The 72,089-nt window shown below is 34.5% G+C and overlaps 1 protein-coding gene across 1 annotated transcript; it reads left to right on the forward strand.

Moving 5' to 3' along the window:
- Positions 1–2,672: 2,672 nt before the first annotated feature.
- Positions 2,673–35,727, forward strand: LOC126968634 (uncharacterized). The gene is made up of 4 exons (XM_050813652.1): positions 2,673–2,677; positions 33,178–33,496; positions 33,845–34,189; positions 35,698–35,727. The coding sequence occupies exons 1-4, from the start codon at positions 2,673–2,675 to the stop codon at positions 35,725–35,727; spliced, it is 699 nt and encodes a 232-aa protein (XP_050669609.1).
- The last annotated feature ends 36,362 nt before the right edge of the window (positions 35,728–72,089 follow it).

A 72,089-nucleotide genomic window follows, 5' to 3' on the forward strand; every position in this document is an offset into this window, starting at 1 on the left:
TTATGGGTGAGTCTTTTCAATACTGAGTTCTTACATTTTAGGCTGACGACTCTAATAAAACCATCTGAACCAGGGTGCACCTACTACTCTACCTACTACTACTCTACCCATCAACCATTTAGTAGATCTCTCATCTACTTTAAGAGAGACTTGACTGCTCGTCCATTTTTGACGTTTTTGTAAATTTACTAAATACTCTTGACTCCACTGACTCCAAAATTACTGCAGCCTTTTTTGTCAGTATATCCATCGTTTATGATATGGTACATATGTTTCCTCAAGATTGTCATCAGGAACTGCAATAAGATTTTCGCCAATCAAGAAGTGACCTGGTGTTAGAGCTATTGTGGTACCTTCTTGATCATTAGCTAACGATGTTAATGGACGAGAATTCAAGCAACTTTCTATTTGATATAATAAAGTTGAATATTCTTCGTATGTTAATTTAGTGTCTCCTAGAACACGGTTTAAGTGCCTTTTCATTGACTTTATATTTGATTCCCAAAGACCGCCCATATGGGGCGCCCCAGCTGGGTTGAATTGCCATTCTGTTCCGTCTAAAGCTAAATTTGTCCCGCAATCATTTATCAATTTTTTACAATGACCTCTTCGTGCCGTAAAACGACGAAAAGCAGCCAAAAAACACTCTGTGCTCAAACTAGTGACTAGTTCAATGTGCACTGCCTTAGTAACAGTGCATGAATAAAGAAATATATGCCTTTTGAGTTTGATTAGATCTACGTCCACTAAATAACTTTAAGATTACTGGGCCTGCGAAATCTACACCACTAACAAGGAGTGGTCTTTGTGGCGTGACTCTTTCTTTAGGTAAATTACCCATTAACTGATTTAACAATTTATATGAGTTTCTATAACTGAACTCCTCCATGAAGAGTTTTAACATGTGCTTCCTTTACTATCAAGTGAGCTAATCTACTATTTTTTGCTAGTATTATTGGGTGTTTAGTTTCTCTACTGCAGCATGCATTTTGAATACGACCTCCAACTTTTAATATTTGATCATTGTCATTGAATGGATTCAGATTTTTAATATTTTTTACATCTACGCTTTCCGACAACTGAGACAACTTTATCAAACGGCCTAATGCATGATGCATCTCCATGGTATTCAGGTAAGGAGTATACACAGGTAAGTTTTCCTTTTTAGCTTTAGCTTAACATTTATAGTAGAATCTTATGCAATAGCTAACTACTCTTACTAATTTATTAAGATTTGAATATCTATTAATAATGTCTATGTCCATTTCAGGTCCCGGTACTACCACAACACTACACTGCACTTTCACATGACACTTTTTCTCATCCTCCGTAGGACTTACTATTTCACTTATGTCTGTTAGAGGTAAGTCGTGACGTTCTCGGAGCCATGGTGGACCACTCCACCACAACTTATGTGATTGTAGCTCCAATGGACAAATGCCACGAGAGGCCACATCTTCTGGGTTGTTCTGCGTAGCGACGTGATGCCATCTATTTGTGTCGACTCTATTGGTGATTTCTGTCACCCTATTAGCCACGAAGGTATTCCAGTAACATGAAGGTCGTTGCAACCAGGCTAAAACTATGGTTGCGTATGTCTTTGGTTGGAATGTTAAGTGTGTTAAGTTTTTACTCGGTCAATTAGTTTTGCAAGTAAAACTGCTCCACATAGTTCTAATCTCGGTGTTGTTTTTTTCTTAACTGGTGCTACTTTCGTTTTAGCTTCAATCATCGTTACTTTGACTGTTTCAGGCAAGATAGATCGGCAATAGACACCTGCGGCGTATGCAACATCTGATGCGTCAGTAAATCCATGAATCTCAACATTGACGACGTTGTCTGTAAAGCCTATCCATCTATCTAATTCTATAGTTGGCATGTTACTTACGTTATTGCGGAATGTCAACCATTCTGTCTTTAACGATTCAGGAATCTGATCGTCCCAATCAATACCGGCTGCCCACAATTATTGCAGAAAACCAACCAACTAACCTGATGGGTCATATAGCTTAGCGATATCTTGTAAAATAATTCGTATCGTTGGAGCTTCGTAGTTTCTATCTTTTAGATCAAAATTTAATTCAAATTTATCGGATTCATCATTCCAATCTATGCGCAAGATTTTTCCTTTATCTTGTGTTAAGTTTTCTATTTCTGGACAGTTCGATGCCCATTTGTGAAGTTCAAAACCTCCTTTGCTTAAGAGTTTTGTCAAACTATGTTTTAATGTGATAGCTTCATCAATTGTAGGAGTTCCTGTAAGCAAATCATCTACGTAGAAATCTGATGATGAAGCGCTGATAACTTCTTCTGAGAAATTTTCCTTTTCATCTTCGGCTAGTTGCTTCAATGTCTTGTTTGCCAAATATGGTGAACATGAAGTTCCATAAGTGACTGTGGTTAGTCTATAGTGTTGGATTGCATCATCTGAACTCCATCTCCATACAATCCGTTGATAGTTCCTTTCACTCTCTTCTATTTTAATTCTTCTATACATTTGGCGAATGTCTCCAACGAGAACTATAACATGTCGTCTCCATCTTAACGTTATGTCCCTTAGATCACTTTGAAGTGTTGGTCCAATTAACAAATTGTCATTTATTAGTCTTGGCAGAGGCATCGAATACGACACGAAGCTTGATGGTGAGAAGATGATCGTTAATTACTGCGTGATGAGGTAAGTAACAGACGCTATTTGTATTTTAAATTGAAACAGGCTCCATGTGGCCTTGGTCTAGATAATCTTGCATGAATGCTGTGTATCTATGTCGTAAGTCTGGAAGAGTTTTAAATTTACGCTCCAGTGATGCCAGTCGTTTTAAAGCATTGGTTTCAGATTCACCTAAGTCAGGGGATTGACAATAAATGGTAAGCGTACTACATATCTTCCTTCTTTTGTTCTACTATGTGTGTTTTTATAATATTGTTCACATTTCTTCTCATCGTTAGACATTACCTTTTGTCTAGATATAGGTTCTTCTAATTTACGAAGGGCTGTGTCTATTTCTATTTTAGCATGATGGCTAGATACTATTGTTTGTTGGTTATCAAGTTTATTGTTGCTTCCAGAGATCAACCAACCCAAAGAAGTTTCTTGTGCCACAAGTGATCTTTCTTCATCTCTCTTAACCAATACACCCTGTTGAAGTATATCTGCGAATACTTCCGCGCCTTGGAGAAGATCTATGCGACCAGGCTGTGTGAATGTATAGTCCGCTAATTGTAAGCTATTAAGTTGTGGCCAATCGATATTAATTACACGCTGAGGTATGTATGACGTCAAGTTTCTCAATACATAAGCGTCGACTTTATTTTTGTTTTCGGGTTGTGTGTTGACATTATTTCAAACTCTACAAGTGCTTTGGTGAATGTGTTCTTTGAGCTAACGCCTACTATTTTTCCTTGAATAGGAGCTTTCTTAAGACCCAATTCTTGGCACGCTCCTTCGGTAATCAATGATGCTTGTGATTCTTGATTGACAAGTGCGCGAAGGGTATGCATACTATGGTTTGATTTCTAACGAGTGCAGTTGCTTGTATTATCGGAGAAGTGTCTATGGAAGTTTTCATGGTGATCCTATCTATGTTTTTAACCGTAGAAAGATTTACTATCTGGTTAATCTGTGAGCTCTGCGAAGCCGAAGTCGTGCCAGCAGACACGCTGTAACCGGGTAGTAAGGTGTAATGTTTGCGCCCGCATTTTCTACATGTTGACTGAGAGCAATATTTCGCTGAATGGCCCTTTTTTAAGCAATTGAAGCAAAGATTTTGTTTCTGAATGTATTGGTGTCGGTCGTTTACCTCTAGCTGACTAAAGTTCTTGCATGCATAAAGTCTATGATCCGCATTACAGTACACACATTTGAGTGGTTCACTTAATTTCGCCGTAAAACTTTTTGCGGTTGTTACATTTCTGTGAGTAGGTGGATTATTGTCTTTGCCCTTAACTGCTTCTAATGTTCTAAAGCGTAATTCCAAAAACTCTGGTAAATCTTTCCATGTTGGTAGTCTATTCAATAATTCTACGCGTTGTTCAAATAAACGATGTGACTCCGTATCTAGTTTCTGTATAACTATGGAGACTATTATATCATCCCATTTATCAGTGGGAATATCTATAGATTTCAATGTCGTTAAGCATTCAGATGTAACATCTAATATTTCTCTAATGGCCATAGGTGTTTCATTATTGACCTTTCTTTGGTTCATCAATCTGCCAATATATGAATTAACTATATGTCTACGATTATTGTATCTTCGCGTGAGCGTTTCCCACATAATATCATAATTGTCTTCAGTGACGGGAATCTGTTTAACTAAATTTTCAGCTTCACCTTGTAAGCTAGATTTGTGGTAGTTAGACATTTGTTAACATTACTTAATGTATCGTTGTCATTGATGAGAGATTTGAACAAATCATGAAAAGAAATCTATTCTTTATAATCTCCTGAGAATTTTGGAATTTCGATTGGAGGTAATTTGTCATTACAAGTTGGACTTTGTGGAGGGTTGTCAGTTGGTACTGCTTTAAGAGCTGAATTCGCTGTATCTTCTAGAGCATTTAATTTTACTTTAATTCGAGTTTTTAAATCTAAATAGAAGTCAAGACAGTCATCACTAATATTTTGTTTAAAGTAGCTCAATTGTGCTCTTTTGTCTGCAGAAATTGATGCCAAAGCGTCATGTTTGGTTTGGAATTTTTGCGAATAAGATTCCAGTATTTCCAATCTTGTTTCTTAGTCTTGGTCTTTAGTCATACGTTCTTTTGGTCAGTGTTTGACGTTCTCCATCAATCTTTTAATAAGATTATAGGTTCCTAGCTGACTACTTTGAAGTTCCTCCATATTGAATTCAGCTTATTCTACGTAGTTTTAAATGCGAATTATTCTAAGTCCTTAAATTGTTTAAACTTTTCTAAGACTTTTTTTTTCTTTAAAATTTTCTAAGTTCTTAAGTTGTTGAAATTTTTCTAAGTCATTTATCCTTTAAAATTTTCTGTCGTTTTATAATGCAAATTATTTTGTTCTTAAATTGTTGAGATTTTAATAAGTCTTTTATTCTTCAAAATTTTCTAAGTCTTTTTATTACTTTAAATATACTAAGTATAGCTATGTATGTAAAGTCAATTTTACTATTCACTATTACTCACGATACCAGTCCAACATCTTAAAATCCGTAATCCAGGCACTTCACTAGTTTGACTCACTAAGTCACTAAAATTGAACGTTCTATTTGCCATCACTATATCCGGTTCGAGGAATATTTACTTACTACGTATTAATAACCACAAAGTATCCAGAAAACTCAATTTATTCAAAAGACAGATGCAGGTCCTATAAACTGTAGCAAATAGTATAATCGAGTGCTTATTCTATGCTAGCGCCACCTAGTTATAAATTGCGTAAACTCTCTCGAATCTTAACAATTATCAATAAACAAATTTAAATCTTTTATTAAACGCAGATTTATGCCGAAGGCTTATTACAGTATTGAAGATTACGTAAATGATATTAAAATGTGGAATTGAATAGTATTATAGTTGTTATTTATGTCTTTCTTGCAATCCTCGCAAGCTAAGAATAGGTTATTTTATTACAAAATATAATTTAATAAATAGAAAATTGAAAATAACAGACAGATCACGTGTCTTACCCGATATTCTAATCCTGATCGCTTTGCGCTCGACATCCTGGGACTTCATTGGAATATTTCCTGCACCACTTATCAGTCTGACACCAATGCATTAGAAATCTTGTCGGTCGATACGCTCTTGCCAGACCCGTCATAGTTGTCAAGAAATTTTAATAGGCGCAGAAGGATGCCCCTCACAATTTTTCGCCATCTCTCTCTGATGATCAGGGCATCAGGTCAGTAGATCGCATAGGTGACCTTCCGCTCGATCTTATATCTTTCACTTTAGGCGAGTAATGGACTGGGTTATTTTCCTCGATACGCGTCCAAAAAAGGCAAGTATGCGGAGCTGCTCATATACCAAATATATATGCAACATGTACCAGGGCTTCGCAGTTTAGAGGTTTATTATGCACAATGCAGGTTTTACTTTTGATATATGTGTTTGTATTCACGCATTTTTTTATAACCTTTCGCAATGTCCACGTTTCAGCAGCATACTAAAACACATTTGTATACGGCGCAATGAGGTTGATGAAAGTACTGTAGTGTAAAATGCTAACGCCCTTACTTAAGTTTAGGGGTTTACTTGAGGTATCTGAAGTTTATGAAATGATACTACAAAAGCGAACAATTGATTCATCGTTTTCACGTTCACGTTCGGTTGTAGAAAAATATTCAGTTTGCAAACAACTTGACATCTCCGAGCGCGCTCTCTGCGGGGAATTGGTCTCCGTTCCGACTTACAACCGGTTCAAGTTTTATTAGACGTTAACCTTTGCTTATCGACTGGCTTTGTGTTGGAGGAGGTTAATTTAAAAACGAGTATTAAAATCGAATATTCATCTAGGAATCTTTGATAAAGACGCTCAGTTACCTCGTGATTTAGCTCTTCGCAAACACTTTTGATAGGTAAGCTGTTTTAATAGCGTGACATTTCGCACTTCCCAAACTTCCTATATCAGATTTTACAGTGAATATTCAAAATAGTGCCGAGGAATTGAGAAATTCGCTTATCTAAACAATTTGTTATGTTTTTAAAGTGATTACCCTCACTTCTAGGATGAAAACACAAATAAAATTTGAAAACAAAGTTTTCCCGCATCGTTCATAAGAATTTGTTTTCAAATTTTATTTGTATAAATTCGCTTATTATATTAGAATTCACACAATTTCAATTTGCCACCTTTTTTATGTTATACCTGTGTATCTGAAATCTGCACCGGCTTTAGATGTTCTCAATTTTGTTTACGTAAACAATTCTACCAACTAAGTTGACAAAAACATTTTGTCAGTTAATATAGTTGCCCCTTTACTAGTAAACTATTAGATATGGTTAATACCACAGAACAGGTAAAAGACATACTCTCTTTATACTGTTCTGTGGTTATTACGAAAGTATCCAACCCTACTGTATAGTTATGGAATAATATTATACTGCCACAATTCTTGTTGAAGTATGAAAGCAGATCAAATAATAAAAATGGCAGGAAAAGAATGGAGAGGAAAAGCACAGAAGAGGGATACATGGAGTAAGCTGGAGGAGGCCTATACCCAGAGTGCGGTTCCAATAACCTTTTAAATTATACGCGTAGTCTTAAGATAATATTATGTATTTCAAGGTTGTTGGGATAAATTATAAGCTAGGCTTATTATTATTAATGGCCTTCAAGGACGGTGAGTGAGTAATGAGTGTGCATAAAGGAAAATACGACGAGTAGGTTACAGTAACAGTGGGGAGATGAAGTAGTAACATAAAGAAGCGGTGAAGAGTTGGAGTACTCACTGTTGCCCTCGTCCCTCTCCCCTCTCCCTTCGCCCCTCGCTACCGCTACAGTCACCGCGTCACTAATTACATGTTGTTCCCACTTCACCTAACCCAAGAACTCGCAACCACGCTGACCTTATTAATTTTATTTTTTGTTCCGCATCTCTGTTTTTAGCTCATGTTTTGAATGAAATACGTTTTTATGTTACTAAACAAAATGTTATTTTTGAATATATTATCTCAGAGGAAATTTAAAAATATAGAAAACGTAGTAAATATTTGTAATTATTGGGTTAAATCCAAAATATATTTTACAAATAATGAATATGTTCGTGTCAGGAAATATCTTTTTAATAAAAACATTTTTTTTTCAAAAACAATTGAACACTATTTTTTCGTTTCTGAGACTAATGTTATGCACGCTAGTCTCAATAACAAAAAAAAAACCTATTTCAACTTGGCTGATGAAGGAACAGATGAAGACCATGTAACCGTTTTGAAACAATTTAGTGTCCATTAGTCTCCTGTCAAGTTGGACCGCGTTTTAATTTTAGTGTTTTTATCGTTATTAATTAAATTTAATTTTTGTTAAACACAGAAAATCTTATTAAATATATAATGGTGTCGTTGTCTGTATAAGATTGTGTTAACATACATCAATAATCCAACTAAAGAAGAATTTCACAGTAACAGAAATAAGTACTAATCATTCAATGCTACTTTCGTGATGTTTATTTTCGTATAACATTTGCACTAAAATACTAAATATTATATACACAGTAAATACTCTATTTCTAAAGATTATAATAAATACAAAATAAAACACTGTATACGTGAATATGACGCCGTTTATCAATAATTGTCATAGGGATTGTCGAAAAAAAAAGTAGGTACTATACACTTCACTAACTCAGTAACACATCTCTAAAAGTAGCATACATGAACATTTTACAGCTTTTTATTAGCATCACCTGTATGTATGTTTGTTTGTAATCGACTCACTTGGCCACGATTTTGACCTACTTTAAACCGCCAGATTTCGTTCAAACAACGTTTACTTATCGAGGACCGATGACAATACAATAATTTGATAAAATTATTCCAATTTGCAATTTGCAAAATAGGGTTTTTGATAATTTATATAATTTTTTCATCTATCGTTGAAAAGGCAGGAATTGATGTTCATTTTAAATTTCAACCATTATATTTTCAACGAAAGCGTGTTTTTTAGTTTTTTAAAACTACTTTTACTATTAAATTTAGTCTCGCCGTATTGAGGAGATTATTTATCTATTACGCTAGTATACTAGGTTTACGTAATATACAACAATACTATGAGATATAGGTAGTCCTTGTGTTCAAACAGTTCACAAAAACAATTCATTCTTGTTTGTCACGAACAAAAGTTTTAACATGTTTCCCGATCGGCTTATCGATGTAGATGGGTGAACGTAGCGGGGTTGTGGTTTACAACCGCCCCTGACAGTTCAAATATATCACGGCTAGATTATCAATCACCTTTTTGAATTAGAAATAAATAAAATAAATAAGAAGTATTTAACGTAGTCTCTAACTATCATAATGATATAGGAAATAGGACTTATTAAATGAAAATTACTTAACTTCTAGCTGATGGCAGCGACTTCGTCCGCGTAGATAAAGGGTTTTTAAAAAATAGTTTGGAATTGAAGATTATATCGTGTTCTATTCCAGTTCCGGTTCCCGTTTTCGCTCCCGTTCCTAGCATATTATATGAATCTTATTTCGAGGAAGATTGCTCTGGCAAAATATTCCTACTATTGGTATAGTTATAGCTCATCGACGTGAATTTCAGCTTTTCACAAATCCCGCGATAAGCATGGATTTTTCCGGGATAAAATGCAGCCTATTTCCTTTCCCAAGCTAGACCTTGGTACAGCGATAGACTCTAGTCTATCGCTGTACCAAGCTTACCAAATTTTATCAAAGTCGGATCAGTAGTTCCGGCGTAAAAGCGTAACAAACAAACTAGTGTCAAATAAATTAATGCAAATGATAGATTGGCTAAGGTATATATATTGTATTGAAGTACAAGAAGTATAAGCCGGATAGAAGATACATTGTAAAATTTAAGATTTGTGCATGACATATTCCAAAGAAAAATGAATAATTTCATTTCAACACATTATCACCCAATTCCTAAATTCAAACTGGCAGTTGGACAAATTCGTAGATAGCAATTGAGTGCAATGATCGGGCAGCGAGTCAGTCATTACATTAACGGTCGAAACCGAGTCACCGCAACATTCGGTGATTTATCTCTCAGCTAGAGTGTCCTTCTTTGCGGGAACGTCCGCTTACCTTCCATTTACTCGATTACAGCGTATTTCTGAGGTTGACTTCGTTTATTAAATACTAGCTTTTACCCGCAACTTTTTCCGCGTGGAATAGATAGTTTGGGCAGCATATTTATATTATCAGCTTGAAGTGTTAACAAGCGCTACCAACGTCATGAACAACCATGACATATCCCAATAAATTATAAAATTTATGTAACTACTGTTACTCATTACTGTGTTAGTAATGTTATTTTATATAATTACCACTATAATTAGTAATAACTATAATAGCATATAATATTCAAATCTTTAGTTAACTTGATTCGTGTAAGTTAGTTGGCACTACAGCAGTGCCAACTAACAGTTGGTAGCATCATCACGGTAGACGGACGTGCCCTATATAAGCCAGAGCGCTAAGTTTGAGTAGGCATTACTTATTGTGAATTGTTAGACCCAACTATGCCCAAATTGCTAGTGATTTTTATAATTCTAAGTAGAAACCTTAAAATACAGATATAACAGTTTTATTAGGTGCGTTTAAATTACCAACCCCTTCTACATTTATATATTAGAATACTTTACAAATAAAACACATTCAGCCTGCTGCGGTTAGCTATAACTTGCTTTTATTAATACATTTTTATAAACTATTTTATTTTGTTTTTCCATCCATTGCTAAAACATAATGATTTTGCGGGTTTGATACTCATGAGCACGCCACTCAAAACAGACTTCGATACAAAGTTTCATGATGTCATCTTCGATAATGCAAATCTTCTGTCCTGAATTTCATCGTATTCGGTTCAGAGGCTTAGGCGTGAAAGGGTAACAAACAAACTTAAATTCACATTTATAATAATATTATTAGGGATAATGTATTATAACTTATTATTGGGTTTGTTATTTTTAAGTTATATCCCTCAGTTCTGGGATTAAATATACAAATTAAATTTGTATATTTGTATATTTGGATGTAGGACTAGAACTCGCGCCTCTTGTGTTCCGTCCAAGTGACACATCGATCGTAAATATATGTATGTCTTGTTCAGAGAGTTGTGGCTCCATCTACAGGATCTACTTTACAGTTGATGACCTGCCCAACCCTTATTAAGGTACCTATTTTAAGTAAAGTACTTTCATACAAAACATGAATACCTAGATTCTATTCTATACTGAACCTATTTCTGAAACAATAAAGTTATATGTCACTGTTCGTGCCGACTAAGTAATATTCCTATCCATTTATATTCCATTCAGTCTTAGCAAGCACGCTATTACTTACCAGTTACTTTCCTGCCGTTGCGACAAACGCAAGCCATCAGTGAACCGCTAACCGCTCGATCATCGATCGCGAGGATCTCCGACCCCGTGGTTAACTCGCCACATCCCGCATGTACTAGTGATCGTAAGAGATAATAATAGTAGAGATTAGACTAATATATAGGTACCAATTCCAAGAAGGAACAGTTGCCGGACAAGAGACGATTGAGACTTCATCTGCGCACGAGCATGCCATCTGCAACACCTGTGGTATTCGAGGTTAGTGCACTTGTTCTTATAATTCAACCTTTTGTTCACGCCTTAACTTAATGCCGCAACTTACAGTCCGTTCTAAATTCCTCAAATTATTGAACCAGGTTAACTACCAGTCACTTTTAATTTTATTATGGTTTTTATTGGTTATAACTTGGAACTTCTTTTCGTATTATATATTATAATTATTTTGTTCACACGTTACTGCCACGATAGCTAGCACGGAAAAAAATTTAGGAAGTTCATAATATCAGTGTTAGGAATTTACGTCCTAACGTTTGCTGAGAATTTTCCTTTTTGCGAATCGCGCTGCTGCCTCGTTTGTTATCATTCTAAGTAATTCAAATAAGGCTTCCAAGTTTTTATAGAATTATTTTTTTTTAATTGTTTTTTAACATTTGTATTGTTATTTATTCTTTTATTCATAACATAATGTTAATTGTTCATTTCTATTGTATTTGTAAAAATAATTGGTGGAAGTCTCCGCAAATAAAGATTATTATTATTATACAAAATTAAACAAGTTTTTTAGCAGCAGAATCGAAACTATATTTAATTGGCGTACGGTTTCCACAACCCAGTTGTTTGTGTTACTATTTGCGAGCCCTAACAATATTTACAAATGAACTGTTGATAGTTTGTACTCACTGTTATGTTACTCTCGTCAAAACAATGGCAGCCCACAATTTGGGCCTACTAATTGAAACATAGAAGATCGGGATCCAAATTTGTACAAATTATTTCAATGGTTGAAACTTTTTTAAAATTAACTATATTTTTAAACATATTAACCACCAGATCGAAGTGTTTGAAAACTTTTTTTTTGGTATTGAATATTAAGATTAATAGCAAATGAAGTAATTTTGTTGTCTGAATACAAAACAGATGATTATACTAGTAAAATTTTAATGTTTTAACATGGTTTGTATTAAACAAAACTTTAGTGCAGGGGCGTAGCTGCCGCCGCATCTGCCATATCTATACTATATATAATATTATAAAGCTGCAGTGTTTGTTTATTTGTTTGTTTGTTTGACCGCGCTAATCTCTGCTACTACTGGTCCGATTTGAATGATTCTTTCAGTGTTGGGTAGTCCATTTAATGACATCTATTTAAATAGATATTATAATTATGTATTAAAAAAAAATGGTAATAAAACACACACTTCAGTAACTTCAAGGAAAACAGTCGCAGAGTCGCAGACTGATAAGAATGAATATATTAAAATGAACTTAACGGCGGGTTACAGGTACCCCCTATCCCACCTCAATAAATTGTTGATTGGTTTTGAAATTATTTGAATTAAGAATTTAAATCGAATTTTATGACAAATTACCTTTCTCTTAATAGACTTATTTCTTTTCAGTTTTAACTTTTTTCCCTTTTTTTTATCTAAATAAGTATCAGATAGTTTGTTTTGAACCACACACATTGCATATTTTCATTTGTTACATATAATTTTTATAACTAAAACATAAAAAATCTTATTGATGAAATATCACACTTTACCGTAGCATCGTAGCGAGTCATGAAATTAATCTATACTAATATTATAAAGCTGCAGTGTTTGTTTGTTTGTTTGAACGCGCTAATCTCTGGTACTACTGGTCCGAATTGAATGATTCTTTCAGTGTTGGGTAGTCCATTTATCGAGGAAGGCTATGTTTTTTTTTTTTTCAAAATTAGGGATCCGTAATAAAATTGCTATTTTGTAACACAAGGTGTAAAATCGAAAACCTATTTTTGAGTGCGCTGCAAAAACTATTGACAATAGATCAAAATGATGTACAGGCTATAATATAGGCAATATTTTATTACTTATAAAACTATCGCGTGAATTATACTTTATATGGCAAAACAACGTTTGCCGGGTCAGCTAGTCAATTATAACGGGGCGCCCGGATCATGGTGATCAAATTAATAAAAACTTCGCATTTTTTTTTTCAGAAATAATAAAAGTTAAAAAAAAAAACAATTTCTTCTTTTTCCGCGTAAAGTGGGCATTCAAAAGATGGCAACACCCTACATTGGTCAGAAGTCACTATTGTCAATAGAAGGAGCCCATATTGTACATAACATTTTAAGAATCTAATCACGACAGCTTTCTTAATATAAAATCTTTTTCAATTCGATAAGTGATAAGTGATGCGAAAGTCGATATGAAGATATTTAAAAAGGTGTCAAACTTATCCAAGTTTTAATGATAACTTTCGTAAGCATTATGTTATTAAGATATGTAAATGCGATCGCATCGAAGCCGACGGTGTAATGAATCAATAATATTAATGATGCAGCGAGATGTTTAACAAGTTGGAGTGAGATAAATTGTCGCGGAAGCGATGGTATCTCATTAAATTATGGAGGGAGAAGTAGTTTTACAATTAAGTTTATCAGATGAAGGGCTAAGTGGGAGGCTTCTTTGCACAGGATGCTGGCTAGATTATGGGTACCACAACGGCGCCTATTTCAGCCGTGAAGCAGAAATGTGTAAGCATTACTGTGTTTCGGTCTGAAAGGCGCCGTAGCTAGTGTAGTAGAAATTACTGGGCAAATGACACTTAACATCTTACGTCTCAAGGTGACGACCGCAATTGTAGTGCCTAAGTGGCACTGTATTGTAATGGGAAGGGCGTACCAATTACCATCAGCTGAACGTCCTACTCGTCTTGTCTCTTATTTTCATAAAATAAAAATTCCCTTTATCTAAAGTTTGATGTATTCAACTAATATACTTGCGACTTGGTACGCCATTTGAAAGAAATCCAAATCGGATTCAAAGTCTGTGAAACGGAAATGGAAACGAACTGATTGTTGGAATTTGATAAAATCAATAAAATACATTAAGAGTATACTATCGGGATAGACTCAAAACACCTTACATAACATGGTTTTGAAATAGAAAAAAAAATTGGTTTCTGGGTTACTGAAAAACATCGAATACTATTATTTTTATTTTCTAATAGAATATAAGCGAAGATATCACAGGCGACGTCGCAAAGTGCGGCAACTAATACTACGCCCAAGTGGGCGTACTTGTGCCAACCTCAAAAAATGTTTAACGTTGACGTGCCACATGTTCTGTTAAACTTTGCTAGTAAAAAGTTAGTAGTAAGACTTTGTAAAAATCATAATAAAAAAGAAAAAAGAAAGACACTGGGATCACCTAACATCAGTAAGTATTTTATTAATTTCAATGTGAAATAACGAGAAGTGTATGTTACAAAATTTTAAAGATGGCATTGAGTGTCAAGATGCGACGCGCACAAGTATCTAATAGTTGCCGTAATAATAAAGTGGATACTGGGTCTCGAAATCTCGAGCGATAGCCAATTCAGTGGCCATCTGGAGGGCAAAGCCAAATTGGCTTCGAAGAAGCTGGGCGTCATCAATAGAGCACGGCAATACTTCAAGCCGGCCCACATTCTAGCGCTCTACAAAGCGCAGGTCCGGCCACAGATGGAGTATTGATGTCATCTCTGGTCTGGCGCACCCCAGTATCTGCTCGATCCATTTGACGGCGTGCTTTGTGAACGGCTGGATCACAAGGCGTTACGTAGTAACGCATTTATCCCGGGGAATGTTCCGAAGAGCTGTTTAACCTGATTCCTGCCGCCGAATTCCACCTTCGCACGACACGCTACAAGTTAGGACATCATCCCCACCATCTGGGTGTGTGGCGGTCCTCCATAGTGCGGTTTTCAATGAACTTTCTTCCTCGTACTACTAAGCTGCGGAATGAGCTTCCTTGTGCGGTGTTTCCGAGACAATACGACATGGGTACCTTCAAAAAAAGCGCGTACACCTTCCTTAAAGGCCGGCAACGCTCTTGTGATTCCTATGGTGTTGCAAGAGAAGGTGGGCGGCGGTGATCACTTAACACCAGGTGACCTGTACGCTCGTTTGTCCTCCTATTCCATAAAATAAAAGCCATTAATCTAAGGTAGTGCGGTATCTAGATGGAGCGTAGCGGAGACCAATCCTTAATCTAAGGGAGTGGCCTAAGCTCACAACACTTGGTAAAACGTCATGAAGATTTAACAGTTCGTCAATAAAATACCAGACAGTATACTAGGACTTCTGAGCACAAATTAAAAAAAAAATATTATAAATTCTTAGACACAGAAGGCTTACCATAGTTGATTGCGAATTTTTATGTTTATGTGAATTCCAAGATCTATGAAGAAGCCCTTATCTCTAGCTAACCTATTACAGGGCTCGTACAGTTATTGAAACTGAAATTCTTAAATAAGCTATACAGTTATAGCTACCAGAATTGATTTTAGTCAAATTTAAATTTAATTTATTGTATTTTAAAGTATTTTTGGACGTTGAATTAATTTTATGTAAAAGTATACAACTTCTGTGTATACATGTTTGATTCCGAGTCATGGATGTTTATATGTATTTATCTATGTTTAAGTAAGTATATTGTATTAAATATATCGTTGTCTGGCAAACCATGACACAGGCTATATATACCTAATTTGTGGCAAGATAATTTGTGTAAAAAGTGTGTCAATATTATTATTATTATTACCTTAAATAAATTAAAGTTTAGCATTCATGCAAAAATCATTTGTAAAGTAGATTTAAAAAAATAACCGACCAGTCAAAATATAACTGTGAGACTGGAGATAAATAAACACAGCTTATAAATGGAACATTTTCGTGAATTCTCTATTCATTCTCGGAGAGTATTTTCCAGTTTATTCCAACTAGTTTCAGCTACGCCGTCAAAAGTAAACGCTGCATTTACGCTTTGAGAAAATAAGAATTGAAAGCATTTGGAGCTTGTTGCGTGGTTCTGAAACAATGCACAATTGCAAAAAATAATATTTTTTAAGTAAGAGAGCCCTCTCTTGTCATAAACTCATCCTGAAGTTATCGTCATTCAAATAGGCCTAAACACTGTGGAATATGTCATATTAAATTGCCATGTTTATAATGCGGAAAAATGTAATATTGACACACTCTTACACAAATATCTTGCCCAGAACTATGCATAGCCTGTGCTATGGGTACAAGCAACGATATATTTAATACAATATACTTACTTCATACATAAATAGACATAAACATTCAATATCATCACATAAATGATTGCACCTACCGGGATTCGAATCTGGGATCTCTAGCGCCAATAACCACTGATTTATAGGGGTCGTCAAAATGTAGAGACATTGGAAAAACATACAAGATACAAATTGACCACTTAACAAAACTAAAAATGGCTTGTAACGTCATCAAAGCCAGGTCAGATTATATCGATGTTTCAAATATAATTTTAATATTTAATATGACCGTTACCAAGAGTATTCATATTATTTTAAAAAAGGTAATACGTCTAGATGTATAGATAGAGTCTCTTGTTGTTAGAAAACAAATAAAAACAGGCCAGGAATATTAGCTTAGTGTGCGTTATAAACTTCTACTTACACTCGCGATTTGTATGACAATTAGTGTTATAAATTAAAATAAAATAAAAATAAAAAATAAAAAAGCCTTTTATACTAAATTACATAATTAAGTTAAACTAAATTTAAAAATTAAAACAAACTTATAATTATTGTTAGTAAACTTAAGTTAAGCCTAATATTATAAGAACTTAAAAATAGAAGAGTTTTATGTTTTATGTATTTCTTAATAATTAATGTTTAATTAGTAGTATGGGCCCCTCTTTGGGTGAAGTGAAATTTGGTTGGATTTAGGTAAGGATAATACCCTTATATCTGTTTATAAAGTTACCTCAGAAATACCTTCTGAACTTTTTCAAGGAGAACCACGTAGGTGTCCTCGTGCGGGTTCCAGATGCCAGCACTAGATTCTAATTTTGATTTAGCGCATTGATGATCAGCCGGATGACATTTACGTGGCGAAAATCCCTTGCATTCTCTTGCCAGTGCAATAACATGATCATGAAAGTTCAGCTTATGATCAAATATTACCCCCAAGTCTTTGATGTTTGCAGACCTAGTGACTATTTGGCCATCGATTTTATAGTCGAACTTGATGGGGTGCCACATTCGGCCATAAGTCATGACATAGCATTTCCTAAGATTGAAGTCCATTTTATTTTTGATACTCCAACCGAGAACAGCATCTATGTCGCCTTGCAACGCCACGCAATCAGCCTCTGACCTTATTTCTGCAAAAAGTCATGTCGGTCTTTTAGTTATGTATAGGTCACCAGTATTTTATTATTAAGTGACATTACGAATGTATGTTACGACATAGAATAAGTTAATATAATAGATAGAGCTACTTTTCTTAGATATAAGAAATACAGGTAGAAGGCGTTTCACTACGTGTCCCATATAGCCGAATGGTCAGTGACCCTTACTACCAAGCTAGAGGTCCCGGGTTCGAATCCCGGTAGGTGCAATCATTTATATGATGAATATGGATGTTTGTTTCCGAGTCATGGATGTTTATATGTATTTATGTATGTTTAGGTTATTATATCGTTTTAAATAATAAATCGTTGTATTGTACCCATAGTACAGGCTATGCCTAGTTTGGGGCAAGATTATTTGTGTAAAAGTATGTCAATATTAAAAAAAGAAGACGGAAGCTTATGTATGAAAAGTCACAGAAAACAATTTTGACATCAATTTACCAAACATTATATAATATATTCAGCTTAATATGCCATCGTTTTCTCTTTATAAACTTTGACATTAGAGGTTTACATTGTGAGACACTGAAATAACATTAAGGCTTATGTATGTTGAGTGTCTAAAATCCTGTCTTCATTTTAATTCTGGTTCTGAAGTTAAATTATTTATTTATTTTTTGTTTTTTATATTTGTTTATAAAAATGACCGTGACTGGTATTGATCCTACAAATTTTAGTATATTTTCCTACTCTTAGATACTACTATGACTAAAATACCTAATTTGAGGCTTTTGTTGTATGTGCATAATAATTATTATTATGTTATTTTCCTTACTATTAAAATATTGCTTAATTTTCCCTCTATAATTGATGCAAACATGGGATGTTTAGATTAAATACTTTTAATAAAGCGTATAATAAGTAATATTTAACATATTAAAGTATTTGTTTAATTAATATTATGTATATATCTCGACATATCGATGAATTTCCCAAATACAAAGCCATGTACGGCTGATCAAAAATTTCATGCTTTTATTAATAACAAAAATAAATGTATTAACATTAAAATAAACTCAGATTATTAAGAAGATATCATTTAATTTGTATTTGAAATAGATGTCGAAATCGAAAACAACAAAATTAAATAGTTATATTACGAGTGCACTGAGATTAGTTTTGATGGTAACATACTGAAGCAGGGTAACCGAGATTTAGGTATAGGAAGTAATTAGACATAAAACTTTCAGATTGTTATATCAGATATTATATTCCAATCGGAATCACCCTCTAAACGTAATATAAATGTACTCTGTGATTACTTCTGTAAAATAACCCTTTTTTTTAATTGCGTAGCGGCCATATTGGCTTGATTCAGCTTCCTTGGGCGGTGTTTCCGAGACGATACGACATGAGTACTTTCAAAACGCGTACACCTTCCTTAAGGGCCAGTAACGCTCCCGTGATTCCTCTGGTTTTGCAAGAGAATGTGGGCGGCGGCGATCACATAACACCAGGTGAGTTACTACTTGCCTTGTTTAATCGCGCAACCTAAAAAGAAAAAAAGAGCTAATCTGAACGTTGAAGTTTGATATATTTTAATGTAGTAATAATCACCCTTCAATATTGGAAAAATAATCAACCATCAGTCATCTACATTCAGTTTTATATAAAGCGATATATTTATGTCGTCTGTCTATTTTATTTCTTAATCTGTAGATAACATTTATCCTCTATCGTGGTGGTGTGAAAACCTGACAAGTATTTGCATACGGAAACTACGACGTGTCAATAGCAGACATTCATGAAATGGTGAAATTTGAGTTCGAAAATAGCACATTCAACACGTGAACGTTTCCTTGGAAGTTTTGTGTTTAAGTTCAAAACCTGATGATATGTTTATGTTATGAAACTTCTTATATTCATGTTCAAACAATTATGGGAAGTAATATCGTAGAGACGTTATTCAATAGGCACATAAGTGAACTTGCTAGAGGCTGTTATAACCATAATGTTAATACCAGGAACTGACATAAACTTATAATGCCTATTACTCGGATAAGTCAAGTTAGTAAGTCTTTTGTGGGGTGATGTATATAAGGTTACTATAACGTAAATTATTTTCCTTCTGATACCACAGATTGGGAATGGAGCGACCGCCCTCAGGCTATTAAATAATAATTTTAACTGTACAATATTACTTTGTTAACATATTGTTTGATGAAAAAAAGCCCGCTGAGTTTGTTGCCCCCATTCTTCTCAGGTCTGAGACATTCGTTTTGGAATGGGTGGTAGTTTTTGACTTTCAATAAGTGATGTCACACCCTATTTTGAATAAAAATAAATGAATTTGAATTTGAATTTGAATAATATATTTAAGTTTTATTTAATTTTAGATGTAAGTTTGTTAGTAATGAATTGGAAGTTTTTATTTGTTTATCCCAATATATTCGGGTAAGAAATATTCCGAAAATTTAAACTAGAAACTTATGTTGATATCAAGGTTTGTATAATGGCCATCATTTAAAAAAATAGAAGGGCAAACATAAATTTGGGTGCCTTTTATTTAAATGATCTGGTATTATGAGAACCACATCATTAAAAAGAAGAAAAAGCTGGGATGGGTACACCACAACGGCACCTATTTCTGCCGTGAAGCAGTAAAGTGTAAACATTATTGTGTTACGGTCTGAAGGGCGCCGTAACTAGTGAAATTACTGGGCAAATGAGACTTAACATCTTATGTCTCAAGGTGACGAGCGTAATTGTAGTGGCGCTCAATATTTTTGGGTTTTTCAAAAATCCTGAGTTGTGCTTTATTGTAATGGGCAAAGCGTATCAATTACCATCAGTTGAATGTCCTACTAGTCTCGTCCCTTATAGTAATTAAAAAAAAAGCTTTTGAGTTACTCAAACTTTGTAGACTATAGTAAATCAAGAATCAATTTAGGTAACAATTTGGTAGTAATTTTGTAACATGATTTGGTTTCACGATACAAAAGCTCATTTTCCAAGTACAAACACGAATTACGATCAATAAGCGAATTTCAACGGAACATCCGTTCATACTAAAACGTATAATTTGGTTATATGACAGATACGGTTTGGCGAAGTTTCGAGGAACGGTAATATCGTAAACTCGTGTTATTCACGATAATGATCGCCTACTCGCCTTCAAATCGAGACTGAAACGATTGTAGGCACTTCCATGAAATTTGTATTTATGTGGCAATACCGAAAGAGCGGATAATTTAGCTTTATTTTCATATTTGTTCGTTACTTTACAATATAATATAATAATACTGACACACTTTTGTACAAATGGCCTGTACTATGGGTAAAAGACAACGATATATTTAATGAAACACACAAAAATACATATAAACATCCATGACTCAGAAACAAACATCCATATTCATCATAATATAAATGATTGCACCTACCGCGATTTAAACCCTGGAAACCCCTGAAAAACCCTGCGTGGAGAGACAACTCGGACAGACACACATGGTTCTGGAATACTGGCCGAAACACCTGGGATCGCTGACGGCAATTCCACGCATGATATCAACAGTTTTGGAATTTAACTAAAATCAAGTTAAAAGTTGAATATGCTTGAACATGATTCATTTGATAAAATGCGTAAGAATGGAATACATAAAGCATGTCGTAATTGTAGTCTTAGCAATACAATTTCATTTAAAGCAATTCGCACGACATCAGAAAAATAAAATTAATAGAAGTTAAATCGCTGTAAGCTTCACTTTGAACCAAATAAATTATATTTGTGTGAGAAACATGTAACTGGATAGGGATTTAGGATTTCCTTTACGCATTTTATGTACTTTTCCGGTTTGACAGATTTCTGTGTACCATCGTCAGCTTTTGATAGATCACCTGAGACATTTGGGGACCGTGCAATATTTATCCAGAAATAAATACTTTTGGGGAAATCTTCAGCATGAATCTCTAAGATTTCTATTTATTTTCATTTATAGTACTGACAAGCCAAGCACAGTTACACATTAATTAAATAATGAGGATTTTTATTAAGTTTGACGGGTGAAGGAACATAATTTATATTATATTGTTTTGCGAATATAATAATATAACATAATATAATATCGACACTCTTTTTACACAAATTATCTTGCTCCAAGTTAAGCAAATATAGCCTGTGTTATGGGTTACAAGACAACGATATATTTAATACAATATACTTACTTAAACATACATAAATTCATATCAACATACAAAAATACATTTAAACATCCATGGCTCGGAAACAAACATCCATGGCTCGGAAACAAACATCCATATTCATCATATAAATGCTTGCACCTACCGGGATTCGAACCCGGGACCTCTAGCTGAGTAGGTAGGATCGCTAACCACTCGGCTATACAGGTCGTCGATATTGTGTTATAAAATATGTTCACGTTACAAATAGGTATTTGTAATTAAATCCAATATATTTCAGATATATATAACAATTATATTCATTTTAATGATAAACTAAAATATAAATATCAATAGTTGCCAACTATTGCCGGTAGGTGGCAATTTGCGCCCTTATATACTATACTTGTTAAGCCCGGACATGCTGAGAAGAAGCACTATTTTAAAGTGTTTAAATAATGAAATCAAAAAGTAAATCGAAATTGGTAATAAATTGCAAATATTTCAAGAAACATACTAAACAAAATAATACACATCAATTAAAAATACATGTATATATAATATTAGCTGAGCCGGCAAACGTTGTTTTGCCATATAAATTATTTTTAGAGTTAGACCTTTTAGACAGTTAGACTCTCGGACTTTGCAACATTACTTTATTTATCTTAAATAAAAGATTTTTTCTAAAAAAACCGCCTAGCCTAAGTTACTCCTTATTACATCAGCTACCTGCCAATAAAAGTCGGTCTAGCCATTTCAGAGATTAGCCCGAACAAACAGGTGACCCGTACGCTCGTTTGTCCTTAATAGGACAAACGAGCGTACGGGTATAATATGGAATAATTTCCATAACAAAAAAACAGATAGACAGACAGACAAAGATTGTAAAAAATGTTATTTTGGTGTTTGTGTCCAATTTTATTTATATGTATGTAAATGAAAGCAATGACTCACGAGCTTATAAAAGTCATAGAGACTTTACTTATTGTTTCAAATCGCCGTCTTTTAGTGGATTATGATTCAAGTGACAGGTGACTAATCAAGTTACGGGTAGACGTTAGTTAATGTTGTGATAAAAACGCATTTTTATTATTCAATTTTATCAGGTTAAGAGAAGAACTGAAAAATTTGACCCACAATAAACAAACTGGCCTTCACTATCGAATACCCAATAATGAAGAAATGTGGTTGCGGAATTAGTATTATTGCTGTGGGAATTTGGAAAAGGGTTGAACTTAATAAAAATTGATAGTCTTAAGACGCATATAATGAAACAATATAACGTCACTTATTCGTTCACCACATCTCATAAAAGCATGACATCTCTTTAAATAGACATTATAATTATGTATTAAAAAAAATTGGTAATAAAGCACACAGTAACTTCAGTAACTTCAAGGAAAACTGTTTCATTGGAAATCCACTATGTTCAACAAATAAACCAGTTGAACATAAAAGTTGAAATTTATTATTCAAACTTCGTTAATTATGTAGATTCCATCAGAAAAAATCTTCCTTGCAACGTAGCGTCCACTTCGTAGCGCTCGCAGCGATACATTGCTACGTTCCGTAGAGATTCTTTTTCTAACAGCTACGTCGTAGATAGGGATAACGTAACTGTCATAAGCGGGCGAGTAGAGAAAAGTTTGAGTAGTATTTTAGTTAAAACAAAATATATTAATTTCATTATTAAATTAAAATTACTTTCAGCTCTCATTTTTATCGAATGTAATGGATGATTATTGTTTATTTATTTTTAAGGAACAAGGGCTGCAAGAACCTTGAATCGGCTGTAAAGTCTTGACGAAAGTCCTCGTAGCACATCAAGCTTTACTCCAAGCAACGCAAGCAGCAGCGGAGTCGCAGACTGATAAGAATGAATATATTAAAATGAACTTAACGGCGGGTTACAGGTACCCCCTATCCCACGTCAATAAATTGTTGATTGGTTTTGGTATTATTTGAATTAAGAATTTAAATCGAATGTAATGACAATTTACCTTCCTCTTAATATACTTATTTCTTTTCAGTTTTAACTTTTTTCCCTTTTTTTTATCTAAATAAGTATCAGATAGTTTGTTTTGAACCACACACATTGCATATTTTAATTTGTTACATATAATTTTTATAACTAAAACATTATAAATCTTATTGACGAAATATCACACTTTAACGTAGCATCGTAGCGAGTTATGAAATTAATATGTTTATAATTGTTTAGGTTTATTTAAAATTTATTGAAGTAGGCGTTACTGTGAGGAAATCCATAATTATACAAATGTTTTAAATTGTCTTTAGTGTTAATTCCGCCAATATTTGTCTTTTAAACAATTCGACACTTGTTTCGCCTCTACACGAGGCATCCTCAGGGCATGCTGACTCACCGAAATCTGGCACGAGACTCGTGATAGGATAGATGAGTTTAATTTATTTATTTATATTTGGGAAACAAACAGAATTTGAAACATTTAAAAAAATACATAAAAGATATACACACACTAATAAAGTTTCTACTAATATACATCTCATGTGAGAAGTCAAACAGAGGATAAACAAAATAAATAAAACCTTACCAAGACTTTCGAAAAAAAAACAATATACAGATCATTGCTAGCTTAAAGGAAATTAAAAAAACAACAAACAAACAAACAACAACATAAAAATTAAATAAACTTCGCGTCTCTATCCTCACTTTTACATTGAACTAATACTGGTAACCGGATAAGTTCCCCGCGTCACCCGGACACCCAGCCATCCGACATCCGAGCTAGAACAAACACTTTATTAACCAGCTAATAATAAAGTGCCCGCATTATCCTTCTTACGTTGAATTATTACTGTGATTCTATCTTTGCGACATGCTTGGCTTCAGATTGAAGGCTATATTAACTCTTTTTTTTTTGAGTCTTGCAATTAGACTGAAACAGAACAAATTGTGATGATTTAAGTGAAAGAGCGTGCATAATAAGAACCTGTTTCTTTTATTTAATTTAATATAAAAAAATAAAAAATAAATTATTGATGTAGGCGTTACCTTGCGGAAATCCATAATTATACAAATGATTTGAGTTTTCCGCCAATATCATCATCTCAGTTCAGTCTCGTGCCAGATTTTGGCGAGACAACACGTCCTGAGGATGCCTCGTGTAGAGGCAAAACACGTGTCGAATTGTTTAATGACAAATATTGACGGAATAAACACTAAAGAAAACTCAAATCATTTGTTTAATTTAATATATTAAAGACAAATAAAAAATACATTACTACAACTTTAAGAGAATTTAATGCACTTGTAAAATAGGTATTTGATCTGTTTATTGCACCCTATGCCATTACTTTCAATTAGTATTTGTTAAGAAAATTGATATTTTGAGTTTTTTTTATTGATCACAGCGACCAACTACAATAATGTTTAATACCAGGCCTGTCTCACTCCCCGTGTAGTTATCGAAATCGTACGTACGCGTGGTGGCCTGTACACAGTAGGCCAGTAAAAGCTCAAGAGCGAGCAGTGACGCACGCGCGAGTTTTGTTCACCTACGTCATCAGTCCGACCGATGTTTTAAACATGAAGAAACATAAAAATGCAAAGCATGTTAAGGGTCATTGCGATCCATATTTAAATTTTTCAAGCTTCCTAAGTACCCTAAAACAATCTAATTTAAAATAATTATTATAATCATAAAATTACCATTCATAATAGCTAGGTAGCTATATATTTCCTACTACTAAGTAGGTATGACTATATCTTCCAACGCATACATTACTATCTGCAACTTATGTAGAATTGATAATGAAATATTATTGTTTTAAACTTACGATTACATACCTATTTTTATTATAGAAATTAACCAAGCAATTAAGGTAAAGAAGACCATATTGTCGTCAGAATAGGTAAGAGTCACGCGATAGAAGAAGAGGCAGTTTCTAGTTAAATCTTAAAATCACTGTAATGTGGTGGTTTCATATTAAGTGAAGAATAAAGAGGATATGACGGGCGAAGGGCGTTCATATGGTGAGGATATTCATAGTTGTCCATTGTTATGAGCATTTAACACGACAGCAAGTAAAACCCATATTATAATCAGCAACGAATGTTAAAATCGTAAAAGTAGGAGCGCCTCATAATTAACACAATTATTACGATTATGTAATAAATAAGGTGTGTTCCCGGAGTGCCCGTGCGACACAACCTCCTCGCTCGGTAGTTCTTCCTTGACTGAGCTCGACGCCCGCTCTGGTCCTCATTCGCTCCGCACGCCAACTACACCCGCTCTAAGACGAGAACTCAAACATCTTATATATATAACAAGAGCATTGTCAGCTTTGAGGTAGACTACATGAGCTGTTTCTAATGTCATAAGGTTTTTCATTCAGCTAAGTGATGTTTTTTTATGAAAATAAGGGACTAGACGAGCGGGATGTTCAGCTGATGGTAATTGATACGCCTTGCCCGATATTCAAAATCTTTGACATAAGATGTCAAGTCTCATTTGCCCAGTAATTTCACTAGCTACGGCGCACTGTTCGTAACGATTCGATCAGAGATAGTGTATCCTCTATGTAGAACAAAATAATAATTACTTTTATACCATTAGAAAACCTAATTTTACTTTTCAATGTGAACGTATTTTCCGCCCATTTTTTTCTGATAGTTACTTTGATCATGTCAAAATTCCAACATAATAATTATTCACTATAATTTTGTAAAGATTTTCAAACATTAATTGAAATTCCAAATGACGCATGTATATTAGGTTCCTGGATGTACGCATGAGAAAGAACCTTAACAAAGGATATTATTGTTAAAATTAGATAAGTATTGTGTAGTTGAAAAGTAATCGTTTCCAAAATATTTGCAAGGAAACTCCTATGGAAAAAAATGTGCCTATTGACTGAAATAATCAATGTTTTATAGATGTTACTTGATGTTCTCGTTGAAATAGTCATATTCTTAGATAATTTATATGTCTAGAAAGAGTCTCTCGCTGCTAGACAACCGATGAAAACAGTACAGGTATATAACTTTAGTGTGCGTGCCAAGCTACGTCTTACACTCGCGATTTTTATGTAACTTTATGATAGTGTGCGTGCGCTGCTCAAAATAGAGGCTAACTGTCAACCTCAATTTTTTTTGACGATTTCACAGTTTTATATGGACGTATAAATGATCTAAGGACGCACGTATAATAGGTACGGATGTACGAATGAGAAAGAACTTTAATCCAGGATATTTTTGTTAAAATAAGACAAGTAAATGTAAGAGTGTGAATTATAATGTGCATATTGATTGAAATCATCAATATTTCATAGAAAGAGTGGCAATAAGATTCTTCTCATTGGCTCCATCCTTTACGAAGTAGCAGTAGATTCAACAAGACATTTTTTTTTGACATTCATAAGTGACCTACACGAATAAAGTGATTTTGATTTGATTTGAATGACTTGGTTATCTCGCTAAATAATCATATTAAGTTGGAGACTTTGTTTTTTTCACACATCACATTTTCTAAGAAAATATGTAACAGTCACATTAAAACCATTCCATTTATATAGCTACATTTATCAGTCATATAGAGATTATATTTCATAAAGCTAATCTATATAACGTGAATGATTTGAGCATCGCTCGCTACCTGTACCGTGATGTGAGAGCTCTGCGATACATTACGTGATTGATGCTTCAAACATTTTTATAAATATTGGTTCAATGAAAACTCTTACATGAAAATATGAAAATATATTTTGGTTTGACGGAGCTCACTTAAATTATGTAATGTATGTATAAAACCAATATACCTTACTGTTATCTTGGAGTTAGTAACAATATCAAGTGTCAGTGCTTAACTAACTATATAGAATTATGTGTTATTATTGAAAAATTCTCTGTATTTAAAAATGCTGTAGTAACAATATTTTACTGACGTTTAAGCTTCGTGTCAAATTTCACCTAGTGATAATAATTAACAAAAAATAAAAGTTTATTTCCAGATAATCTTAGTAAACTTATAATCTAATTGTATTAGTAATTATAACTACGAAGGGACATGTTTATTTTTGTCATATGGCCCACATACGGACAGTCCCCGCTGTTGGCTATCGCCTTCAGATAACTGTTGTTGCTGCCTCGTATTCGGTGTAGTAGAGAAACCGCTTTTTTACGTAGAACAGCGCTAAAGCTGTCGACCTCTGCGTGTGCAAACACAGCTGACGCGCTACAAAAAGTTGGCAGCTCCAAAAATGCTGTGAAGGCGTCGTTATACTGGACTCGCATGGCGCTGTGCGATTTATTAGTGTACGATTTACTAGTAAAATATATTTTAAGCTTACCGGATACCTATATCAAATCGTCCAGAAAGTACCGTACAAGAAAGAGATTAAATGTATGTATTTTGTTCAGGTGATCCAGTAGTTACTTTACCCCTTTTCTGGGAATATTGTGAACCACATCGTCTACGTATCTCAACCACTATATATTGGTGATGGTGAAAGTGAAAAGAAAAGAAAAGAATACTTTTGACATTCATAAGTGTCACTTCCTTGACCTACATTAATAAAATGATTTTGATTTGATTTGATTTAATACGTGTGTTATTCTTAAAAATGTGAAATACGAGATTCTTATTTTATATATCCATTATTATTGATTTAGACTGAAAGAAGTTTCAAAGTGAAATATGTTTAAGTCGTAATAGTAAAACAGTTAACAGTATGTAATACGTTTGACTTTTCTATCAAACTCATCAATTATGTTATATTTTTTATGTTATTTATACAAATGGATGCCCATTTATATAAATAATGCCCAGAAAGAGTATGAAATCTGTGAAATCGTCGAAAAACATTGAGGTTTACAGTCACCCTCTATTTGATTATTGCACGCACACTAACACAATGTGACATACAAATCGAGTACGACAGAGCTTGTCACGCACACTAAAGTAATAAAACTGCCCGTAATCATCGGTTGTCTAGCAACAAGTAGCTCTATGTAGGCGTATAAATTATCACAGTATTTTTTTTTATCCGTATAATGTCAATGTACCATAAAAACAGTTACTTATAAAGTATATGATTCAATCAAAATTTTATAGCCCTTTAAACTTCGAACCGAGTTCATTTAACTAGTTAATTAAATAAGAGAATGAACCAGGTTCTTCTATTTAAATGAAAGCCAATTTAAAATTTTTACTTACCTTGTTAGTCGTGAGTTACTCGTTGTGTTCCAGTTGAAGGCAACTAAACTAAACTTAATTACAAATATAGCGAACTTTTCTCCGATGGATAAGGATCTAGCTCAAAATCATCCAACTAACTAACAAATCTAACGCAGCCAGTTTATTATTAAATATTGTTACCCCTACGCTGTAGTGGTCACCATCCTGCGTCACTAAGGCTCGGTATCCACCAAAGTAGAGAGGAAACGAGAGGAGATAAGCCGCGAAGCTGTTAGGCTATTTACACCAAAGCGGAGAGAGATGTGATCTGTGAGAGCTCGAAATCAGTGATGTCTACGATAGAAAAACGTCATGACGTTAGAAAAGTTATATTTACCTTGTTAAAGGAAGAGGAATTAAGGGTTGAAGAAATATAATTAATACTTCAATATATAAACGATCGAAGGAAACTTAGATTCTCGAATGAAATCATATAAAATACAAATTCACATATGAGCCTATGTACATAAATGGCATAAAAGGAATTTATTTTTACAATATTGATTCCCTTAGAATTCTTTTTGATGTCATTTCTAATATACTAGACACTACAACCGCTTCGGGAACAAATGGCGCTCTGAGAGAGAAGAAGCGTACTTAACATTATCCATTATATATTGATAGCTCAATGATTCTTTAGGAGATTGATTATTATTTCACCTTAAGTATATCAAAAGCATCGATTAGATCTTGTAAAACCTTTTAACATATCCAACAAGACTATACTTGGTCACAAGACACAAACTACCCTAGCTTGGCTGGAAGTCAATGTTCCAGACTTTGACTGGCCCTCGTGTAATCCAGGTCCAGCCTCTGGGATTAGAAGTTATGGTATACATAAGGTTATTGTTATATATATATCATTTCCAAATGATTTTATTGATAATTAAAAAACTCTGATTTTAGAGATTCGTAATAATTATATGATTCTCAAAATCACGCAACAAAATTATGACCTCTTAAAGAAAAACATTTCAGTATTATACTAACCATATAGAAAATAAAAATTTTGATTGTATTTTATACAAGTAAAGAGAAAAAAAAGTTAGTTCGTTTATTTAATTATACAAAACCCTTAATTAACATTGAGATTGAATACTACAAATATTAATTATTAATATACATCTACATTCATGTAAGCTATGCTGTGAAGTTAGTGTTTGAATTATTGCTACGTAAGCTAATTCATAGAAATAGATTCTGTGAAGCCATACGTTTAGAATCTCACTTCTCCAACATCAGGGATTTGTGGTAAGGAGCTTGAATGTGCAGCTTGCGTATAATGAAACAGACTCTGTTCTATGTTCGTGTGTGGGTGTTTATATTATATATTGCTTAAGTCTTGCTAAGTCTTAAGTTCTTTGAGTCTTATTTTCTGACTTTCAGCTTAAAACAATAAGCTTTATCTACATATAACATATCATAATAAAGATAAATAACATTTAAAAACTAGTCAAAATCAAAGTCAAAGTAAAAAAAAAAAACAATTATTAGGCTTAGCTTAAGCTTTTGAATCGTCACTATAAATATATCTTTTAAATTACTGAATCTTCCATAATATGTTCGGAAAAAGAGGAGATCGTGAGAAGAACATACAAGAAATACAACGGCCACTCTTTTCATTTAATAGAGTATTTTTGCAATAGCTATAATTTATAAAACAAATGAGTGTGTAAGGTGCTGCATACAATATATGATTTGTTAGTTAAAAGCGTTTCAAATCCCGAATATTTTATTAAATTAATACAGATTAAAGTGTTCTAATATAAAGTATCCTATATTGAATGAATCAACCTTTAGTGCTTGAATTCATTGTTTGTGTAAGGATGTATTGTTTGTGTATCATGGACATGATGAATATTCTGCTAAAACATAAAATAACAAGAAGATAACTTAATTCTAAGGATGTGATTTAAGATTCAAAGTGTTCCGGACTCATCTATAGGATCTACTTTACAGTTGACATCTTGCTCAACACCAATATTTGCATATTATGAAATTGACTTGAGATGTCTAAACAATTTGTAATTTTTTAAAGTGATAACCTCACACGTGCGAGCGCTCTTCAACAGAGCTAATCATTTGAGTGACGTAAAGTTCATAAATCTTGATAATAAATCTTGTTTTTGTGCAACTCTCAGGTTAATGAAGCCACAACTAGTGTGTTCATTAATCCCAGACGTGAGTGTTATCACTTTAAAAAAATTACAAATTGTATAAATCTAATCCAATAAAAATCATAAATTATATACAATTATAAAATCATTTTTCTAATATAAATTTTAATAGTTATTTCTATGATTTCTAATATAATGATATAAATCATATAAGATTAAGATCTTTAACTTTATAAGTAAAGTCCTATTTTTCAAGTTTTGTAAGTATGTAATTTATCATAAGATCTCTTTGAATTAAATTAAATAAACAGTACACAGTAATATAACTCAAGATTAAGGCACTTGTCACTTGTTATGAACTCCGTACGGAAAGTTTAATATAGATAGACTTAAAAATAAACATTAAAAAACATCTTAAGCTATAGCTATTGGTACTCAATCTGCAGTCTTATTGCTTGAAACAATCTATTCCAGATAACCAAAAAGGATTGATACAATAATAAAAACAGGTATTTTGAAAATTACGTCTTTCAGCACTAATATATTTTTTTTTAAATTAAAGTTGTATTGATATAATATAAAATGTTTATTTATTTAACTTCAACAATTCATTGTATAAGTTCATAATGTTACCTGTCCTCAACATATCAGCCCAAACAATATAATGAAAGGGAGTATCAACAGATAGAGACGTAAGGAGAGACTTGCACGATACATTCTGTCGATTATGTAATGCGTGCCTCTAGTCAGCTCAAGGAGTAGATAAAACACAGAGTAACTCTATGTTATTATATAATTTTCAAAAATTCATTTATGTTATCTACCAGAGATTTGTATTACTAAATTTTTTTAAGAAGGGGAAAATATGTTTCATGTTTATTCATATATGTCAGAATATACAATAAACTGCCCATTAATTTAAAATTATTAAATGAACGACGTTTTAAGAAAAAACTTAAACACTAGTTAAGTGAGCGATTATTTTATATGACTAATGAATTTGTGAATGCTAATAATTCATTGTAGTGATGATATGAAGTGTGAAAGTTCTGATTAACAATTAATTAAACAAAATTTTTAATTATTTTATTATTATGTTATTATTTTATGTTATTCTGTTATTATTTTATTATAATGTGAGTCTGTATTTTTTATTATTTTTTATTGTTTTCCAATTTGGGGAGTCCAAACTAAATTTATTAAAATCGAAAAGTCACAACGAGCTTTGATTAAAGTTATGTTATTTAGGCCGTATAGATTTTCTACAGAATAGCTATATGAAGAAAGTCAATTATTAGGGCATTTCTTTAAGAATGTGCATATTACGCGGCGGATGGTAAAGAATCTTCTACAGTGCAAACATTTGAATTTTGATAAAACTACAAATGAATATAAGTACTACAGATCTAAACTAGACTATTAGAAACCATATTTTGTTTATTAAATTTAGAGAAATTTGGCTCCAAGCATCCAGATTCTAATTACCATTCGTGTCCCATTTTACATTTTGATTAAGTTTTTGTTTAATATAGCTAAATCCCTTTTAAAGAATGTAATTATAAATCAATATTCTCAAATAGCAATAGTTTCCTTAGCCCTATACACAAGTTGTTTTACATAAATAACATAAATTAAGTAGAAAGAATGCTCTTAAAGTATGTCTTCGGGTAATTTTATAATTACCGTTTAAAAAATATTCGCCTTAATTTACTACCTAACAATTTGAGAACAAGATACCCTTAACTGCCTTAACAAGTTTGCTCCAGTTTGCGCTCGGCGCCCGACCAAACTACACGCATCAAAGACCGCATTTTTTGGCGCAATATTAAAATTTCTCGTCGTGGTTTGCTTTTGTCGAAATATAGTCTAATCGCCATTTTAAATTTTTTTGGTAAGAAGATGATTATTTTTTTAAACTGATACGTTTATTTAAGTTGTTATAAGATCCGTTTTTAGGTAAAGCAGGTAAAAATTTCATAATCCTTATAAAGAACTCTTTATTCAACAAAATGTTTGAAATCCTAATTACCATATTTTCCATTACTCTAAATTAAATGGTAATGAGTAAATTTTAGAAATGGTAATTATAGTAATTTTTAATTGTGATTCCTGTGTTGTGCACTATCGAATTCGTTTAATCTTTAAAACCGTATGATTTCTTATATTTCAATGTGTTTTAGCCGCGAAAATTTTAAACAAATTAGTTATTTTTTGACAGGAATTTCACAATGCCGCGCACTAAAGAAGAGATACTAGAGAAGGCTTAATTAGCTCGGAGAGAAAGATACGCTAAAATTAGGTCTGATCCAGAAAAATACACTCGAGAAAAAGAGAAGGAACGGCAGAGGTACTTAAAAAGAAAAGAAAGTAAGAAAATTTTAAGTATTAAAGATTTGACACCAAAAGCTAAAAAGTTACAAAGGAAAAAATGGAGAGAAAATTTCAATAAATTTTACCAAAGGAAACTATTACTGAAACAAGGACAAAAACTTATGGATGTTAATACTCCGAGTGATAGTGAAACCAACCCCTTAAGAAATGATAATGATGAGGAACATGAACAGCATGATATACGAGACCACGATACAAACCCAGAACGAGAACAAAGAAATGAAGAGGCCAATCCGATTTTTCAGAATTTAAATAAGAAGATAAGAAAACTAAAGTACATGATGCAGAAAAAAGAAAAGATGTATACATTACAAAAACAAGAATTACAGAAAAAACTAAATAACTACAAAAAACTTTGTCAGAGACTGAAAAAACGAGTAGAAAGTCCAAATTCTAGAGCTCTGAGACTAATAAATGACAAGTCAAAGATAAATGACGTCAAGAAAAAGGTTTTGTTTGGTGAAGCTATGAAAAAAACGTTGGAGACTAATTATCAGGCGCTGAAATCAAAAAAAGAAAAAAATATATTTAGTGACCATATACTTCAACAAAAATCAATACTAAAAGAGCATAAGGTCTTGTCTGAAACTAAACACTTTACTGTTAGAGAAAGAAATGAGGAAACAAAAAAAAACTATTATCAAAAGTTAAAACAGGATATTGCAACCTTTTTTGACAGAGACGACATTTCAAGAATGACTGCTGGAAAAAAAGAATGTATATCCCGGGACAAGATTAAAAAACAACGAAGATATTTATTAGATTCCATGAAAAATCTTCATAAATTTTTTGAAGCAGAAAATACCAAAGTTAGTTATTCATATTTTTGCCAGCAAAGGCCATTTTGGGTACTCATACCAGATGTCAGTGACAGAGAAACATGTTTGTGTAAAACTCATGCGAACATAGAACTATTGTTGGTAGTATTACATTCTCGTAAAATAATCAAAGAAAAGGACTCTGCAGAAGTTATCAATAGACTATGTTGTTCCAATACATCATGCTTGTTGAGTAGATGCGGTACCTATAAAGATAAAAAGCTTGAATACTTGTTAGATATAGATGAAGCAATAACATATAGTAAATGGGAACATAAGAAAGAAACGTACGTCACAAAGGGTGTGGAAAAGACAAAAAAGAGTTATCGCAAAGGTAAAAGTAACTGCCCCTCCAAAAGAAGCTGTTGCAATATTTGAAAGTCTGATTCCAGAATTTTTGAAGCATGAAGGTACAAGAAGATGGCCAATATACTGCTTTGAAAGATCTAAAATCTAACTTGAAGAAATGTGAAGCCATAGTTCACATTGACTTTAGTGAGAACTATGGCTATAAATATCACTCTGAAGTCCAGTCATTTCATTTTGGAGGTAGCAGGAAAGAATTGACACTACATACTGCAGTTATATATTTAACTAATGAAGATGACCAAATAACGGTTAAATCATTATGCACGGTCAGCGAAAATATGCGTCATGATGCTGCCGCCATATGGGCCCACATAGTACCGCTTCTGGAATACATTCAGACCACCAACAAAAACGTAAATCAGCTACATTTCCTATCCGATTCACCAAGCAGTGAGTATCGAAATAAAACTATGTTCTATATAATTTCCAAACTTTACTGGAACTTCCCCAATTTGAAGCTGGTAACCTGGAACCTTAGTGAAGCAGGACATGGAAAGGGAGCAGCTGATGGAGTAGGTCGTACCGTCAAGAGAATCGCAGACGCAGCGGTGGCTAAAGGTAAAGATATTGATAATATTGATGATTTTATGACAATTGTAGCACAATCTGCGGAGAATATCAAACTGGAAATTGTTAATGATTATCAAATTTTTGAAAAAGATTTACTGATTCTTTCAGACAAACTAAAGCCATTAAAGGGCACAAATAAGGTGCACCAGGTATTGTGGAAGAAAGACTACCCAAGTTTGATTTTTAGAGAGGTAAGCTGTTTTATTTGTTTGAGCGGTTATTGCAGTCATGTGAAACATGTCGGAGAGCTTAATCATGAAGAAACCTTAGAAGGGGTCCTGATAGATAAGGAGATTGGAATTAATCAAGGTAATGTTACAGGATTGCGCTCTGAATTTAAAATCAGTCATAGTGATTACGTAGATGATTTTTTTTATACACAGAGTGGAACCTAAGAAAATGTTGCTGAGTAAACCGTTGCGCACTGCTTCTCTTCAACGACGTAACAATGACCAAGAGAATATCAAAATAACATCAAATATAATACTCAAGCCTGTACAAGAAAATAATAATGTGACAAAGCTCTTTTTTTTTTTTAAAGTGTTTATTTTTGTTTTGGCTTGGATGCTTACTTCCATTTACTAACCAAGACGTTTTTGTTTTTTGTTTCTTTATATTGATTTTCGTTGATTTAATCGATAGATAATAGGTAAGATAAGATTTTTTTGCAGAATGGACCTTTGCTTAAAACAAAATCCTAAGATTAATATTAAGTATATTTTTTTTTAAAGTTAATTTTACCGCTTACTTCCAACGCCTTACCAAGAAGGTCATTGCGTTTCGTTTTTTTTAAGTTTATTACATTGTTAATACCTAATAAGTAAGAAATTATGTTCAAGAATGATTTAAATATAAAGAAAAACATGTGTTTATTTAAACTGTGTTTTTTATCTTGATTATTTTGTTATTTCAGCCAATTCTAAAAAAAAAAATTATAATTTGTTATGACTGATAAGTAGATATCTATATGTAGTTTGTTAAAAAAAAGGATTTACTATATTTTTAAATAAAAGTTTATACTTTTATCTTCTTGCTATTTGATTTATAATTACCATTTCTCATTACCTTCACCATTTTCTAATTAACATTTACTGTTAATATCATTACCGTTCACTGAAAATTTTAAACGCCTGTCAGTTAAACAGTAAAAGACTAAAATAGCTCCCTTGTACAGTTTCTTTAAGTGTATGTTTGCAGCAATGTAAAATTTACTCAAAGAATGCGTTTTGTCACAACTTTTATGCAATCTCCTAACATGAGGCAATATGCGCATTTTCAAAGAATTTCCCATTAACTGTAAGGAAATTATACATTGTACTCACTACTGTTAAGTCAAAAAGAAGAAGCGACAGGATATTTATAAGTTCATAAACTAAATCTGCTTTTGCGTAAAAACAATTCTTAAATAAATCTACACAACTATACAATATTGTTAATAAACACGTAAATATATATACGAAAAAATTATTATGACTGTAAAAAATTTGTAACAAGATGGATAATAACTAAAAACTATGAGGAGGCGGAGGCCCTATTATGTATTTTAAAGTAACAAAAATAATTGATTAAATCTGCCTACTCTATAGTATGTATTCATTTATCACTTCATTAACTCTTTTATTTCTAAAAAATAATAGACATAATAAATTCTTAAGATCTTAAACTGTAAAATCTTACCAATACACACAAAATTTAATTATTGTCTTCTTAAGGAACAATTTTTCAATCATGAAATTCAAAGTAAAATTTGCCAAAAAAAATAACCACTAGGAAAATCACAAATAATCACTTAAAAACATTAAAGTCCAAAAAAAGAACTGTATTATTTATTTGTTTATAAAACTTATTCCACAATATACTAGCGAACACAATACACATTCACATACACACTTTCTCACACAAACGCACACATACACACACACCTTATTAGTGTAATCACTAAGTAGGTACCTACTTAGTGATTATAGATATGGAAGAACGACATCTTTTGACACAGGTTTTGTCACCTAACCAACCAATTATATCATGTAACATAACTTTTGGTACCAATAAAGAAAGAAATAATTTTAATTTTAATTATGTTAATTAACATTTTATTGCTATTGGCATGCAGACATATTTCATCGTCTAATTTTGTCATATATTTAATTACTTATACTATTTACTGTATTAAATTAATTTGCAAAACCTGGCGAAACATCTGAAACTGTAAGATTGTACCATCGTAACATGTTTAGACGGAAATAAAGGATTTGATTGATTGATTGATTAGTCCGTGTTTATTGACAGGTCCCTTAGTTAAAAATCCACAATCAACAAAATTTTTCCCCTTTACCGGTAGTGCTTACAGCAACGGAGAATCACCTGACGCGGCTCAAATCACTAACTGATCAATTACAATGAACTATTTTTTGGTCCAATCGCAGGTCTATCACGAGGTTGTGTTTTATTAGATTGTAGTCACGCCCATTCTATCACTGCCACACTCGCTGCCTCACGGAAGTTTTAATATTTTAGTTTGTAGTAGTATATATTCTAGTGTTTTTTGTAATGGGAGGTCAGTTAAATAAATAAATAAATATATAGTTACAAAGTATCATATTATTGTTCTCGTCTATTTTATTATTTACATTAAGATGCTGCTGAATACTGCTTTGAAAATGAACTAAAACTTTGCTAGATTGTGTTAAAGTTAAGTGTTTATTCAGCTTAAAGATTTCATAAGTTTCTCTAACTACGAAGACCAACAACTTCAATATAGTAAGAATAAATAAGAATTAAGATTTCACACTTTTCTTCAGATAAAGTATAAATCTGATTCCTGTTTACGTTATTACGTTAATTTATAGTTAGTAAACTGATTTGTCTATTTTAATAATATTTTTTTTTGAAGAAAAATAAGGTATCAGACGAGTAGGACGTTCAGCTGATGGTAATTGATACGCCCTACCCATTACAATGCAGTGCCGCTCAGGATTCTTGAAAAACCCATAAATTCTGAGCGGCACTACAACTGCGCTCGTTACCTTGAGACATAAGATGTTAAGTCTCATTTGCCCAGTAATTTCACTAGCTACGGCGCCTTTCAGACCGAAACACAATAATGCTTACACAGCTTATGCTTCACGACAGAAATAGGCACCGTTGATTATCTAGCCCGAAAATATGGCTACGAGTATTTAATATTCTCAAAAATAAATTCAAATTAGGCTCTAATTATATGGTTAAAAGTAAAAATTACTTGAAATGAGAACGAATTATTCCGCGGGAATTACAATGTACAATATGATATTGTAATTATTATGACGGATACTCACGATATATATTTAATCATAATAATTACAATGTTAAAGTTCCGTGATGATAAAAAGTTTAAAAAATGTACAATATCATACATGTTTACTCTGTGCAAAGTAGGCACTCAGCACACGTACGTCGGAGATATTTCGTAAGTAAGGAGTTACAAGGACATGACGGGGGTCGGATCGTGATACTAATCTACTTATTAAGGGCACACCGCGCGCTTTGAATTTAATTCAAGTCTTAGGCATTAAGGGCAGATGGGTCCACGTGACCTTGCTCTTTTTAGGTTATCGCGATGAATTAAATGTCGGTCCAACCTTTGAAACCCTTGTTTATTTTTTAATACATAAATGTCATATCATAAAAGTGGTTTTATAATTCTTATGTCCTTTTCTTTTCTTGTAATATCTTAATTTTTTAAATTCGTTTATGAAGTTCGATAAGTACCTGAGATCTGCATTGTCTAAGGACTGATTTATGTTTTCATCTATGATAGTTATACGAGTATTGCATAAGATTAGTCTCATTACAAAAAAAGAACATACCCACGAATTGAGAACCTTCTTTTTTGAAGTCGGCTGAACATATGAATAATTGAGGACCTCCTTAAATATTGTAGGCTAATACGTAATAAAGTTCATAAACGTAAGATATAATGTTTTTTACTCAAAAAAGTCAAACAGAAAAACCACAAATGTCTATACTTTTAATAATATTATTGCTGAAATATAGACATCGGTACTCCATAATAATACCATCCGTGTTAGAAGTTATGCGAGTGGTTATTTTTTTAATAGGAGGCCAAATGGGCATACGGGTCATCTGATGTTAAGTGATCACCGCCACAGTGTTTCATATTCCCTTGCAACACCAGAAGATTCACAGGGGTGTTTTATGTCACTGGCGTAATAGGTTGAACCATTGGCTCTCACCGGGGAGTCTCCGGTTCAATCCTCGCCCGCCACCTACCAATGGGTTTTCGAATTTCAAATTCATACGTTTATTCGATGCTTTATAGGGTCGACAATGCTCTTGTGATTCCTCTGTTGTTACAAGAGAGAATGAACCGTGGTGATATACCATTAGATGGCCATATGGCTCATTTTTCCTTCTCTTCAATAAAAAAATGCGTTTTCTAAGTAGCCATATCGTGTCGTCCAGGAAAAGCTGCACAAGAAGATCATTCTATAGTTTGATTCACATAAGATGCACTAGCTGGATTTTGTAAAGTCTTTTTTTAATGAAAATAAGGGACGAGACAAGCAAGGCGTTCATTTGATGATAATTGATACGCCCTGCCTATTCCAATGCAGGGCCGCTCAGGATTCTTGAAAGAGCTAAAAATTCTGAACGGCACTACAACTGCGCTCGTCACCATGAGATATAAAATATTAAGTCCCATTTGCCCAGTACTTTAACTAGCTATGACGCCCTTCAGACTGAAACACAGTAATGCTTACACATTACTACTTCACGGCAGAAATAGCCATAATCTAGCCGCCATCCTGTATACTTCCGTACATAAAGTCGCACATATTATACTTTCACATCATTGTTCTTATGTGTAACGTCTTGAACGTCGTAACTTTTGTGATTAAATTAGCACACACTTCAAACTGTGAGTGGACACTGCGTCAACCAAATAAACCTTGGGTGGTAAAGAAATGTCTTAGAACACATGTTATTATTAAATTATTAAGACTTTCGAGAGACATGATTAACTTAGTTATTAATACGGCTTTACTCACGTTTTATTGGTGTGGGTACCGACTAATTTCAGACCATTCGGAGGTCCTTAATCAGGGTGTGTAGTGGGTTCGCGAAAACGCCCGTCTCTTACTGCGGACTTGTGCTCGTAGTGCGCGGCTGGACAGGGCGGGGGGCGCCGGTGGTGATGACGAACACGGTATCACTGACTCTGTGTCACTATTGGTGTGACGGTGCACAGAATGTGCTCACAATTTCCACTACGTGATGTGTCTTATTGCGATTAGTCGATACCCACACCGATAAATCGTGAGTAAAGCCGTGTTACTAAATAATTTAACATGTAATTGTTGGTTGAAGCGAAGCCGAGGACAATAAACATTGCCCGAGGTGCGTATAATAATACTAGTTTTCGAGTAACACGACGGAGGCGGAAAGCGGCAACATCGCTTAGAGCAGCGCGACGAAAGTTAACGCTTTCCGGCCAGAGGGTGGAAACCGTCAACTTTCCATTCATTATTTTGGTAATTAATGCACTCGTTCTAAGTATTCTAGTGAATTCAGTTTTTGAATGGAAAATAACGCTCTTTCAATTTTGGAGGAATCCACTGAAGAAATCATTTCCTGATTTTTATTTCACGTCAAATCGTTGCTAGATTGCTGCATTGTGTGAATAAAACAATTTTTTTTACGTATGGGTCAACAATTTCAGATGGTCGAAAAGTGCCCCTTTCCTCCTGGAAAACAGGGTGGAAAACCAAATTTATCGAGGAGGTGAGATAAAAAAGAAAAAATAATATTTTCGGTTAACCATTTCATGTTACAATATCAACCTTAAACCTGTAAAGCATGGGAATTTTTGCCGAATATAACTCTCGCCTATTTTAGGCAACTTTAATACATTGATACTTTTGAGGATTTTTCTTCAACGCAATTTTACCCTGATAAAGATCTACACGATGGTTATGATAACATATTTTGGATTTCCGAAATAAAAAAGTTTGTAAGTGACATGGTTGGCCCTAATGACACCACACCTAGTGGTTTCTACTGTGGTTTCTTACCACAGAAAGCGCGTAATAAAACAACCAACTTCAAGCGATACGCTGTTGATTACAAGACGTGACGTCATTCACTATGATTGGTGTTTTACTGAACATGGCCGACTGCCGCATTCTGTGCTTTTATTTATTGAATATCTTATATTTTATCTCACTCTTCATGTTGTGAAAAATAATAATAATTAGGGTAATATTGTGAAATCCTTTTTAAATATAAGCCGCTAATTCTAAAGTGATAACCTTCACTTCTGGGATTAATTACACAAATAAAATTTGCCACAACCTGAGAGATGAACAAGACATACAAGATTTATTACCGATACGTCACTCGAAGGGTTGGCTGAGTTGGAAGAGCGCTCGCACGGAACGCTAGAGGTCGCGGATTCGAGTCCCACATCGTTTTTTTTTAATTTTATTTGTGTAATAGTTATATTATTATTGTAATTAATATCGTTAGTACTCGTAACATTATGAATGAAATGTGATGCATGAAAATCACTAAAACACACCAGATATTTACAGAAAATTCGAAGAACTAAAAATCGCAGGCAGAATTCAACCAATGTAACCCTCAGAACGCATTAAGCTATCGACATTTAGGGGCTGTATCTAAGTAAGGGTGGTTCGTTAATCAAAGAGGGTGTACGATCGATTGTACAATTTGTCTACTTCGCTTAATGTTCAATTGCAAACATTTTGGGGTAATGTGACAAGTTCATTTCCATTATTGAAATTTTCACAAACGTCGCTTAATTAATGTTTAAGTTATTTCATCTTTTCTAATATTTTGTCTTAATATATAGATTGCTCATCTGTCAATGTTATAAATGTTGATGATAGAAGGTGCTTAATTGAGTGATCGTTTTTGAGAAGTAAAAAAAAATAGACAAAAGAAGAAAATTTAATTTTGGAACTGTATTTTTTTAATCGAACTGCAAACACTGTGAAGGTATTCTACCAGCCTAGCGAAACTCTCTAAGAAAAAAGCGATTCACTCGTTTGTATAAAACGTGCAGTCATTGATAGATTGACAAATGACGGATATAATCTTGTAAAAAAAGGAGATTTTACCACCACATTTTAAGCAACTGTTCGGTTTCAAACTTCTTCAGTTTATACTTCGTCGACAATCGCCATACTGTAATTACTACTATCTCAAACTTGTACTACTATGTCAAATCACTGCACGTTTTCTACTAAACAAAATTTCTGACTTTTATTACGTAGTATTCACATCCTCTTTGGATTCTACGGTTCACTTATACATGACTACTACTCGGTTAAGTCGAGTTACTGATTCCCTTGTAAGGTGATGTTTATGTTTTTACAACAGGATCCCAGAAACTGTGCATAAAATATGAACTTTTAAAAAGAAGTAGATGTCAAACTAGATATGGGCCAAGTGATTGAATGAAATTACAGGAACACTTTTGATAGAGAAATTTCTAGAAATCTTCACTGCATTCACTGCGGAGGATCGTCACAAATCTAGTCGCCCGGAATGATTACTATGTTTGTTGCGTATGGAGCGCAGGTGGAATTCGGAGGCAAGAAACCGGTTGAACAGCTCTACAGAACTCGTGAGATTTTTTTAAATAAAAAGCAATATTTTAAATAGCACAATGACCAAACTAATCTTCATAGCTCCATATAAGCTTCTTAATTATGATCAATACTCTGTGAGGAAGCTGTTAAAACATCGACACAGGTTTATAAATATACAATTGAATTGATTCTTGACGGCTTAATAGTTCTCTTAACAACAGTATTTGTCATATACGAGTACAAGATTGGTCCGGTCCATTCAGAAACAATCAGCGCACGGTCGTAAAACTCGATCCACGCAAGATTTGTTGAAAATGAATGCATCATCAGAGATGGACTAGGAATATAGTTTATTACTATGAATTGAAAATTTCTAACGATTTTAGATAGGATGGCACGCACTAAACTCCATGGTATTTTGTAATTATATAAATATTTTTAGAAATTTCTTTAAGATTTAGATGTTGATAAGGAAAGTGCAACGCCGTTAACTTATTTTTATTGACACATAAACATCGTACTCATGTGTTGATTAAAAATATTATATATATTTGAGGTTACATATATCTTATTATATAAAGATTATTTAGTGTGTTAGATAGTTTTCTATTGCGGCCGGTATTGCACACAGTACTATCTACACGTCTCAATAGAAGTACTGACAATCCAACCTATGACAGTTATTTCGGCGAACAAATTATCAGCGTCCAACGCGATAATGACGTAGTATTCTTGGGAAACCTCCACGAAGTCGTAGTTATTAGTGTAGGTATAAATATAAACATTGCTTTATTTTAAATATAGTCATCATAATTTCACTTGGAAGACGTCCACTGCCGTACAAACGCCTCCTCCAAAGATCGCCATGGTGATCGGTCCTGCACTGCTGACATCTAACTTATTCCGAGGATCTTTACCAGATCGTCGGTCCATCTTGTCCATTCAAGGACTTTACTGCCCGAACGGACATCGGTCTGTCAAGCTGTGTGCCCTGCCCGTCGCCACTTCAGTTTCGCAACCACCTGAGCTGTGTCGGTGACTTTGGTTCTCCTACGGATCTCCTCATTTCTGATTTGACTTTGCAGGAAAACTCCGAGCATAGCCCTCTCCATTGTCCTCTCAGCAATTGTAAATATATTATAACAAAAAAATATTTTTCATCTTTTTAGGATGAAAAACATATTTTTTCGTATTAGTCGCTTAGCAACGCCCTATCATACCGCACAATTGAAAAGCGATGTTTCTCTGTTTTTTGATGAATAAATTGTATTGTGTGTATCTTTAACTTGGGGCTAACATAAGTGAGCCACCCGACCTTACACGGGTGCAAGTATGAAGGCCAGTGTACCACAACGGCGCCTATTTCTGCCCTGAAACAGTAATGTGTAAGCATTGCTGTGTTTCGGTCTGAAGGGCGCCGTACCTAGTGGTAGGGGAGCCCACGATGCTAAATGGGGATTAACTCGAGCGTCGTAGAGACCTATTGGGTTGCAAAGCTTAGACGATAAGGAGAAAAAATTTTATATGATATATACCTTTTCATCGGTGGGGGAAGCGGCTATAGATTATTAAATATGTAAAAAAAACTGTTGCATGGACATCCTCGAGCGCGTCAGATATTGATAGCATCAATGCCCTACGTATTTTTAATAATGTACGTATGTTAATCTGATCGTTTGTATGATGCGGGTGGTTGTATGTAAGGGTTGAAAATGAAAAAAATATTAATCGTGCGCGTCAGATTTTCTAAGGGATTGTTAAGTGCACCAAAAAAAAGCTCACATTCACTAATCTGACGATTTCGATGGGACGCAAACTCGCGGCCATTTTCATAATGTGCAAAAAAAATCGCCATTTGAAATACTCAGGCGCGTCAGATTAATATAAATATGGTTCATCTTTATGTTCTAAACGTACTGTCTCATAATCTGGCGATTATCTAGAGGGATTCGCCTGATCTGACAAAACGGTTCACCCTAAAGTCCATTCCTGCAATTTCCCGCTAATTCCATTCCTGGGCGCTTAAAATTTTACTTATGACATTTTTTATGTGATATTTTGAGCTCGCTGAGTTAAACGAAATAATATTTCTATGCATTTGAGCTCTCCCAGCTCGAAAGACTGATAGAAGTTTCACAGAACACTATTTTTGGAATTTTAAAACCGCTATAACTTTTGAATGGATCAAGCAATTTCACGCGGTTGGCGGTATTCGACGCAGTTTTGTCATCCTCATAAGTAATTTTCTACTTTTAATTGATCGAAACAAAAATTTCGAAGTAATCCCGAAAAAACATGTTATTGGGTTTCTTTCGTTCACTATATCTCTCGAACGAATCAACCGATTTTGACCAGCTTGGTTGCGATCGACGTGGTTTGACTCATCTGTCGATGTACCAGCAACCTTAGTAGACAAAGAATCAACAGTACCATGTGCTTCAGAACACTCTCCAGAAACAGGAGCATTTGTTTTTCGGAGATATTTCCCGAAACTTCCGGTACATTGTCATGTTCCACTGCACTTTGATCTTGTAAATACTGAAAGTCTCGCGGTATTTTAATTGCAGTAAATAATTTATAGCACTGTGCGTGATATAAATCATTTAATGATGATTCCATCGACAATTCGAGGTTATCATATGTTCCTCGAGACTTTCGGATAACCGGCTTGCTCCGACGATATTCCAAAATATTTACACAATATTTTAATGTTTCTACTGTAAATTTAACTGTTTTTTGTAAGGTACTTTCACCACAAAATACACATTTTAAATTAATATCACTCATATTAAATATTTATAAACTTTAATTCACGTAAATAATATTAAAATAGCAAAAAAGCCAAAACGTTGGAAACACGTTGTAAACAGTATGCCACGAACGAGTCTTTATGATCAGCTGTGATGGCGTCATGGCAGCAGAAACCAGAGTGGGGACGGAGTGAGAGAGTAATAGATAGAGAAAGAGTGAGAGAGGAATAGGAACGCGGAGAAGGAAATGTAGGCATCACGTAGCTGCACGTTTCATCTTTATCGACGAATTTTTGTTATTTCGGCTTGCGGAAATTGTCAGATTATATATTTTTCATTATTCTTGAATTATTTCCTTCAAAATAAAAAAAAATTAGCTACGCTCGAGAATGTCGATAAGACGTTTTTTTTTACAACTTTTCTGCCCTCCCCTTTAAAATTAGTGGAATATACACTTTTAGGATGTAATTAACTCACCCTACCTTAATCTGACGCGCTCGAGAATTTCTGGTGGTCAATTTTTTTTTACTCATCTGATCCTGTATCCTTCACGGGCGGCCTTATATATGGGCCTCATGTTTGGTGGTACTTAACCGGGTACAAGGTATCCCCCTGTATATGCCGCGCTATAGTAAATCCCGAAATCCCCGCTTAGGCTCCCCTACTATAGTGAAATTACGGGCAAAATGAGACATGACAACTTATGTCTCAAGCGCAGTTGTAGTGTCGCTCAGAATTTTTGGGTTTTTCAAGAATCCAGAGCAGCATTGCATTATAATAGGCAGGGCCATAACCATCAGGTGAACATCCTGTTTGTCTCATCCCATATTTTCATAAAAAAAATATAAGAGTTTTTGGTAAAATGTTTAAAATTTACTTACACCTTAAAATAATACTTTTATTCGTAATATAATTTAAAATATGATAGATAGTTTGAGATATTTAGATTCATTCAAACTAGATATATTCACCGCTTTTGTTTCATTACAGTAGTAAATATAATTGCAAATCGATTCATGATTGTAAATTTCTAAATCTTAATGTCTAATAAAAGATTTTATTTGACTTTAGTACAAATATGAAAAAAATTGATTTTTTTTTGTAGATATATGATTTAATCTTTATATAATATATAATTCTTATGTACGTTTGTTAACAGTCCTCCTAAACAGCTGGACCGATTTGAATGAATTTTTAGATTCTCTATACAGTTCATATATAATTCTCCTACGTAAATTAGTGACCTCCTAACGGCTGGACCGATTTTTCAAATTTAATACGTGTGTACAGGACAACGTCTGTCGGGTCCGCTAGTTTATTATAAAAAGTTTCAATTTACATGTCACAATTAATAAAATGCTAGCAAATCAAAACATTAAGTAAATGCGAACAATACAATATATATTACATCACTACAATAAGAATGTCTGAGCGAAAACGTTAAAAATAAACAGCTATAGTGACAGGTTTGATTTGTGTATCCTAGCAACGCCCTTCTATGTATTTTATTAGTACCCCTCAAATGTATTATTCTGAAGTTAGCGCTTTTTACGGCGGGGCCGTATCTAGTTGTGTTCGTATTTCGTAGTGTTTCGTCTCGTAAATCCGATTTATTCGTCGAGTGGATTTGGCTGGCCTCACCCTGCTTGAATCTTCTTATATTTATGTTATTCGACCTGTGCGGATTACTACATGGTTTCTTTTATAGCTGCCAGAAATACTGGGTGGTTTTGCTTTAAACGGATACTATAGTTTCAACTAATATATCACAGCGTTTTTTATACTATTTGAAATATAACGAAATGATTTTAATTTAAATTTAAAAATAAGAATGACATATTTTTATGGAAGAGAAGAACAGAGGAACATTAATTACATATTTTTTAATGATAATAAGGAACGAGACGAACAGGACGGTCAGCTGATGGTAATTGATACGCCCTGCCTATTACAATGCAATGCCGCTCAGGATTCTTGAAAAATTCAAAAATTCTGAGCGACACTACAATTGCGCTCATCTCCTTGACACATAAGATATTAAAGCTTTTTTGCCCAGTAATTTTACTAGCGAAGGCGCCCTTCTAATCGCAATACATAATGCTTACACATTACTTCTTCACGGCTGAAATAGGCACCGTTATGGTACCCATAATCTAGCCGGCATCCTGTGCAAAGGAGCCTCCCACTGGTTTTCGTACTTGCTCCCGTGTAAAGTAGGATGGCTCACTTATGTTAGCCCCAAGTTAAAGATACACACAATACAATTTATTCATCAAATAACAGAGAAACATTGCTTTTCCAGCCACTGGCAAATATGGACGTGTCACCTGATGGTATATGACCACTGCAACCCATACTCCCATGTTACATCAGGGAATCGCAAGAGCGTTTCCCACTGCATGCAGCACAGACATAATATATACTAGCGGATAGACGATCTGACAGCCCGATAGTAGGCGACAAATTTTGATTTGTCAATATGTGCGTTAGGTAGTTGACATGAGGAGCTAATTACAATCGTAGTTGACTGACTGCTTACGACGACGAAAATCAGTGACAGTTTCATGGATTTTTTTTTAAATTATTATGAACTAGTCTAGTCTACTAGGGTGCCGTACGGAACATACGGTTTTGGTGTATCTGAAAAGTCTACCCCTGGGGCACTGCTGATTTGGGACATAGGTGGTAGATTTTAAGTCTTTGGTATGAAGCATCGAATAAACTATTATTTGAATTTGAAAACCGAAAACGTAATTGTATGTGTAAATAAAAAAATCAAAATAAAAAAGAAAGAAGAATAAAATCTTGACCTTGAACTGTTGGAGGTGAGAACCAGGTGTATTATCGTAAGAGTCAACTGTTCTACGCATTAAGCCTGCGAGGATTTTAAAACAAAACAATTGAGTGTCGTAATACAAGCGTAATAAAGCCTCTAATCTCACAGAATCAATGATACATTTTCCACCGATTTATTGTAATTTCGAGGAAAGGCGAGATTACCAAACTCAATCCGGGACTTGGATCTCTCTTTTCATGACTTTTCAAGTTTAGAAGGCTGCTGCCAACGTTGCCACTTTCATTTGAATAAAGTACATTTCAACAACTCGGATAATCTTATAATAAAATATCAAACTCAGGACATTGTATATATATATATAACAGGACAGGAATATTAGTTTAGTGTGCGTGACAAGCTACGTCTTACACTCGCGATTTGTATGACACTTTGTGTTAGTGTGCGTGAATTGCTCAACATAGAGTTTAGTTCTAAAGTACTATTTATTTTGACGTTTTCACCGCAGACGAAAAAAATTATCTAAGTAGCGGACAATATCCGCTTTACTTGACGATAAGAAATTAAAGTGCTTAGAGACTCGATTGCATTTTTCTAATTTGACTCTCTTGAATTTGGATTTTCAATATTTAGGGCCTCAAGGCAGGTTCCGTATACGTTCAGTTATACTCTTTAACATTTACAACCACTTCAAACTTTAATGAGAACAAGAATGGCAAGAAACTCATTGCCACTCTTTTAAATCAACATTTACAGCTTCCTCGTCTTACAAGTTATTCTCATTACGTTAAGTGACGCAACAAAAAGACTCAATGCCTTATACGAGTGAATAAAAAAATATCAGTTAATTAATAATGATATAAGATTTATCCTGACTTTTTAATATACAGTGTAAAGTTTAAAATTACTTCTGCCCGTCATGTCATTCTGTTGTGACAAAGGTAAGATACAGGCAAAAAGTTTTAGATTTGGAATAATTTTACTTCGCTTTTAATGATAACACAGAGTACAGTGGATGCATCAATTCACACACACTAAATAAATAAAGGTATTTTTCAAGCATTATTTTGATAAAAAAATATATACAACTATATAATTAATAAATTTTAAAACTTGATTTCCCTGATGATAGAATCATCCAGCCTTAACAATTAGCACCCTATCAAGAGCATAGTCGTAGCTAGTGAAATTATTGGACAATTGACACTTAACATCTTATGTCTCATGGTGACGAGCCCAACTGTAGTGCCGCTCAGAATTTTTGGGTTTTTCAAGAATCCTGAGCGGTACTGCATTGTAATGGGCAGGGCGTATCAATTACCATCAGCTCCAGTGGAAAGAGCGATCGCACGGAGCGCGAGAGGTCGCGGGTTCGAGTCCCGCATCGTTCATAAGTTTTGTTTTCAAATATAATTTGTGTATTCCTTATTCTACAGATCTAATTATAAAATACCATTTCAATTATATCTTTATAAATGAATAGTCTCATCAACATATAATATTCACTTATTTTTCACGCCGCCGTTCGCTTCAGTGGAATTTGAAAAACCTGCGTCTAGCTCGGTTGATAAACTCTGCCTGCTTTGTACTTGTGCGGTCGTTGACTTCTTGACGATATAAGGCTTAGCTACATAAGCAATTGTCGAAAACAATAAATTATATATGAAGGTTTAAATTATATTTGAAACTAGGTGACCCGGCAAACGTTGTTATGCCATATAATTTATTTTTAGTGTTCGACGGTTTTTCTCCGACGTTTTACAAATACAACTATATGAAAAATTATTTTCATTTTTTGGGTTAACATATAGTAGATATACAGGGTGTCCCAAAGTTATGGGACACGAAGGGAAAGTACCTTAAATATCGTAGATAGGGTATTTTACTGAAAGAAGACTTTATGTTATTTTTAATAGTTAGTAATTCTGCGTTCAAAGATTTTCTAAAAATTACTTGCCTCGTCTATGAATCGAACTTAAATTTAAAAAAAAAAACACCCCTAGTTTTTTGAAAATCTTTGAATGCAGAATTACTAACTTTTAAAAATAACATAAAGTCTTCTTTCAGTAAAAAACACTATCTACGATATTTAAGGTACATTCCCTTCATGTCCCATAACTTTGGGACAACCTGTATACTCGGTGGCCGAGAAGTTGACGTCCAAAGCTAAAATTTGAATTTGGCTCATTTTATTGGCCAATGTTCTGGAAAGTTTTGCGAAAAAGAAAAGCGGATAAAAGGGGACAAAAATTATTATCTGCTGAACTACGCAAAATCGTAGAACATACATAGGGGTGATTCGGATACTCACCATGAGGCTTTCAAATTTTAGCTTTGGACGTTAACTTCTCGGCCATCCTGTATATATGACACTCACAAAATTTTGGATTTCTATTGGTAATAAATTATATATGAAATTTGTTTAAATTATATTTGAAATTAGTAAAAACTGCAACCTTATTGATAGTTTAACATAATATAACATAATAGAAATTTTAATATTTTTGTTTGTCTATTATGAATGAGTTAAATATTAAACACATGTATTATTTTTAAATTAACATTAATTATTAAGCGTTTACCTTGACTAAAGGCCGGTAACGCTCCAATGAATCCTCTGGTGTTGTAAGAGAATGTGGGAGGCGGTGATCTCTTTACACCATGCTCGTTTGTCATTCTTTTCCATAAAAAAATATTATGTTATGTGAATTAGTAACATCAATTATATTGTATTTATTTATCCGCATGCAAATAAATTTTACATGTTTATAAGAAGCCTTTTATTTTTTTTTGCCACCAATAATACGTTTCAAAAGCCTACACACAGCCTTACGTGGAAAACTAGAACGACGAAAATGAGTACGATTTCCATACGTATCGCGTTGTGGTTTAAAATTGATTTTTTTTTTAAATTTGATAGCTGGTGTTTGAAAATTATTCTCACATAAATTCATTATCCAAAAGTAACATTTTGTGTACTATCCTTAATATATATTAAAATTCATTTTAGTTCCACCCACCGTCATTTTTATATTAAACTGACCTGGCAAACGTTGTTTTGCTATATAAATTATTTTTGGAGTAAGACCTTTTCTTCGACATTGCAACATTACTTTATTTTTCTAAAATAAAATATTTTTCTAAAATAAACGTAGCCTCAATTACTCGTTATTATATCACCTACCTGCCAATAAAAGTCCCGTTAAAATTGGTCCAGCCATTTCAAAGATTAGCCGGAACAAACAGACAGACAGACAGACAAAAATTGTAAAAAATGTTATTTGGTGTATGTACCGTATACATATAGGCTGCACTAAAAGTATCGAAAATGGAATATTTCCACTGTTCCTGTCATATTAAAATCTTTTTAATTGAAAACTCCTTAGTTTTAAAAATCGAATACCATTTATTTATTTAAAAAAAGATTCTCGGTCTTGTCACAAGGTCTTGTCAAACTTGTTTAGTCGTTGAGAAAATAGAATTGACTCGAGAAAATTCTAGAGCGATGATTTACTATGACTTTCGAAGTGGTTTAACGCAGAAACACTGCATTTGGTGATGAAGCCCCATCCAAAACCACAATTAGGTGTAAAAAAATTGTTTTCCCGATGGATACCGCATTTGCTCTGTGAAGAGCAAAAAGCGGCTCACGTTACTTGGTGCGTCAGAACTCTCGAAAGATTCCACGCAGGATCCTCAAATGCTGTATACAACATCGTATCAGGTGACGAATCCTGGATATACGTGTACGAACCTGAAACAAAAAACCAGTCACGAGTTTTGGTTTTCGAAAATGAGTTAAAGCCAACAAATATTGTTCGTTCACGGAGTGTTTCAAAAAAAAATGGTGGCCACGTTTGTCTCCAAAACCGGCCATGTTGCGACTATTCCTCTTGAGGGACAAAGAACGGTTAATGCAGAATGGTATGCTAGCATTTGTTTGCCACAGGTTGTTCCTGAACTCCGTAAAGAGTACTGCAACCGCCGCATCATCCTCCATCACGACAATGCGAGTTCTCACACCGCGCACAGAACAAAAGAGTTTTTAGAGCAAAAAACATAGAAATATTAGACCATCCGCCGTACAGCCCTCACCTAAGCCCTAATGATTTCTATACTTTCCCTTAATAAAGAATAAATTGCGTGGTCAGAGATTTTCATCACCTGAAGAAGCTGTGGACGCCTACAAAACGGCCATTTTGGAGACCCCAACTTCCGAATGGAATGGTTGCTTCAATAATTGGTTCCATCGTATGGAAAAATATGTCAAATTTCGCAGAAAATACTTCGAAAAGCAATAAATATATTTTTAAATAGTAATGTTGTGTCACTTCCTTGATTCCCGAAATTTTCAGTGCCGCCCTCGTATATTCATATACATGTAGTAAAAAACGGTTATTTCAATAGTACAAACAGACACTCCAATTTTATTTATATGTATAGATTTTTTTATTGTAAAGTTTTTTTATTAAATAATCTGTTCGGTCGTTATAACACCGCTATTTTCTGCCATCAAGCAGAAGTGTCCAAGCACTAATAATGTTGTTGTCTTAAAGGCGGTCAAATATTGCTGGGCTTATGAGATTCATTAGCCCAATTCATTTCGAGAGAGAGAGAGAGACATTCTTTGGATCAGTATTCAGTTACCGGATAGATTGGTTTATGGCCACTGTCCCAGAACAACAGTATACCTAAATAAAAATCTAGAAATATAAAACTTACTACAGAAACGATTTATTGGACTCCTGCTTAAATGGTTAATCGACAAAAATTTATGAAGTGTAAAGGATTTTTTTTAATTTTAAGTAAGTAAACTTTTTGCATGCCAAATTAAATTAGCCAAATATAAGACACTACAATTAATTTAGGATGTATAATGTATAGCATATTCGACGTCATAAATAAATTTCATTTCAGTGAGTAGTGCAAATGTAATGTCGTTCAATATTTTGGGTTTTCCGAGAATCCTGAGAGCTACTGCATAGTCTCATCATCTCTTTGTTTTTTTTTTCTCATCGATACGTGATCATCGTCAACGAATTTCATATTATTAGGAAGCATACGTACATCACGCCAAAGTTGCAAATATTGCAAACCAAACAATGTAATATAATACTACACATTACATTTATGATACTCTGATTAAGATGACTTCACGCTATGAATCACGCTGATTAGTTATTAATACAAAAAATACATGCCATTCCATGTTTGGAATAACATATTTTCAAAAAATGTTTTTATAACATGGGATTTATATTAAATAACATAATGAATGACTGTAATTTGTTATAACTGCAATCATACATTTTTTGTTTAAATAAATAAAGAAGTAAGTAAATTTCTTATACGTTCTTCTCATAGCTCCGAAACACAACGATATGGTTGATTTAGTGAGTTAGATGTAATTGTAATGACAACTTTAAAACGATTAATTTAAGTCTGTCTGTATAAGGAATACATTACTTTGAATAAGCTTTAGACTAGTTTAATACAGAAGTAAAGTGGCAAAAAAAATATGTGATACCTAATTATCACTATGTATTATGAAGACAAAACTGATATTAAAAAAAATTTTATAAGTCAAACGAAAAGTCAAACAAATTTTAAATACTTAAGAAAATTAATATCCTTCTTATTGTCCTCATAGTTAAGCCGGAAACGCTTTAAAATCTTGTTAATTTGAAAGTTTTCGCTAACCAAATTTCTCCATTTAACTTTGTTAGCCATTGAGTTTACTTGTGGGCTTATGAAAGGATTATTACGTACTTAATAGAAGAGTGACTTAATTATTGCCTAATTTACTTTCTTTCACAATAGATGCTTGAAATTAGTCATCTATCACCGACAATAGCATACAACGAAGAACGGGTCGAATCATCGACGATCAAGTCATCTTCGATCGGCTTGTTTCTTTAGCGTTGCCTAGAGAGTGGGTTTTCTCTGCATATTCTACTGCATATAGATGCGGTATGTAGTACTCAGAGGTTTAGGTTGACACAAGCACCCGAGTTCCGCCTCACATTACATCGAAATGCAAAACATCACCATTTTTGGCATTTTACAATTACGCGTTTTCCAAGAAATTTCTTGCCTCGCACAGCTACTTTGTCGAATCAACTACCGGATGCAGTTTTTATAAACCGATTCGAAGGGACCATCGAGCTTAGAGAACACTTACAATTTGTGATATGCCAACACGTCCCGCGTGCCCGCACAAGCCTCCTCCTATGCTGTTTTGGCGCCAAACCCGGCGCCGGCCCACTTGAGACGCTACATCCACTTGTGTTTACAATAGTCCAGATATCGTTATGCAGTTTATGTTAAAGGTTGCTAGATAAACAAGCTTGGTTATTGTAAACAAAAAACGTGATTTATGATAGATTCGTGCTGTGATATGGCCGTTTATTCAGAGTTGGACGAGAAATTGTGACTATTTTGCTAAACGCTTCGAAATAAAAATATTGCAATAGAATTATTTGTATTACTTTTACTATAGTGGACGCGTCATAAGATGATAATTAATAATTTCAAAAAAATATTTATTTTTCTAAGAAAAAAATTCACAAAATAATGTTCTCGTTATGTTCAAATATTTTGCCTTCAGAAGCGTCTCGCCGTGTCCACGGGGACACGGTAGCATCGGACCATATTATAGGACCTCTTCACCCCTGGTGTTGCGTATGTCAATGAGCGGTTGGCTCACCATTTCCCATCACGTGAGACCCTTGCCTATTTGCACCCCTGTTATATAAGAGGGGGCAGTTTTATATATATAAAAGAGAGCCGATTGTCTTAGGTAAATTAAATCAATACGTAGATAGGGTTGTAGAAATAAGTTTTCTGATACCTACATATATAAGGCTTATTTGTAAATTACTTTAATAAGTAGATTGAAGTAATTCTGTATATATATTTTAATACCAAATATAGAAATTTTGAATTTGAAATTTTTTTTTTGAAAAAGTTAAATAAAACTGTTAGAGCTGAAGATGTGCAGTTATATGTTGTAGAAGGAGAAGGCTTGTTAAGGTATCCAAAGATATGAATCCGTTTAATGTCAACTGAACTTTAATTTATCTTATTGATGGAGAGATGGAGAGAAATTTACTTTTGAAAAAATGTTCTTCAGTATATAATTGTACACATAGTTAAATAGTAAAATAATTGTGCACAGGATGCCGGCTAGATAATGGGTACCACAACGGCGCCTATTTCTGCCGTGAAGCAGTAATGTGTAAACATTATTGAGTTTCGGTCCGAAGGGCGCCGTAGCTAGTAAAACAACTGGGTAAATGAGACTTAACATCTTATGTCTCAAGGTGACGAGCGCAGTTGTATTGACGCTCAGAATTTTTGGGTTTTTCAAGAATCCTGAGCGGCACTGCATTGAAATGGGCAGGGCGTATATCATCAGTTGTAAGTCCTGCTCGCCTCATCCCTTATTGTCATAAAAAAATGAATGTATTTAAGTAAGACAGCTTCCTTGTGTGGTCTTTCCAGGACAATACGACATGAGTACCTTCAAAAAAGCTAGTACACCTTTTTAAAAGCTTCAGTGATTCCTCTGGTATAGCAAGAGAATGTGATCGGCGGTGATTACTGAACACGTTGTGACCCGTACGCTTGTTTTTCCTCCTCCTGCATAAAAAATAACATGATATTGAATGAATGAATAAGCCTTTATTGCACACAATTAAAAATTAGTACAATATGTATAACCTAAGTATTATTCTAATCTAATTAATATTCTAATCTATATCTTCATCATCGTATGCTTGTCTTCTGACATAGGCCTCCACCAGAATTTTCCATTGTGATCTGCCTAGAGCAGATCGTCTCCTTGTTAGTACAGTCACTTTTTTAAATTCATCTTCCGATTTAACGGGTTCCTTGATGCCTATCCCCTTGTCTTGGATACCAATTTACAATATATTTTTCTATATTGCTTCTCATGGTATATCTTGCCCATCGCCATTTTATTCCTTTAATAGTGTGGTCTATCCTTTCTAATTTCGTTTTCTTTTTGATTTGTGTTAGTCTTACCTTGTCTTCCCTTTGATCTTTAACATGCTTCTTTCAATGCTCTGTTGCCATACTTTCGATATTTTTATATTTTTCTTTGTAATCTCTCAAATAAAAAAAGCTGACGAAAACAGAACAATGAATTAAGCCACTTTTAGCTTTTGGAAAAATTGTTTACCCTATATCATCTTAAATATGATTATGTTAAAGAAAAGTAAAATTTTGTTGTATTGATAAATATATTTATTATTAAAATCAAGCGAGGTTTGAAATAAGTATTTCTTGAAATAATAGTCTATTTTACCAAAAACTACAGAGGTATCAATTAATAATTTCCAATAAAATTTAATTTAAACAAACAGAAATGAACTCAAACGAAATACAATATCTACAACTTAAGGCGTAGCATTCATAAAGTTTCTGCCATAATAGCTTTCTTGTAAATTACACCTCCCTATTACAATAAATTCAAATCGTGGTCGAAGTGCTTTTACTTGACTTCATTCTGTAGATACTCTACTTGGTTTCTATCTTTCGTATATGTTTTCATTAATTCGTTGTCTTATAAAGATTAAAAGACGGACTAATGCGGTGTCTTACGTAATAGAACTGAACAATTTAGCTTCGTCTGACTTTTGTCTTAAATTAAAGGTTACTGAACACAATCGTTATGACGAAACGATAAACACTTTACGACAGTTATCTTTATATTTTAGCTTTGAAACAATGGCGTGAATACAATAATAAACAAATAGAATTCAGCAAGGGTTTGTCATATAAGCTTTTTATAAAATGAGATTTTAAAATCACTTTTTGATCGTCAAAAACTACGACTCATTCAAAAACATGTGCCTTAGATGTGGAAAAAACGAGCGTCTCTGATGATATTTGGGAGTTAAAGGAGAGAACCTCATACCACGAGGAATACCGATGATCTTCAGTGAATTTGCCAGCACTGTGGTGGGGCTTTCCGACATTGTCAAGCTTGGGACTGGTGTTACTAACGTGAGTATTTCCACATGGACTATCTAGTACTGCATTCATCTCTGGCCAAAGTCAGACATATTACCACATTTATCACGGGTAGTGTTCAGAATAGCTGTTTCAATCCCTGCCGCTAAATTCCACCGTCGCATCATACGTGGAGGGATATGCAAAGTGCAGTGCTCAAAGATCTTTCTGCCACGCACAGCTCGTACTTGTTATTTCCAGGAGAACGCGATAAGGGTACCTGCAGTACGTGCCCTTTTTCCGTCGGTGTTGCAAAATAATGTGGATCAAGGGCGTTGCCGGCCTGTAAGGAGTGAGTATAGTATAGTTAAAAAAAAAAATTAAGTGTGAATACCAATTCATTGTTGAAGCTTTGGTACAGCGAATATAAAACAATTTTATGGTACAGTGAAATAAAACATCAAAATAATCAATAAGGAATCATGATCTCAATTATAATATAACCGATAGTGACCTCGCATTGCCACATTTGTAGCAAAAACTCTCTATTTATATCATTTCAATTCTCGTAATGCAAAGTTTAAAACTCACAAAATTTTAACAATAAAGTTGCTTCATACTGACTAGTTACGGATGTGAACTCTTTAAAGTTCTGTCAGTGCGCCAAAATACGAAAACACTAGTCATTTTCGGCTGAAAGTTTCCCCTTTCATGTTCGGTTTGGCTATTTGTGTTAGTAGTCTATTGCAATAAAACTACACTAAGGGATAGCTTTTTGTTTGTATACGCCTCGGAGGTAAGTGTACTTGTGTTTTTGATTTTCTTATTATACCTCTTTCACTTGGATTAATTAAAATTTTCAGGTTTTGTTTGTTTGGCTAGTTTTTATATTCGTGTGTTTATTTCATGATTTTCGAGAATCATTACGATCAATGAAGTTTTGGGTTATATTTTTGGGATGAAATTAGGTAAAGCTAAACATTTCATCACATCGATGAAATGTTTTTTGAAGGCTAAGGTTTTTAACCAGTGTGTGTTGCCAGTGATGATATACGGAACGCAGACGTGGTCGCGAACTATGGGCCATATGGGGAAGATCATGGTCGCTCGGAGGGCAATCGAGAGGGCTATGCTTTGAGTTTCACTGTGAGGTTGAATCATAAATGAGGAGATAGGAAGGAGAATCAAAGTCGCCGACATGGCCCCCCACAAGATGGACCGACGATCTGGTCAATATCGCCGGAACACGTTGGATAAGGGCAGTGCAGGACCGATCGTCCTGGAAATCTTTGGGGAAGGCCATTGTCCAGCAGTAGACGTTTTCCGGCTGATGATGAGACTGTATTTAGAAACTTAACTAAACTTAAAATTATCTTAATATTTTTTTCAAAATATAAGTGTGTTCTTTGTAAATTCCCCTTAAAACATTAAGCCTATCTCTAGGCTAGCCCTTGTGAAAATACAAAACTGACAAAACAATTCTTTACAACAATCTTTTAAAAATCAACTTCATAGAAAAGAAAAAGCATTGAAATGATTACAAAATCAGAAAACAGTTTGCATTGAACGCGTTGAAATACAAAATGTTAGGGTAAACTTAAAAAATAGTCTTAACGGAGATATAGGCCGACAAATCGTGAACCGTTCCCGATTGCTTTTTATATATGAGTTCGGTTTGCGAGCGTGTCAGTTTCCGAGTCCCGAAAGTTAAAATATACGGGCACGCAATGTGTCAATGTAGTGCAGTGAGAGGCTCCTTTGCACAGGATGCCGGCTACATCATAATGTACTAAAAAAAGTGCCGTTGTGGTACCCATAGGTACCACAACGGCGCTTTTTTCTGCCGTGAAGCAGTAATGTCTAAACATTACTGTGTAATTTCACACTTCAAACCGAAGGGTGAAATTACTGGGCAAATGAGACTTAACATCTTATGTCTCAAGGTGATGAGCGCTATTCTAGTGCCTCTCAGAATTTTTGGGTTTTTCATGAATCCTGAGCGGCATTTCATTGTAATGTGCAGGGCGTATCGATTAAATATATATATCATATATATAGGGCATATCAGCTAAACGTCCTGCTCATCTCGTCCCTTATTGTCATAAAAAAGCTAGCACGGCATACGGCTTAACTACCCGAGTACTTAAAATATTTGTCATCAGCACTATACATAATTGTTGACTCATTATGTCTTGCCATTAAAATTGGAATTGTTTTTAAAGATTTTTTTATAGAATATTCTTAAGTATCTTATATGAAAATATGTATATTATTATGTCCGCACATTGCGAGCGCAGTCGCACGGTGCTCGGTCACATCACAGTTTCTGCAGGGAAAGGTATTTTCTATATATAAAGTTAGAATTTTTATGGAAAAATTGGATCTGAGATTACAGTTATTATTACTGTTACGGGAATCGCCTCAACTTTTGTTACGTATGTTCTCATGATACATCGCAGTAAGTTACGAAAAATGGCTGTGATTTATACAGCATTTTGGCTATCTACCGATAAATTATAGAACGGGTCCGTCTGTGCATACACGAATAACTGAGAGCCGATCATTTCCACAAGCTTGCTTGCTAAAGGTACTTTTACACACGCTGTCTTTATTGACGGTTTGTGAGACGACGATCTATTTAATTTGAATTGCAGATGGCACTGGGAACCGAAGGTTGTTTTACTTTACAGAATGTTTGTTTTTCCATCACTAAAACATTAAGTTCCGTACTATCACTAATTGAAAGGAATATATCTAATTACAAGGCCATAGGTGAGCAAAGGTCTTAGACGAAGAAATATTTATTGAAGTGAAATATTCTTAAGTAATTATTTGATGCAATGCAATTTGAAATATATATAAACAATATTTTAATATCTAACTTTAGCTGCTTTGTTTTAGATTATTTAAATGTAAGTCTAAGCCTAAAATTTTATCCATTAAATATATGCATCCAGGGTAAATATATATATATAAATATATATTACAAGACATTATTATTCTTAGATTTAAGTGTAACTGTACATGATTTACTTAAATTTATTTTTCTTAATTATGACTTCAGCAGAACGGCATTCTGCTAGGTCTCTATCAAAATTTTATTTTTTACAATACAAAAAAATTGTATGAGATAGCTGTAATGGCCATACGAACTATAGTTCGTATTTAAAAATAATTATGAAACTTGTCTGAAATTTTAAAAATTATAAAACTTTTGTAAGGCCGGTGATAGTGCTATGCGTTTGACCGTAGCGGTTAGCCGATCCGGTTGGCTATATCTATGACAATGTACGAAGCCTTGCAGGTCTAAACGGCCAACAGCGTCAATAACCAATACGACGTCATAGATATAGCCAACCGGACCGGCTAACCGCAGCGTTCAACCGTACAACACTATCACCGGCTTAAGTAATGTATATTGGTTGAGAAGTTGGTTCGATAGTTATTTTGTAACTCACTCTTTTTCGACCAACACACTACTTTCGTGGAGTGGGATGTAAGTATAACTCTTTGTTTAAAACACGTCAACGAATCATAATAAGTTTATCTAGGAAGAAAGAACATATTCTAGTCAAACAAACATCTAGGCATAAGATATTATAAGTTATATATAACATACCTATATACCTTCATTTAGGGTTGTCAACGATCCTGTTAATCCTCTGGTGTTGCAAGACAATGTGGGCAGCGGGGATCACTTAACACCAGGTGACTAGTACGCTCGTTTGTCCTCCTTTTTCATAAAAAAATAAGGATACAAGACAAAAAAGACAAGATGCGCTTCAAAATTTAATTTTACAAGTTCGTTTAGACAAAAGTAATAATTGAAGAAAGAAGATAATGTATAACTATTAGATGAATCAACCAGGGACGGAAGTCTACCGGAGGCCAAGCTAAAATTACGAATATGAACGTGGTGGACAACAATTTTTAAACATCACATGAAATGGTGCCACCGATTATGAAATTAAAATTCCGTATTCGTCGACTAAATTTTCTTATGGCCGTTTTTAATAACCTATCTATCCTAAGTTTAACTAACTAGACATTGACAAATCTATCCTTTTACTCTTACTTACATTTCAATAACCTATCGACATAAAGCATTGGACTATAACTATGGATTATCTATCCATAGATCTTGTCACTAAACGGTGACTGAAAACGGCAGTATAACTATATTGGACATAAGTATGGATAGATAGGAATTGCCATTAAACGGTGATAGCAATGTATCCGTAACTAGAGATACGTAATTGAAAATGGCCGTAATCATTTCGGAAGATAGCCAGCAAGTCACTCCTCATATTATGTTATAACATTAATATATTCTACAATAAACAAGATTGGTTAGTAATAACGAATATTAATGTTATATTTATAAGATCAAGTTCTAAGTCACAGGTACATTTTATTAAATAATTTCCAGCCTATCTTACAATTCAACAATAGAAATCCGCTCCTAATATCAAAGTTGAAATACCAAGTTTAGTAAATTAAAAACTTTTCGTTAACCAAATTCTTCATTCAACTTTGTGAGTGACTGAGGTCACCGAAATAATTATTAAAGGATTATCATAGGACTCTTTGGGGGATGAAGAGCTATTGTTGTGATTATAACGACGTCTCACTGAGTGAAAATTGTCAAAAACTACATTAATACAAAAAACTTTAATACTAATTTGAGACATTACAGCCGGTTATTAAGACTTTAATGATATCATCGAGAGAGTTGCACAAAAAAAATCCATTACTTTAGTAATGCAGCCTTTGCCTGCTGAACTTTGAATGTTGAGGTGACTAGGAAACTTAAGCAATATCTTTTGTTACTTACTTACCAGGATGCTAACTGGGCACTGTCGCCTAAACAGTCACCTCAGTGTGGTCGGAATTAAAAACGAAAATACTTTCAGATTTTTCCTTGAGGCTGATGAAACGCCTCTTCGCCTCCTCTGCGATTGCGGCTCACTAATGCATAAGCGTAACACCATCCTTGGCGACTACACGCAAGGCGGCAGGGCTGGACGAGCTATAAGTATGAGTGGCAAACAATAGTTCAGTTCTGGACGCGGTGTTACTAGGACTTATCAGGACTAGAAATACCCACCCAAATAAATAATAAATATTTTTTGTTGCCCCGGAATAACTTTATTGTTTTTCATTGGAATACCATTTAAAAAGTGCTTTAAATACTCAGAACATAAGAAAAATTATTCTTAAAATTATTTTATTATGAATCGTTCTCGTACTAGTGGGCAGCTCCTTTGCACTGGATGTCGGCTAGATTATGTGTACCACAACGGCGCCTATTTCTGCCGTGAAGTAGAAATATGTAAGCATTATTATTTCAGTCTGAATGGCGCCGTAGCTAGTGAAATTACTGGGCAAATAAGATTAACATCTTATGTCATGTATCAATAACTATCAACTGAACTTCCTGCTCGTCTTGTCCGTTTTTGTCATAAAAAAAAGGTTGACTATATTGACCAAACTTACCATACTCCGAGATCATCCCTATATGAGCTCCAGAAGCTTCTTCGCGTTAACTTTTTAAGTAACACAGACAGTCAAAATATGTAATTTTGAAAATAAGAATCCTTCACCTTAAGTAGCCAACGGATCTCATATAGTGTTACAATACATAACCCACATTCTAAAAATACTCAAGAAACAGCTCGTGTTACAAGGATTTTTTTAAGCAAATACAATAGATCTAATTGTGAAATTGTTTATTTATCGGGAATTCCTTTAATGTTTAGGCATATACAGGTGCATTTGTTTTAAAAATGTGCATTTTCTTTATCGTTGTAGAAAAAAGTAATTTTAAAACATCCCATCTTGGTTATTGCTACAGGAGCGTACTAAACTAATAAGATTTATGACACAGCACACCTTGAGCAGGTGTCTTAAGTTTAAGCTTTTAACTTAACTAGTTTTAGCAGTCTGCAGATATTACATTACCAAGTTTATCTTTCGGCTTCGTCTGAAAATGGAGGATCCAATGAGTTTGATATAAACATCGTTTTCAATGTGTCGAATTGCATGATAATATTCCGCTATGGTTTTTCGTTTTTGATTATTTAGGTTTAGCAGCACGCTGTTTAAAGAGAAAAGGAATCTCTTCAATTAATCTGCAAAGAGATTTTGCTGAAAGTGATTCGAAAAAAATCATTTTTTCACAAATACAAGTGCCATGTATTTTAGTGTTAAAATTCCTTACGTAACGTACGTGAGTTTTGGAAATCATATATTGCGAAGCGGTTTTAAGCATACTTTTTCTACCATGATAATTTTTACTAGGATACCAGTACCGCGCATCGAGCTGCTAACTGAAAGTCTGGATCTAAGGCTGGTGGAGTCTTATAATTTAAAAATAGTGGTCTACACTTCAATTTCCAACTTAATCCACCAAATCAAATTGCCAAAATCATGATGCTGTTGTACTCTTCTTTAAAAAAGCAGTCTTGCATTAAATTTACTTTTGGAACTATTAGCGATCGAGCAAGCATGCGTGAATGAAGATCGTGCTTCTCACAAAAGGCCTTCGCCAAATTCTCAACAAGCTGCCTTCACGTCACTCTGTCCAATGCTTGTATAGTCTAGTCGGCGTATTGAGTCCTATTTGGTCAGACCAGCGGATTGGTGCTCGAGCCCGTGGTCTTTGTCCTTATTTTGTCAATTTTCTCTAGATTATCTGGTTGTCTCGTATCATAATATAATTTAAACACTAGAAATAACTACAAGCTTATAGTGACCCCTACTAGGCTCTGTAAAATAAACAATTCTTTTTCATGCAATGGTGATAAATTTTACACGCAGACTTATGTCAAAGGCTTATTAGTATTGAAGATTACGTTAACGATATTACAATATGGAATTGAATAGTATTATAGTTGTTTTTTTTTTCATGTATTTTATGGTTCAGCCTTGTATTGTTTTAATGCATTACATTATTTTAATAATATGTATATGTTTAAACTTTTGTGTCATCAATATGTATCTGAATTGTATTTTTAGTGATTGAAGTTGACGAGCAATCTTTTGATTTTATGTGAATTAAATATTTTTGACTTTGACATACTGAAACATTTGATGAATAGTCTTTGTCTTAACGTTATAGAAATGAATCATTTGATCATTATAATGTACGTATTCCGAATTTTTTACGTACGAACTACATTTGATCATAATTATAATATTTTATAAACAAACACAAACACTTGAAGAGCAATAAATTATCTTGTAACCCGAGCCCGTTGCGTGACCTTGGCGTCGCTTGTCCCTATAAGCGCAACTCGCAACGCGCGGCCCAGCCACTTGCGGCGTTTGCAAGTTGTTCAGAATAGATTCACGGCCTCCGGAGCGCCGTGGTTCGTTCGTAACGTAGATCTCCATCGCGATCTTGAGCTGCCGACCATCGCTCAACATTTCAAGGAGATATCGCGATGCTACTTTGATAAGGTGGCCGAGCACCCTAATATCTTGGTGAGAGAGGCATGTGCTTACACTCCTCTAGACCACAGTCTGAACAAACAGAGGCGACCTCGACACGTACTAGTCGACCCGGACGACTATATTACGATCGCGAACGCGACACCAACACCATCACCAACACCGACAGCAAACCAACCACACCGCCCTCGAAGACGTAGGCGCGGCCGTGTACATCAAACCGCTGCCAATCGTCACCTTGACGATTTGGAGCGGCCACAATCTAATATAATACGATTCACACACTTTGATAGAAGCCCGACGAGATAGTCCTCGTCCTGTAATCGTTTAACACCACTCACACTCACATCACAAATCACACACCTACAATAACACTACACACACTTATATACACTCACACATACTTACATACATATACCACCGCACTCGCCGACGAGTGCGAAGTCTCGTCAAACCTAGAGTCATTCCACTGGACTAACAGATATATTAGATCGTTAGTGATCTTCTCTCCATCCAGCCTAGTGAGCAGGCGGTCCGAGGTTCGAGTCTCCTTCCGAGACGCCCCGCGCCTGTCAGCTACATTTTCGGCCTCCAAGGCCCCCGCCCGGCTTCGCTGTAAAAGCCTTCAGCGCTATCAGCACAGAGGAGGTTTTTAGTCGGTAGGGGGTGTTTACACCCGAGCCCGACATATGGGCCCCGTTTCGGGGTCTTCAATACGTAAATGTATTTTACTCCTCTCGAAAAAAAAAAAAAAAATAGTAGAGGTTATTAAAGCAGTCATAATCTCTTATATCGTAACTTTAGCCTTTTATCTAAATTATAGTTACCATTAAAGACATGATAATAAAATACGAAACAAGCTCCTGCCAAAATTACTAACAGTAAATCACTGATTCAGATAACAATAAATTGACGTCATGGTTGAAGTGCTTTTACTTGAACTCGTACCCTGAATATTCGAATTGATTTTCATTGTTATCACAGACATGCTTAACATATTTTTTGTATAGATACTATATTATTAACATGTTCAAATCTTATAACTATAATTACGATGATTACATTATATTAGAACTATCGTTACGGGGAAGTTTACTAAGAATACTGGCAGCATTTACACGTTGGATATTTTTACACGTTGGTGATCTGTTGACCAAAATAGGTTTCCAGTGATTGAGGTGCGTAGATAGTACTTTGTACATTCTTAATATATTATTTTATTATATTTTATTAATTTTGACATTTCATTGTATTCAAAAATGCTAATTCATCAATAAATAATGTTTTTCACTGATAATAACAAAAGTATTTTTCCATATTTGACGGTAGATAGAGTTATAATAAAAATTGGATACCTAAGATATAACTGCTTTCAGCGAACGAAGGGAGCTACAATTATATTTATACAAAAAAAAAATATTGAAGTAGGCGTTACTAATTAATTCCGCCAATATTTGTATTTAAACAATTCATTGAATTGTTATATTTATACAAATTAAATTTTATGAATGTTGCGGAACTTGAACCCGCCACCTCTCTCGTTCCGTGCGATCGCTCTTTCCAACTGAGCCAACCGTTCGTGTGACGTATCGTTTATAAAATGTTGGTACACGAGAGGTCGGGGGTTCGAGTCCCACATCGTTCATAAAATTTTGTTTTCAGTTTTATCCCAGAAGTCAGGGTTACCACTTTAAAAACATAACAAATTGTACAATTATACATGATTACAACGCTTATTCTCTTGACTTATCATAGTACAGTTACCAAAAATGTCTGTGATTTATAAGGCGTTCTGCTTCTCTACACATAAATCATACGGGTCTATTTATGCATACCTGAATTACTAAGAACCTCTCAATTCAACTAATTTGTTTGCCTATGGAGCTTCCATATTTATCATTGAGGGTTCAATGCAATGTTCTTTATTGCGAATTTGGGTAATATACAGGTGTTGAGCATATACATAAATATGTGGGCAGCCAAACTTCGCTTCATTACAGCATGTAACTTAAACTTTCCGCTCCGGGAAAGCCTGATCCCGCGCGGTATGCCTAAGATTGTCGTGACATTGGCGCGGGCGCAGCGTTCTGTCAATGCGAATTATTTTAAGTGTTATACAATATTGCTTATAGTTAGGATGATTTGAGTGAATGTATCTGAAAGCTATTAAAACAAGTTATAAGACCATGTAAAATAACATATATTTTAAACAAAATAAGGGTCAGAAATTAGTGAGGGAGTAGTGTGTACGGCACCCCCCCAATTTTGGTGTATCTGAAAAATAGTTGCCGATTTCGGAACGATAAGCTATGTGTTAAATTTGATTTGCAATTCTGTTTACTTTGACGGATTTTTGGTATTCCAGTCAATGAAAGTATATTGCATCACCGATTGTTATTCTAGCACAGAAGGAAGAAAGAGTCTGCAGTGCGGCGAGAAGTATGAGATACGATAACACTTTGTAAGATACACGCAGTAAGCAAGCTGGTGATCCAGTTGTGAAAAATCTCGGGAAGCCTTTCAAAGAAACTTAGAGAAGATAGTCGATGGGTTTCAGACTTGCGTTCAAAAATGTGTGATATTTTTTTATGGAAAAAGAAGGTCAAACGAGCGTACGGGTCATTTGGTGTTAAGTGATCACCGCCGCCCACATTCTCTTAAAACACCAGAGGAATCACAGGAGCGTTCCTGGCCCTTAAGGAAGGTGTACGCGCTTTTTTTAAGGTACTTATGTCGTATCGTCCCGGAAACACCGCACAAGGAAGTTCATTCCACAGCATTGTAGTACGTGGAAGAAAGCTCCTTAAAAAACGCACTGTGGACTGCTATACATCCAGATGATGGGGATGATATCCTACCTGGAACGAAGGTGGAATTCGGCGGCAGGAATCAGGTGAAACAGCTCTTGCTCTTAACAAATCAGGTGAAGAAACACAGATGAAGCGACGACTCTACGCAACGCCAGGTGATCCAGCCGTTCTCAGAGCACTGGGTTCCCGACAATTCGAGCTGCTCTGCGTTGCACGCAGTCTAATGGATCAAACTGATACTGGGGTGCGCCAGACAAGAGATGACAGCAATACTCCATGTGTGGCCGGACCTGCGCTTTGTAGAGCGCTAGAATGTAGGCCGGCTTGAAGTATTTCCATGCTCTATTAAAGACGCCCAGCTTCTTCGAAGCCAATTCGGCTTTGCCCTCCAGATGGCCACGGAATTGGCAATCACTCGAGATTTCAAGACCCAGTATTCCGATATTAGGCGAGGCTGTAAGGCAAGTGTTGTCGAAGAGTGGTGATACTACAAATGTGTTTTTTGTGGTAAACACTATTCCTCTGGCGTTGCAAGAGTTTTTATCAAAATCAACAATAAAACAATAATTGAAATAATTTTAAGATCACATCAAAGTACCGAACGATTAATTTCACTAATTTGTATATAAAATGGATTGTAAATATAATCCCTCACTATATCTCATCCTATTTACATATAAAAAATTTTTGCTTTAACTTTAAATATTAATTTTCTCCTGATTCTGTTTTCATTCACAAGAAATTCAAAAACTGGTTCCATAATAGAGCAACATCATTTCAACGTTTTGATATTTTTATGAGCGGTTGTTGTTAGCTTCGTACAAATTTACACGCTACACGTTTCCCCAATGCCTTTATTGTATGCTCGAAAATAAAATTTTTCGTAAAATATTTCCCTTTATACTTCTATTTAAATCATATATCAACAAAAGCATGGATAGCGATGAAAGGAGCTCCTTAAAATCCTAAGTTATTGTGCTTCTTTGCAGGTGCCCGTAAATAATGACAATTAGGACTTTAATGAGACAGCTTCTTGTTTAAATATTACTAAATAGGGACTAAGTTGAGTACTTAGAGGACTGCTGAGATATTTTTTTTTCAAACATAGTTCACTTCAAACATAGAACTAGTTCGTTATTAATTTATTTTATTTGCTTATTGACTTCAAAAAAGCAAGTGGTTCTTAATTCTACTGTTCTTACCCTTCAAATACCCTCCGATTGAAATGGAATGTATATTCCCAGGTTGGTTTCCTATCAATGGTGCCATATTGTCTATGATGGGTTATAGTTGGTAATCTAACGTTGGATATACAGGGTCTGTCGTAAATAATGGATAATCCGATAAGTGGAGGTTACCCCGATGTCAGGCTACAATAAAATCTAGTTTTTACGTCAGTTTTACCAACAGTGTAAAATGATGCATACTTTTAGTTTTTTTCAAAATTTTTGCTCCTTTGATCATTCAATCGGTTGCCATTTCTTTAAAATGAGGTATTTTTGTGTATTTTTTTGGCATCGTACTCCAAAAGACTTGTTTTATTAAATTTAATTACATTTATAGCCGTTGTTATCGTAAAATATTATTAAAACTAAAATTTTAAGTAATTTTTTTCCGTTTTTTTGTAATTACTTGTAGTTTTGACCCTTGATTGTGAAAAAAAAAGTATGGTGCTATAGCTGCCCATTATCTTAAAAACATGGATAGTATGTGTAGATTCTAAAAAGGTATAATAGTGGGTACCTTAGCAAATAATATTAGCTCCAGGAGCAAAAGAACTAAGCTATGTCGGGATTTCAATTTCTCAAGTAATGTCATAATTTTCGTGATTTAAGCTATAACACACCAAGACATGATTTTATTCCATTAAGAATGCAATTTTAATGTAAGTAGTATCTAATCATCTGTTAATTTACATTCGTAAAAATACATGCGACTATGTGTAACCAGTTACTACAAGTTTATACCAAATTCTTAATGCAGCAATGCAAGAATGCAATTTTAATGTAAATAGTATCTAATCATCTGTAATTTTACATTCGTAAAAATACATGCAACTATGTGTAACCAGTTACTACAAGTTTATACCAAATTCTTAATGGATGGATACGTTTTGAAATTTTTTTAATGTAAATAATAATATAACACTGAAACACTTTTACACAAATTATCCTGTCCCAAACTAGGCATTGCCTGTCCTATGGGTACAAGACAACGATTTAAACATATATAAATATGTACAAACTTGATGACTTGGAAACAAACATCCATATTCATTATACAAATGATGCACATACCGGGATTCAAACCCGGGACCTCCTAGCCCAGTAGGCTAGGATCATTGACCATTGGGCTATATGGGTCATCTATAAATACATTGAGGGGTTTTTTACGGAAATTCATAATTATTTAAATGATTTCAGTAATCTTAAGTGTTAACTCTGCTAAGATATGTTAGTCTACATGTAGTTTGCACCTTCTTTAAGGGTTATACGCGTCTTCTATAGAAAAATTGAACCCTGCTCTCATTTTAGAGTTCTGCGAATCAACAGCCTTTGTATTCTGGCCTCGCGCGCCTTGTGTTGAACCTGAGGTGCATCTGCACATGAACTCAAACAAATCCTACCAGACTTAACACTTATGATACCCAACTTATAACATTTAGATCAATTTCTAAGTGTATTCAATATCATGAATATGCATTTACCAGCGAAATTAAAATACAGTAAGATTTATAAATAAAACAGCAAATAGATTTGACATTGCAACAACGAACATTAATTACATAAATGTATTAACCAAGTCATTCTTGTATTTTATTTTTGACATATTGTAGATTCAATAGAGAACATAATATTTTTATGTATTATTATAATACCAGTGTTTTGCTATGAAGTAAAGCACTGGTATAATAATACTGAGGGTTCAGACAAGAGTACTGTATATTTTATCTGAGTACAGTCGGACTTTGAAAGTGCCTCACAGAAAGTTTGCATTTAAATGAAAATCCGATAGGAATCTAAGGGATTCAATTTATGTTGTTATAACATTTTATCTTGAAATGGATTACCTCTTACATTGATCTTAACTTAGATCATTTGAAGGATCATACTCTAAATCAACGTCTTTCTATAATAATGTTCAAAGACAACAACTGTCGAAATCACAAAATAAATATCTGGGAAGATACTCACGAAGTTATTATTTCGAGACAAACTTCAATCAAATTTTGTTGCCTAGGACACATCTTGAAACCCTAGTACATTGGCATATAATGATCAAACAAACGAGGCAGTAACACCACGGCACCCCACTCCACACTCAACGTGGACTTTTGCAATATCAGGGGAATTCACTCCAATTTAAACGCCGTCCACCACCACCTTGAGACGGCGCAGCCGGCCTTGTGTTTCCTTACGGAGACGCAGATATCTCGACCTAGCGATACGTCATATTTAACATACCCCGGGTACAAAATTGAGCACAATTTTTTGCCTCATGCCGGGGTATGTGTGTACGTTAGGGAGGATATCTGCTGTCGCCGTCTCGGCAATTTTGAGGGTAGGGACCTGTCCACTCTCTGGCTCCGCGTAGATTTAGAAGACCGCGTCCGCATCTATGCGTGTGTCTACAGGTCCCATAGTGGTAATGCAGAAACCGATCATCTCATGGGCTGCGTTGAAGCGGCAATTGACGACGTGCTTGCACAGATCCCCTCCGCTGAAATCGTAGTCTTGGGTGATTTCAACGGACACAATGCCGAATGGCTTGGATCACGTACCACAGACTACGCAGGGCGATCTGTGCATAATTTTGCATTGGCTTATGGTCTGTCCCAATTGGTCGTCCCGGATGTGGATAGCCACATGCCGTCCTTATTGGATATTCTGCTGACTACACATCCCGATGGTTACCAGGTCTTTGTCGATGCCCCTCTCGGAACGTCCTACCATTGCCTGGTCAGGAGTGTAGTGCCTATCCGACGCCAACGTCGCAGACCACCAGCGACCCGCCGCGTTTGGCACTACAAGTCAGCAGATTGGGATAGGATGCGTTCCTTTTTTGCATCCTACCCTTGGAGCAGGGTTTGTTTCCCTTCGGATGATCCTAGTGCCTGCGCCGTTGCAGTAGCCGATGTGATACTACAGGGTATGGATATTTTTATACAAACTCTGTAGTACCCATCGGTGACAGATCACAGCCCTGGTTCGATGCGTCAGTTAAAGCAGCATCTGACTGCAAAACACAGGCGTATCGAGCTTGGGTTGCGGCGCTGGGCACAAAGGATCCGAACTGCACAGTTCTTAAGAGGAAATACAACCGTGCCTCCAGATTTTTTAAGCGGCAAATCACCCGCGCAAAGTCAAAACACGTCTTCAAAATCGGCGAGCAGCTTTCCAGTTACCCGACCGGAACACGCAAGTTCTGGTCGTTGTCGAAAGCTGCTCTTGGTAACTTCAGCCAGCCGTCCATGCCGCCGTTGCACATGAGGAATGACACCCTGGCCCATACGGCAAAAGAGAAAGCCGATCTCTTGTGCACTCTTTTCGCCTCCAACTCGACTCTTGACGACAACGGAAAAACACCGCCGACCAGAGCCGTGTCAGAGCTCTATGCCTGAAGTACAGTTCAGACAGAAAACTGTAAGACGAGCTCTGTTTTCGT

The sequence above is a fragment of the Leptidea sinapis genome, chromosome 16 (genome assembly GCF_905404315.1).
Source record: "Leptidea sinapis chromosome 16, ilLepSina1.1, whole genome shotgun sequence".
Lineage (NCBI taxonomy): Eukaryota > Metazoa > Arthropoda > Insecta > Lepidoptera > Pieridae > Leptidea > Leptidea sinapis.

Excerpts from the sequence above, each read along its gene's own strand:
- LOC126968634 (XM_050813652.1), top strand. Across the intron at positions 33,497-33,844 it reads GAGAACAAAGAAATGAAGAG|GTCTTGTCTGAAACTAAACA; the intron begins GCCAATCCGATT and ends AAAGAGCATAAG. Across the intron at positions 34,190-35,697 it reads CGAACATAGAACTATTGTTG|AATGGACCTTTGCTTAAAAC; the intron begins GTAGTATTACAT and ends ATTTTTTTGCAG.